At 33.9% G+C, this 72,089-nt stretch overlaps 2 protein-coding genes across 4 annotated transcripts; both read left to right on the plus strand.

Annotated features, from left to right (window-relative positions):
* Nucleotides 1–13,094: 13,094 nt before the first annotated feature.
* LOC135834045 (sushi, von Willebrand factor type A, EGF and pentraxin domain-containing protein 1-like) lies at nt 13,095–49,096 on the plus strand (the record flags this gene model as incomplete). The annotated part of the gene is made up of 23 exons (XM_065347884.1): nt 13,095–13,320; nt 13,405–13,596; nt 18,764–18,940; nt 19,310–19,483; nt 23,242–23,421; nt 23,542–23,784; nt 23,916–24,089; nt 24,177–24,381; nt 29,641–29,782; nt 30,090–30,300; nt 30,398–30,598; nt 40,705–40,923; nt 41,026–41,208; nt 41,574–41,733; nt 41,822–41,952; nt 43,548–43,693; nt 44,211–44,337; nt 44,436–44,595; nt 46,564–46,715; nt 46,809–46,982; nt 47,831–48,010; nt 48,113–48,286; nt 48,434–49,096. Coding segments are annotated over 23 exons (4,158 nt in total), but the record flags the coding sequence as incomplete, so codon positions are not given.
* A 1,511-nt stretch (nt 49,097–50,607) lies between these two features.
* Nucleotides 50,608–60,093, plus strand: LOC135835312 (uncharacterized). 3 transcript variants are annotated; one of them, XR_010556859.1, is made up of 7 exons: nt 50,608–51,551; nt 52,395–52,460; nt 53,175–55,225; nt 55,375–55,452; nt 55,560–55,722; nt 55,866–55,907; nt 56,132–60,093. XR_010556859.1 is itself a non-coding variant. In XM_065349502.1 (7 exons), the coding sequence occupies exons 3-7, from the start codon at nt 55,165–55,167 to the stop codon at nt 56,221–56,223; spliced, it is 342 nt and encodes a 113-aa protein (XP_065205574.1). In that variant the 5' UTR covers nt 50,608–51,551; nt 52,395–52,460; nt 53,175–55,164; the 3' UTR covers nt 56,224–60,093. The 3 variants fall into 3 exon arrangements, 1 of the variants encoding a protein (XP_065205574.1); XR_010556860.1 differs by having other exon boundaries at nt 53,175–53,287; nt 55,654–55,722; XM_065349502.1 differs by having other exon boundaries at nt 55,654–55,722.
* The last annotated feature ends 11,996 nt before the right edge of the window (nt 60,094–72,089 follow it).

Below are 72,089 nucleotides of genomic sequence, written 5' to 3' on the forward strand. Positions count from 1 at the left end.
CGACGCCTTTACACCATAATACAGACTGCTGGAACTTTTCCAACAATATCAGACGTGTGAAATGGCCTAATTCGTGACATTGATAACCATCGTGTTTACAGGCACAGACAGAAGAAAAAATTAATAATGGAAGATTGAATGCTGAAGGTTCGAATGCATTGCATGAGATCAGTGTTGCACACGTATTGTGGATGAATAATAATATGTACCTATGCAGATTCAGTTTCGACAGCTTGAAAAAAAATTGAAGCAATTTTTTTGTAATAGGGAAAACACACGGTGTGATGGAGCTATTTGAATCAGGGCGAGGGGGGTATTTAGGAAATCCAATTTTTCTCATCGTAAGCTCTGTTGACCCATACTCAATGTGAGAGAAGCGAGGAAAAATATTTTTATAGCCCTCCTGGCGCAGAAACCGTTGCATTAAACAAGGATGTGCATTCGCAATTTCACGAAATTCAAACCAACTAATATCCTCTAAATTCGCAACAAAATCGCTAGAATTTGGAAACTAATCCTCAGAAGTTCAAACTTATTGCACAAATTTAGATGTCCAAGAATTTGTAGGAAAAGAAATCGAAATTCAGCATGAAATTTTGAAATTTAGGCCTAGCTCATTAATGTATTTTTGGACGCTGTTTCTATTTTTTCCTGTCAAGTGCAAAAATTGTATGAGAAAATTTTGAAACTTCATAATATGGATCTGGAGAATTTTCAATTTTTTTTTTCAAATTTGAGAGCTTATTTTAGGGTGTAAAATGTAAATTGCTTACATCAAAATTCGATGCCAAGATTCAAAATCAGGACACCTAACACTCCAACAATAATCATGGTATACATAGAACTTACAAATTTTGAGTTTTTTTTTTTTTGCAATTTCGAGGCTTACAATGATGCTTAGGAGTTCGTATCTCAAAAGTAGATCGGAATCTCCTTCGAAAACGTCTGTATTATGTACAGTGAAAGCCGCTTAATGTTATCACGTTTGTCCCAGCCCAATATGATAAGATTAGGCGGCTGATAATACAAACCGATCAAAAAAGAAGTGAATTTTTTTGACAAACATTTTTACAGTGTTTATTTTGACATACTTTACAAACACATTCTACCTCTAAAAAGTGCAATACCTAGTGCAATAACAGTCATTGAACTAAAATTTTGTAAAAATTGCCAGAAAAAGTGTTAAAAATAGGTTGAAACTTCAAAAAACTAGAAAAAAGTACATACGAGTACCTACATATTAAAAATGATGTCAATCAGAAAAAAAATTCTGAAATTTCAGAAAAATTAGGCAAAATCAAAAGTGTTAAAAACATTTAAAAACTACATAAAAACACAAAAAAATCCATTAAAATCAGCTAAAAATGATAACATTATCCGATGCTCCGATCACAATAACCAATGGAATTTCTATGGAATTAGATATAAAAGATCGGGACCGAACAATTTTGATAACATTAAGCGGTTGCAGCGTTCACTGTACATTCAACGACAAATTGTGCACGCCAAAAAAATGAAATAATGAACGACATAAAAAATACAAATTACACATACAAAAATTCATTGATAAATAGCACGTCAAAGAAAACCAGTTCATCTACATGTAGGTACAGGGCAAGTAGTGCTTTTTTGCTTATCTGGGCAACAGGAGGAGATGGGAGTAATTTGGAGGATTTAAAATTTCACCAGAAAGTTTGTTAAAAGGTGACTTGGAAATATTAAGTGTGGTGGTTATTATCGACATAAATCTATTGGGGTGAGGATAGAAATATTCCCTAGAGAGTGAACATTTCTCATTAACCAGGTAGCTCAGAGTACACTTAGTAACACGAATCATCTAATGACATTATCACATAATGTGTCCATTTTTACGTGAATAAAAACAGATATGAGACGATTTGTTTAAATAATATATTTACACAAATATCCCTGCAATGTAAGCCAAACATAGTATATGAAGACTGGGTACTTAGTAAGGTTGCTAGGCTAGGGGTCTTAGGCCTAGTCCTACATCACAATGGTGATGAGCAGATTACGAGTCGGAGACTGACAATAAGCAATAAAGCTTAACATCCCTCATGAATTAGTCAATATACCCGAGGATATACTTGACATTGTACTCATAAAGGATGAGCAAAGGAGGCACAAGTACCTCAAAACACTGTACACTTCACCCTACTCCTTTAGGCTCTCCTAATACTAAGGCCTGTTTAGGGGACACATTAAGAAAATACACTTTAAACTAGAGACACTTACCCATGTCCGGAATCCAGGATAAATGCCCTGCGGTACCCCGCGAACACAACGATATAACGGGATCTCGAGTTAATATAAAATTACTTTAACCATCTTTGAGTGGGCACTACTAATAACTCAAATAGTGGCTCGCCAGCCATAAGTACAATGTTTACCGAGTGACAGAGATGTAGCGGGCTCGAGATACTACATCCAAGTGTTTAGACTGCTCTAAAGTACTAGATGAAATCAAAAATAATTCTCAAAAATACGCAGAGGTGGTTATTTCATCTTATTACTATCCAAAAACTTCCGCAGTTATGAAAAATTACATATTTGACTCGATTTTTTCCATTATTAAAACTTTCCTTCTAAAAAATTTTAAAATCTGCATTTTTATCATTTTGAAACTTCAATGATTTTGTACATAGACTTCATGGGTGAATCTTCGTGTTGTCATGAATGCAACGATATGATTAAATGTTACAGAAAAAGATACAAGCGATAAAAAAATTGTTTAGCCCATAGGAACGATTATCCACAACTGGTACTTTACCTTATAGGAAATCGAATTGTCGTTCAAATGTCCTGTAGTTCAAATCTCATTTTCTGTCGTGTCAATATATAGGCCAATTCCCCAATTCATTTTTAAAGTTTTGGCAAAATTTTAAAGTTTACAAATTTTTTCATGATATATTTTTTGAGTGAAGTTCATCAACATGAATAATTCCTTCGATTCAACTCCCACATATCAACATAGTTTTGCATCATTCTGGAGGCTCCAGCGCATTATCAATTTTCTCCAGAGATTTCAAATTACTCTGGAATGGTCAAAAATGAACTTTAGCACCTATAACTTTAGTCAGTAATGATGAAGCACAAGGTGGTTATCGTAAAATTCCAGGGCTACCAGTTCAAAGTGAATTACTTACCTCTATGTAAAGTCTAGAAAAAGTGAAAAAATCAAATTTACTCATTTTATTAGCCTCACAGCGATTTGAATTTTCTGAAGAAATTTGAAAATTTGCTAAAGGCTCCCAAAAGGTTGAATCGCGATTGTTTTCTAGTTGAATAATCGTGTAGGTACACACGTCAGACGACATCTTGTCGAAAAACTGGCTCGTCATACAGGTACATTTTTTGGAAATTTGATTTTTTCGCATTTTCTGGAATTTAATATCTAATTGATCCAAAATTCAATTTTGAATCTCCTACCCTACTGGAATTTCTCGATAGTGAGTCAAAATTCATTTTTGAGCTTTCCAGAGCGATTTGAAATTTCTGGAGAAAATTGAAAAATTTCTGGAGGCTGCAGAAAACCCAAAACTAGTAATAATTGATTCGTGGATGTTGAACATTGAAAAAATCATTTTACAAAAAAATTTATACGTAATGAAAAATTTTAAAAATTGCCCTTTAAACAGTTTTTTCGATCGCAATGAATGAACAATAATTATTACGTACATATATGAGATCGCTTAGACATTGACATAATTATGGATAACTATGGCTTTTCAAAAAAACAACACGTGTAGGTATAACGTGTACTTAATGAACATTTATCATTGTACACAACGCACACAACGTACACATCTGGGGAAAATATGAGATTATTGTACATAGATTTTTTATTAATAAACTATACAAAATGTTGTGTGGATGAGGATAGTAAAAAAATCGCAAACATTAATTATTTACTGATCTGTTAACGTACTTCCATTTGTTAAATTGAAATAAAAATTTCATTTGCAACGTACTCGTAGATAATTGAAAAAATGAAAAAACTTTGTGGATCCGCAGTAAGTAGGTAATAGTAACAATTGTTCATCGTGTTGTGTCTTAAAAATTTGTTAACATGTTGGCCAATCTCTCATACTTGTTATATTTGTACGTAATTATCATTAAATTAACATATCCTATCCATAGCTACACAATTGAACAATATAACGCTTTCAAAGGGTAAGAATTGCAAATAAAATACACCTATAGGAAAATTTTCATTCGATTTATACACTGTCACTAATTAATACCTATTTTTCAGTAAGCCTATTGAAAAAATGAGTCAACCCGAACGTGACAGAATATGCGACAACGTAGCTAAGAAAATAGGCTATTCTGGTAAAGGATACAAATCGAGACTCTTCGATTGCAAAATTTGGTATGGAATTTCAGCACTTGATTTTGTTCAGGAAAAAGTATCCATGTGCAGCGGACCCGGTGGTGATTTTATTTATGGCAGAGGACAAACGCAATTTGGCGTTTACCATTACTTAGGTGATCATTCTTCGACGTCGTGTTTCCCTAAAAATAATATTTGTGGCCCTATATAAGTTGGAAGATCTTAGTTGGTAAATTTTCAACAATTTTTTTCGATAGAATTTTCATTAATTTCAAAGGAGTTTTTTAAATTATATTTCAATATAATTTCCCAATACAAGTTAATCATACACTAATAACATTATGGACTGATATTTTCTCAAGTAATATTCACACTTTTAAATTAAGCCGGCAAATTTACATTCATTTTTACTTTCAAAAATTTGATCATCCAGATACGTAAATCGAACACCTCCTCCTAATAGGTACGTAATCTGAACGAAAGAATCAATCGAAAATTTAAATACAACTCGAATTAAAAGTACCCCTTCGAGCAACACTACCAAAGTTGAAAATTGGATTCTTTCAAATTGATCCAGCATCGTGGAAATATTCGCTGATCCTACCGATATTGTAAAATCTTCATCGAAAAAAATACCCACCTCTCGAGTAAAAAAAGAAACAAAAAATATAAATGGAAAAAACACATCGCGATAATTCCTCGGCATCTGCGAAACCTCGATAAGAATTCTATAAAACAATACCAACGATACGATATCCGAAAGGGAAAAAAAAGAATAAAAACAACTACTAATCGAATTTTCTTTCTATTTCGAAAATCGGCCAGTACAAAGCAAACAATATAGGTATAGTGGGAAAAATTGATGCAATTTTTCCACTAGGTAAGATTTTCAAACGCCTGCGTAGGTAGGTAGGTATATAAGGTTCAATATAAACATAGGTAGGTATTTTTCAATATCAAAACAATGTACGAAATTTTCGGACAGAAATTTATTTCGTTTTGAAAAAAGGGAGAAAAAGAAAGAAAAGAAAAAAGATAGGTGACTTTTGTACGCGTAGTTGTACGTATACGGTGTATAAGCATTTAAAAAAGAAACCTAATTTAGAAATCCATGTTCGCATCGTGAAGGTCGCATTTTTTCAAATTCGCTACACATTTATATAGTAAATATTTACACGATAAGACGAATGGGATAATCCGACCTTATGTTCTGGCGATTTTCGAGTATCTGTTTTAAAATAACATAGACAGTAGACATAGGCTACACATTCGACGAAATATTTTTCCATTATTTTTCTACGTCGTCTTTTCAAATCAACAGTAGCTTGAAACTGACAGCGAAATGAAATCTTATGGTGTATCAAAATCATACACATTTATATTTTAGTTATTTAGGTGGGTGTTGGTAAATGGTAAATGTCGAAAATTGAAATTGTATTTTTTTTCGCACCGCTTGGTACATACGTTCGAACAGATGCAATTTGATTTCGCGGTGTATCCCTCCACCTCTCACCATCCTGTCTCATTTTCCCTTCTCGTAAACGCAAACTTTTCCATGGCATTTCATCCAACTACATTATAAGTGGAAGTACACGCTCGGTACACGTAAACTGCGTATACATTAACAACACTACAGAGTAATGTGTTTGAAAGGTACACGCTTCGGGTAGTCCATCTTCATTACATTCAAGTACCCCTTCGTTTTTTTTTACCCTGGTAATTGCGTTAATTAAACGTTTTTTTACAGCTCTAGCTGAGCTTGCAAATGAGCATTAAATCTTTAACGCTGTGTTAAAATGTCAAAATGCTTTCAATACTCGTTCGCATCACATGTAGCGGCAATAATTTAATTACGGAAAGGTTATACCCGTACTGCAAAATGAAATTTGCACCGATATGTAGCTGTGTACCTAACTGAGAGACAGAGAGACAAAAAGTAAGAGGGAAAAAAAGACCAAGCTCTGTACCTACCTATGTTATGTAGTACGTATGTTACTCGAAAAACAGTAATTTAACAAGTGCTCTGATAATTTACACGAGTAGGTGTGTTGGTGTTATATGTACACAGATGGAAATGGTGACGGGGTGGGAATAAATAACGGTGCCGTTTTCATATGCAATAACAACTGAGTAGTACATATAAATACATACAAACAATATAAATTATAGCAATTACAAAGAGAAAAATTATCGAAACCGGTGAGTATGGAAAAATAAAATGATGAAAATTGTCTCTTTCACAAGCACATTGAATAAGTGGTTCAATACATTGTGTAGGTAGGTACTCAATTCCATTAATTTTTTTCAACTGAAGAAGGAGGTATGAATAGTAGAGAGGAACGAAAATGATGAAAAAACTGAACATTTGGCTTATCCGAAGGTCCTAAAATTAGAATGGTTTTTGAGAGAACATCCTCCACCCAAAAGAATGCGAATTGAGTTTCTGAACCATCCTGACCGGCTTACTTTAAAATTCCAAACAATTTCAGATTTAACTCTCTGCATTTCACAAAAAAACGACTTGAAGACTGACATGATTCACCAAAAATTATTCAATTCGTTCGCGAATGATTCACCTAAAATTAAGTAAATGAATCGATTCATTTACTTAATTTTTGGTGAATAATTCACGAAGGAATTGAATAATTTTTGGCAAATCATTCGCGAACGAATTGATTTGTATAAGTGACTCGTTCGCGAATGATTTGATTCACCAAAAATTATTCAATTCCTTCGTGAAGTATTCACCAAAAAATTAAGTAAATGAATCGATTCGTTCGTGAAGGAGTCACTTATACGAATAAATTCCATCGCAAATAATTCACCAAAAATGATTCAATTCGTTCGCGAATAATTCACGAAAAATGATTCAATTCGTTCGCGAATGATTCGCCAAAAATGATTCAATTCGTTCGCGAATGATTCACAAAAAATTATTCAATTACTTCGTGAATGATTCACTAAGCACTGAGTAAATGAATCGATTCGTTCGCGAACGAGTCACTTTTACGAATCAATTCGTTCGCAAATAATTCACATACAGGGTGGACAGAAATATCGGGTACCCCTGAAAAAGTTTTCTGCTAAATACTTCGGTTGGTCACAGTGAATGATAATAATGGTAGCAGATGATTGGTTGTTAGACGTGAGAGATAACATTTCACCAATCATATGCATCTATTTCACGTTGCCAACCTATATTATTAATGAAAAACTTTCTTAGGGGTACCCGATATTTCTGTCCACCCTGTAAAATGATGCAATTCCTTTGCGAATAATTCACCAAAAATGATTTAATTCGTTCGCGAATGATTCACCAAAAATGATTCAATTCGTTCGCGAATGATTCACCAAAAATTATTCAATTCGTTCGCGAATGATTCACCAAAAATTATTCAATTCCTTCGTAAATGATTCACTAACAACTGAGTAAATGAATCGATTCGTTCACGAACGAGTCACTTATACGAATCAATTCGTTCGCAAATGATTCACCTAAAATGATGCAATTCGTTCTCGAATAATTCACCAAAAATGATCCAATTCGTTTGCGAATGATTCGCCAAAAACGATTCAATTCGTTCACGAATGATTCACCAAAAATTATACAATTCCTTCGTGAATGATTCACTAAGAACTAAGTAAATGAATCAATTCGTTCGCCAACGAGTCACTTATACGAATCAATTTGTTCGCAAATGATTAAACAAAAATGATGCAATTCGTTCGCGAATGATTCACCAACAATTATTCAATTCCTCCGTGAATGATTCACCAAGATCTAAGCAGATGAATCGATTCGTTCGCGAACAAGTCACTTAAACGAATCAATTCGTTCGAAAATGATTCACCAAAAATGATTCAATTCGTTTGCGAATGATTCGCTAAAAATGATTCGATTCGTTCGCGAATGATTCACCAAAAATGACTTAATTCGTTCACAAATGATTCACAAAAAATGATTCAATTCTTTCGCGAATGATACACCAAAAACTAGGTAAATAAATGAATCGATTTTTTCGCGAATGATTCGCCAAAAATTATTTAATTCCTTCGTGAATTATTCACCAGAAATTAAGTAAGTAAATGAATCGATTCGTTCGCGAACGGGCCACTTATACAAATCAATTCGTTCGCAAATGATTCGCCAAAAATAATTCAATTCGTTCGCGAATGATTCACCAAAAGTGATTCAATTTGTTCGCGAATGATTCACAAAAAACTTAGTAAATAAATGAATCGATTTGTTCGCGAATGATTCGCCAAAAAATTTTCAATTAATTCGTGAATGATTCACCAGAAATTAACTAAGTAAATCAATCGATTCGTTCGCGAACGAGTCACTTATACAAATCAATTCGTTCGCGAATGATTCACCAAAAATGATTCAATTCGTTCGCGAATGATTCACCAAAAGTGATTCAATTTGTTCGCGAATGATTCATCAAAAATTTGGTAAATAAATGAATCGATTTGTTCGCGAATGATTCGCCAAAAATTTTTCAATTCGTTCGCGAATGATTCACCAAAAATTGAGTAAATGAATCGATTCATTCGCGAACGAGTCACTTATACAAATCAATTCGTTCGCGAATGATTCGCTAAAAATTATTCAATTCCTTCGTGAATGATGAAACAAAAACTGAATAAATGAATTGATTCGTTTGCGAACGAGTCACTTTGTCACTTATACAAATCAATTCGTTCGCGAATGATTCCCAAAAATTATTCAATTCGTTCGCGAATGATTCACCAAAAATCAAATTAATGAATCGATTCGTTCGCGAACGAGTCACTTATACGAATCAATTTGTTCGCAAATAATTTGCCAAAAATGATTCAATTCGTTCGCGAGTAATTCACCAAAAATGATTCAATTCGTTCGCGAATGATTCTTCAAAAAATTTTCAATTTTTTTGTTAAGGATTCACCAAAAATTAAGTAAATGAATCGATTCGTTCTCGAACGAGTCACTTACACAAATCAAATCGTTCACGAATGATTCGCAGAAAATTATTCAATTCCTTCGTGAATGATTAACCAAAAACTGAGTAAATGAATCGATTGGTTCGCGAATGAGTCACTTATACAAATCAATTTGTTCGCGAATGATTCACTAAAAAATTCAATTCGTCCGCGAATGATTCACCTAGAAATTACCTATTCAATTTATTCAATCGCCAATCGGTTGTGAATGATTCGATTCGATTCACTTCGCTTAAAAACAGATCAATTCATAATGCGTGAGTGTTTTTTATGATTCGACTCTTTTGAGGACCTGAATTTCTCAATGAAGTAAGTATACAAGAAATAGAATTGATAAATTTGAAAGGTTTTATGACTTTTTCTGTCATCAAGTAAGTAAGTACGTACGCTAAGCGCAATCCTTCTCATCCTTCATTGACATGGAGATCTAATTCTTTGCCATTCTACCATTAACTCGATGAAATTCACGTTTGAAAAAAAAAGAGGGCGTAAAAAATGTGGCGAATTTCGTTTCACGGCTAATTTATCAACAAGGTCAATTCGCCTTCGCTAACGCAGCGCGTGAAAAGAATGATATGAAAGCTTCATTTGGTTAGAAAATTGAATTGTTCCAGCCACCAAAAGTAAACCAAATTATCGCCCAGGTCGCATCTCTCAGCTCCCACTGCTGGCCAATTTTAAATAAAGAGAAAACTTGATGGATACAAAAGCGAGAAAAAATAACACCACATACAAAAGAAAATGAAATAATTGAAAGAAAGCAAAGCCGAAGCGTCAAAGTGCGCGAAAAGAAGTAGTAAAACAAAAAAGAACACGCGGAAAATTAAATACAAAACAGCGTACTTTTTTGATGCGCGACACAGGACATAAGATTAAAAGATATATAGAACAGCTATAGTATCACGATCCCTTTTGTTTTTTAACATTTTGCTGGGTTTTTTCCGTTAAATTGAAAACGTTACCAGAAAAGTGAAAGAAAATAGCTTCGGGCGTTTTTACAACGAATAAATTTTTATACTGTGTTTTTTTTTTTCATGCCTTATGAGACTATACCCAGCGTGGTGAAAAAACAGCAAAAATCTTGAAAATATCGTCACTTCGGTGTTTTTCTCTCTTTTTTCTGCAACGTATTATAATGAATCACTACGACGAACTAGATGAGCGAAGGCGATAAACAAATTACCGCGATAAAATCAACACGGCGCGGCGCGTCACAAAAAAGCAATAATAAATCTCGAGCTTTTAGTGCACCGAGTAATTGCCACTGTCCCTGAAGCTTTACAATTTTCACTTTACCTCATCTCGTGGCCCCCAAACGGCCAACACGATGAAGAAACTTATAAAACACGATATTTTACCTCCTGTCGACGAATCGAAATTAACGCCCATATCTCTTTCTTTCCAAAAAAAAAAAACTCTTCTGGCCACTTTCGCTTCCGTTAAATTACTATTATTTTACCTGCTATACCTGCTATATCTACTCTTGTGTTTTTTTTTCTCCTTTTTTTCTTCGGCGATAATTTTCGAATAATTTTGCTAATAATTTAAACGCGATAAGAGCGCCAAAAAACGAGTACCTGTCCCCTTCACTTTACTGGCTTGTAAATTGCTAGTTTTAAAGCGTAAAAGTTGCTCGGTTTTTACTTTTTTAACGTGAAATTTAGAGGTAAACTTTGCGCTAAATAAAAATTACAAAAGATTCGAGTTTTCGAGTTCACGTTGCGTTGCACCGAGCAGAGAAATCGTATTTTATTCGCCTTCAATGATAACGTGGGTAGCAAAGTCGAAACACGTAATTGACGTTGTGTTTCTGCTGGAATTTTACCTCTCTCTCGTTCGTATACCTACACCGAGAAAAGTTGTAAAGTTTTAAGAATACCGAATGATTATTTTTCTTCCAACATTGAAATTTTGTGTCGATATTAAAAGCGTATCGAGGCTAAATAACTGTGAGCTGGAACGTCGCGTCGTTTGCCCCTTTTTTTCTGGAAAGGTGGATAGATTGGAATCTGTGTAGAAAAAAATGCAAGCTGGAGTGGTTGGTTTTTGAAGAGCGTGGGATTTCCTCCTCACCGCCTAAGTGGTGCTAAAATTTTTTACATGTTATCGAAACAACACGAAATGACCAGGTATCCTTATTCTAAAAAAAAGGTGAGAGATTTTTTCGTAGGTCTTTTCTTTTTTTGTTTCCTTCGCCTTTTCTTTTTTCTTTTTGCAAATATTCGATGTAATTGAAGAATAGAACGAACGAAATTAGAAAAAAAATCCCCTCGTATGGCTTGCTCACGCGAACACAAAAAAAAGTTTCAAATAGCAAATACCTACGCGAAAGAAAAAGTGAGATGAAAACTTTCGATATTGAAACTTTTCTAATTTTCGTGCAATTTGTAAGTTATCGCGAAGGTTCACGAGTTGAAATGAGAAATTTAGCGAATACATTAAAATTAGGAGAAATTTGTTGGTGTGATAAATTTTCCAAGATGTAGAAAGACTCTTGTGCGAATGACATAAGGTATACCTTTACCTACCTATGTATATGCATGGTCGATTTGCATTTATGGTGTAGACGAACGAATAAGGAGTACACCGCACCGGACAGTTTTTATTACCAAAGATGAATGATGCGAGTGGCGAGTGGCGAGTTTTCGGTCAAAAACTGAAATAAGTTTACGTTACCAAGATACAACAAAACTGACTGACGTATGGGTAAACCAACGTATACTATTGGTACCTTTTTAACTGGGTCAGAAATTGTTTAGAAAAAGGTGCTTCTCGATAAGGGGGAAAAACGTATTATAGAAAATAGGTACCTTTCACAACTACGAGGGAATTTATATATGTCTCGTGGAAATTCTTGTTGAAAAAATTGAGCGATTTGATTATATTTTTTTTCTTCCTAAGAGCTTTGGGATTTTTGCACCAAAGGGAGAACTATCGAGGTAGGATTTTTTTTTTCAACTTTGGTGTTTGTAATTATGATGTTAGCAAAGTTGCATAATCTTTTCGCCGTAAATGAGCCATAAATCGAAAACTTTGTTGCTACGTTGTCGAAGCTGACGACGAAAAGAAATTTTAATTTATTGGAAACAACGATAAAGTGATTTTATATAATGGAAACTCGCTAGACAGGAGATGCAAAAAAGGCAGCAACGTGTCGCGACTCGGTCTGGCTGGTTGGTTCGCGCTTATTAATTTTCAATTTCGGAAGAAACAGGGTGAAAAAACAACTCGTCGATGCAACGCTGCTGCGCTGGTAAACTTTTAAAAATTCATCGTTGTTAAAAGAAAAACGCGAAAACGAAGTAGAAAGATAATTAAGAATGACAGTACGAGCGTTAATTCCGACGTATTGGAAATTATTTAATGAAATTCGCCTTTTTCGCCGAGCCAGAGAACGATACAGTCTCGAGCGTTAATAACGCAACGAAATCAATTTAAAATTACCAACTCAAAAGGTCGGTTAATTGAAATCGACAATTTTGTTGCGTAATTCGCCCCTCCTCGTCGTCGTCGGTGTTGGCGCTAGATAAGATTATTCTTAAGAGGTAAGAAGGATTAAACAACTTGAAAGGGACCATTTTGTTACGATAAGGAAGTTGTAAACGTCTTATTGAAACCTCAAACGCAAACGTTTATTGACATTTTCAAACGGCTGCGATGATTAAATGAAGTTTGTCTCGGGTGTTTGGGTTTTTCTACAGGTATCCACGTCGATGCGACGCAATGGAAAAGTTTATGCAGTATAATTTGTTAAATACGAATATCTCACGTTACTCCTTTTGTCGAATGTTTCGTTTTAGATAGAGAATGCGAAGAGTTAGCCAGCCCTAGCTTCGGACGGGTTACCTTGAGAGGGTTGTTGTTTAGTGATAAGGCGAATTATACTTGCGAACTCGGCTATACCCTGGTGGGACCTAAGCAGAGGACATGCCAAGCTGATGGCACCTGGTCAGGAAACACGCCTACCTGTAAACAGAGCAGTAAGTATCGCTAAAAATTGTCGACGATTGGATTGTGCTTTTTTATGGGTCAATTTGTAATGAGTTTGAAATTTTTTTATCCAGGTTTTTGCACTAAACCTCCAGTGATTGGAAATGCCCGTCATAATGCTCGTCCTGAGCAAAATGCTTTCGATGTGGACGAGACGATTCAATACCAGTGTACGACTGGTTACGTCACCAATGGTTTCCCTGCAGCCAAATGCCTGGCAGTGGAAGGAACTGCTTCTTGGTTCGGGCCGGATATATCGTGCGAGCGTAAGTATTTACTACTTGAATGAAAGTGATAGTACATATTTTAAAACATACCATCATGAACAGCCTCTTGGGCATCAAGATTTTGAAAATATTTTCTATGACTTTTTTTTCTCCAACGACTCTAAATTGAAATTTGAAATTTTGGGTGCCTAATATCGACCATTTTTCAAAATGCTCAAAATGAAGGTCAAAGTACGCCAAAATCAACACTCTTGTAAATGTACCAAATTTCATAAATAAGTAGCATGGATTACCAAATTGAGAGTAGGTTTTAGCAAACTTCAAAATTTTGTTTTTATGAGGTTCTTCCACCAATTTTCAAATATTTTTTAACGGTTGAAATTGCACACATCATGAAATAAACATTAATGAAGACTTTGCCAAAATCACTTTCAATTGATTCAAAAAATTCATTAATTTATCTTATTCCTTGAAATTCCAAGTTTTACTTATTGATTTTTTCTTTCATTTTTCTGAACTTTAAAAAATCAAGAAAGAATAGTACCTACTGCCTAGTTTTAGTTCGACTTGTTGAATTCCGTTTTTTGCGAGTTTTGACTTTGCAATCATAATTTTTGACCAAAAATTGAAAAAATTTTATAAATAAAAAAGTAGGTACCTACTTAATATTTGTATTATTAAAAATATAGGTTCTCGAGAGCATTGATTCTAATTTTGAAATCAATTTTACCCTAAAACCAAAAAGAAGCCCCCCTCTCCCATAGTCTCAAAAGATGGCTTTTGTTCCAAAATTTTGACAAAAATGCAATAACTATGCTTTCAAAAATTGGGTGTTTAACCCTTTGGCAACCAATTATGTTTTTTTCGAATTTTCAATTTTTTTTTTCAAGAAAATAATTGCTAGTACTCTCCTAAACGCATTTGAGCTGTCGGAGAATTTTTTACTCCTCTCCTTGGAGCTCCACTGGCCACCCGAAATTTGAAAAAATCGGGACATATATGTCCCACTGGTATTTTATGAATTCTTAGTGGGACGTATACGTCCCACTGGTTGTGAAATCAAACTTGAAAAATTACGCCATCTATCGGGATATTTGTAAACTAGGGTGAACTAAAGTAGGTATGATTCTGGTCTGGCAGTGGAACTGCTCTACCAGTGGGACCAAATTACATTGCCTTAACGCTTACAAGCTGGAACTGCGGGATTTTTTGTTATGGTCACTGGGATACCCTTTTCCCGGCGGTTGCCAAAGGGTTAAGAACGTTGATACCGTTCTGAAATCTGTGTGAGGTCAAATTCATTGGATTTTCAAAAATTGGGGCCAGGTCTCCGTTTGCGATGCTAAATTTTGATTTTGAAATCACACGGATTTCAGAATAAGCACGGTTAAAACTTAAAACCCCATCATTCGATACCGGTACCGGTACCATGCATTTTACAAAAATCCTGCTCTGAGAGGTCGACTTTTGATCTTGAGGTCAAATGGATTTTGAAATTAGAATCTGTAGCGTTTTTTTTTTAAATCCAGGATTTCATAATTATGATATTCCGTTTTTCGAGGTTTTGGGCCTCCAGTTTTCTTCTAGTGAAGTGAAGTGATCAATTTTGATTTTGGGATCAAACGGATTTCAGAATCAGAATCAGAATCAGAATCAGCATCAGCATCTTTACAAGCCTATAATCGAGTACCCATAATGAGTTTTTTTCAGAATTTCGGACCCTATGATCTCCAGAAATTACTGGTAACTTGCCAGGAAATTACCAGTAATTTATCAGTAACTTACCAGGATATTATCAGTAATTTACCAGGAAATCACCAGTAACTTTCCAGTAATTTACCAAGAAATTAAATTACCAGTAATTTACCTGAAAATTACCAGTAATTTACCTGAAAATTACCAGTAATTTACCTAAAAATTACCAGTAATTTACCAAGAAATTAAATTACCAGGAAATTACCAGTAATTTACCAAGAAAATCACTCATAATTTACCAGGAAATCACCAGTAATTTACCTAAAAATTACCAGTTATTTACCAAGAAATTAAATTACCAGAAAGTTACCAGTAATTTGCCAGGAAGTTACCAATAATTTACCAGGAAATCACCGATAATTTACCGGAAAATTACCAGTAATTTACCAGGAAATTATCAGTAATTTACAAGGAAATCACCAGTAATTTACCAGGAAATCACCAGTAATTTGCCAGGAAACTATCAGTAATTCGCCAGGAAATTACCAGTAATTTACCAAGAAAATCACTCATAATTTACCAGGAAATTACCAGTAATTTGTCAGGAAATTACCAGTAATTTGTCGGGAAATTACCAGTAATTTGTCGGGAAATTACCAGTAATTTGCCAGGAAATTACCAGTGATTTGCCAGGAAATTACCAGTGATTTGCCAGGAAATCACCAGTAATTTACAAGGAAAGCACCAGTAATTTACAAGGAAAGCACCAGTAATTTATCAGAAAATTACCTGGAAATTACCGGAAAATTACCTATAACTTACCAGTAATTTACCAAGAAATTGAATACATTTCGAAATCAGCATACTTAAATGCATTCAAAAACCTACATCTCGATTTTTAAAAACTTTTTTCCTCAAGATTCTTTCTAATGCTTTGGAAACATTCTTGATGTCAAACGATTTCGTGTTGCATTTTTTGAAATTTTTGATTCTACACTTCCCTCTGAGGATCTCAATTTTCATTTTGAGTGCGAAGGGATTTTAAAATTGGAATGGGAGTCTTTGAAAACCTTTATATGTTGCATTTTTTTTAAATTTTGGGCCCTCAGCTCTTCTCTCAGGGGCTTAATTTTGATTTTATAGAATTAGAATCAGCTTCTTTAACGAATTTGATACTTCACTCACGTTCCATTTTTTAAAATTTTGGGCTCTCAGCTTCTCACAAAAGGGTTCAACTATGTTGATACCATAATGTTTCATTTCCTGACCTTTTTGGATCCATTCCTTCTCACTCGAGAGCTCAAATTTTATTCTGAGGTCGGATTGATTTAAAAATATGAATACGAGTAATTTGCCTTAGCTAACCTCTAATTTGTTACCCATTGTCTCTTTGAAATTTTAGGCCATAGTTTTAATTTTGATGTCAAATGGATTTCCAAATCAAGCGCCTTCAGAAACCTATACTTAATTTGATACCCATATTGCATTTTTCCAAATTTTGGGCTTCATTTTTTCTGGCGCTGGAAGGGGCTCAATTTCGATTTTAGGGTCAAAAAAATTTCAGAATCAGAATAAGTGTCTTAAAAAACCTGTAATTCGATATCTTGTTGCATTTTTTGAGATTTTGGGCCCTAATCTCTCCTCGAAGGTACCCACTCAATTTTCTCTGCCTCCTTCTTGGGGGCTAAATTTGAATTTTTGGATCCAAACGAGTCTCAGAATCGGAATCAGTTTTCTCAAAAATTCGTATTTCTATGCTCACATTGCAGCTTTGACCTTAATGGTTTGCCTTTTTGAGTAATGGAGTCATTTCCATCCAAATTTCAATTTGGACTTTGGTGCCACACAGTGGGCCACAGACCCCCCAAAAACGGCGATAATTCGGATTCAACCCTCATCGATGTGCAATATGTCGATTAATATGTTTTCGACATCGTAGAATTCGAATCTGCACTTATTTTTTTTGTAGGAGTGGGGGGTGAGGCGTGGGGAGTGGGAAAATTTCAAATTTTGCATATATTATCGTGTAATATATCGATTAATATGTTTTCAAGGTCGTAGAGTTCGAATCTGGAGTTATTTTTTTGGTAGGGGTGGGTGGTGATGCGTGGGGAGGGGGGAATTTCAAATTTGGAGTATATTATTATTATTATTGTGTAATATGTCGATTGATATGTTTTCGAGGTCGTAGAATTCGAATCTGCACTTATTTTTTTTGTAGGGGTGGGGGGTGAGGCGTGAGGAGCGAGAAAATTTCAAATGTTGCTTATATTATCGTGTGATATATCGATTAATATGTTTTCGGGGTCGTAGAGTTCGAATCCGGAGTTATTTTTTTAGTAGGAGTTGGAACTGAGGCGTGGAGAGGTAAAAACTTCCAAATTTTGCTTATATTATCGTTTAATATGTCGATTGTAATGTTTTTGAGGTTCTTAATATCGTTGATTTGAAAAATTCATTTTATGTCTCAAATAATGTATTTCAATCGAAATTGAATCGAGTATATCATGTTTTGATCTTAAAATTGCAATATTTCGGCAATTGAGAAAGAAATTGATGTATTTTTAATAGAAAAATGAACCTGCAGAGAAAATGTGCAATTATGTGCAAAAAATCGCCAAAACATAGTATACTCCACTCCTAAATACACATCACTATGCATAAGAGAACACACGATATTGCCCGATTATGTGAATTTTGTTCCAAAATGTGTTCTGATTTTATATAAAAAACTGTAAACTTTGAAAATCAGTGGTATAACAAAACATCAAAAAGTAAATTTGGAATTTTTCACCTCCCCACGCCTCACCTTCCACCTCTACAAAGAAACTAACTCCAGATTCGAACTCTACAACCTCGAAAACATATCAATCGACATATTACACAATAATATACCCCAAATTTGAAATTCCCCCCTCCCCACGCCTCACCACCCACCCCTACCAAAAAAATAACTCCAGATTCGAACTCTACGACCTTGAAAACATATTAATCGATATATCACACGATAATATATGCAAAATTTGAAATTTTCCCACTCCCCACGCCTCACCCCCCACTCCTACAAAAAAAATAAGTGCAGATTCGAATTCTACGATGTCGAAAACATATTAATCGACATATTGCACATCGATGAGGGTTGAATCCGATTTATCGCCGTTTTTGGGGGGTCTGTGGCCCACTGTGTGCCATATGATTAATAGGTACATATGAGACGCCTCTAATGAAGAAATTTTTTTCAAAAGATATTTTCCCTCCTGTATCGAGTTGAAACTGGATTTTTTGGCTAGTCAAATTCATTCCTGTAGATAAGTAGCAGCTCGTTAAAGTTCGATCCTATTTGGGAAATTCACTTACGTATTTTCAACGGTTTGAAGCAAAAATGTGATTTTTTTCGACTTATGAATGGCAAAAATTGAACCCCGAATTCGAATTAAACGACCAAAAATTAGCCTAAAACCACTCCACCTTATCACCTTTGCTTTTTGATAACTAACTCAGTGTTTTACAGCCAGAACATGCGGTACACCCCATGAAATCTCCAACGGCTGGCACACCGGCGACTGTTTCACGTTCAACTGTCGAGTCAACTACCACTGCGAAGAAGGATACGAACTGGTAGGCAGACCAGAGCGAACATGTCAATCAGACGGCCTCTGGACTCCCAAAGAATTACCGTCTTGCGTGCGTAAGTTGCTACAACAAATATCAGCCAATATTTGGTGCCTACCTATTACCTAATGTAGAAAACCTACCCGTGTAATTTACGTATTATCCTATTATCCCATCCTGAGCCTAGCTAGCAATTGCCAGCGTAAATGAGAGACGTCAAGTGGTCGTAAAAATCTCAATTTTACCGCCATTCAAAAATATCTCATCGCGTCGCGCCATTCTCAAACAGTTTCAAACTCGTAAACTGTTCAAGCTGCAGGCGGAAAAGTTTATGGAATTGGGCGCGCGTTCGCTTTTATTAGCTCCCTTTTGTTAAGTACTAGTTAAAGTTCCATTGTAAAATACTGTTGCTTTTTGCGGGGGTTTGGTTCTAATGTGGTTACAGCCGTACAGTGCCCCACACCTGAAAATCCGCTATTTGGGACGGCGATATTTACCTCGACGTCGTATAATTCGGTTGTATCGTACGAATGCAAGTACGGATATATGCTGGTCGGAGAACGGACTCGAAGATGCGGAGCTGATAAGAAATGGACGGCGGCTACTCCTAAATGCCAAGGTGAGTCATTTGAGAATCCATTTTCGTGCTCTTAATTATTATTTGTCTAATGTGGGTTTGTTATTGAAAAATTGCATTCGTAAAGTGAAAAAGGAATTTTAAAAAATAATTCGAGGTTCTCCAGATACGAGTAAATGTTACAGTCTAACTGGTCAATTGCAAAAAAAGTGCTCTACGAGTAGGAATCGAATTTATTTGGAATTTTAAAAATTCAGTTGGCTTTTTTTGAAAAAAAAACGTCATGAGACTAGTCAAAATGAGGAAATTAAAACTATCTGACAAAACATCTTTTGAGGAATTTTAACCCCAAAATTCGGTGATGATTTTCGGTTTTTTTTTTTTTGGAAATAGAAGCCATGAGGTCTGTCAGTGTTTGTTACAGACACTGCTAAAAACCAGTGTTTGTGACGGACACAGTTTTTCATTCTCCCACGTTGTGACCTTCTAAGCTCCTGATCCTTAACAGCAGTGTTTGCGACAGACACACAGTTCAAAACCCGTGTTTGTGACAGGGACTATTCAAAACCAGTGTTTGTCACAGACACTATTTCAATCCAGTGTTTGCGACAGACACTGCTTAAAACCAGTGTTTGTGACAGACACTACTAAAAACCAGTGTTTGTCACAGACACTGTATAAAACCAGTGTTTGTGACAGACACTGTTTAAAACCAGTATTTGAAACACACACTGTTTAAAACCAGTGTCTGGTCAAAATGAGGAAATTGAAACTATCAGACGAAACTTCTTTTGAGGAATTTTTACCCCAAAATTCGGTGATGACTTTCAGTTTTTTTTTTTTTTTTGGAAATAGAAGCCATGAGGTCTGTCAGTGTTTGTGACAGACACTGCTTAAAATCAGTGTCTGCGACAGACACTGCTAAAAACCAGTGTTGGTGACAGACACTGTTTAAAACCAGTGGTTGTGACAGACACGGTTCAAAACCTGTGTTTGTGACAAACACAGTTTAAAAGCAATGTTTCTGACAGACACAGTTCAAAACCAGTGTTTGTGACAGGGACTATTCAAAACCAGTGTTTGTCACAGACACTGTTTCACTCCAGTGTTTGTGACAGACACTGTTTAAAACCAGTGTTTGTGACAGACACTGCTAAAAACCAGTGTTTGTGACAGACACGGTTGAAAACCACTGTTTTTGACAGACAGTTTCGAAACCAGTGTTTGTGACAGACACGGTTCAAAACCAGTGTTTGTGACAAACACAGTTCAAAACCAGTGTTTGTGACAGACACTGTTTGAAACCAGTGTTTGTGACAGATACTGCATAAACCCAGTGTTTGTGACAGACACTGTTCAAAACCATTGTTTGTGACAGACACTGTTTAAAACCAGTGTTTGTGACAGACACTGTTTCAAACACTGGTTTTGAACCATGTCTGTCACAAACACTGGTTTTGAACAGTGTCTGTCACAAACATGCTGTTAAACTGTGTCTGTCACAAACACTGGTTTTGAACTGGGTCTGTCACAAAAACTGGTTTTTACCGGTGTCTGTTGTCACAAACACTGGTTTTAAGCAGTGTCTGTCACAAACACTGACAGACCTCATGGCTTCTATTTCTAAAAAAAAAAAAAACGAAAATCATCACCGAATTTTGGGGTTAAAATTCCTCAAAAGAAGTTTTGTCAGATTTCTGTCAAAAATTGTTTTGAGCATTTTTATAGAATTTTGAACTCAAAATTTGGTCATGATTTTCAAAGAAAGGTGTCAAAAGGCCTATAAAAATATGAGTTGAAATTCTGGGGAAAAAATTTCGGTCAAAACTGCATTTGACACTTTTGAAGAATTTTTAGCCCAAAATTGGGTCATGATTTTTGATGTGATTGAAATGGTGCCATGAGATCCATCAAAATTTGTTATAGTTCTAGCAGAAAATCAAAAACTGCTATCAAAACTGTTTTGAATACTTTTTAACAGTTTTGAGCCCATCATTGTGACATTGTATTTAGGATTTTTAAAAAGATGGCATGGACCTCATCAATTCATCATAATGGATTGAAATTGTGGCAAAAAACTCAGAAATTTCTGTCAAAACTTCTTTTGAGCCATTCTAAAGAATTTTGAGTCCAAAGTTTTTGATCAAGATTTTCAGGTTTTTTTTTTCATTTTTATTTTTTTAAAGCAACATGGAACCTATCATAATGGGTTGAAATTTCGACGGAGAATCAAAAATTTCTTTCGAACACTCTAGAAGTATTTTGAGCTCAAATTGAGTCTTGATTTTCGAGTTTCTTAGAAAAGTTGTCATGGAACTGATCAGAAATGAGCTGAAATTGTAGCAGAAAATCAAAAATTTCTGTCAGTCAAAACTTCTATTGAGCAATTTTGAAGAATTTTGAACCGAAAGTTATGTCATGATTTCCAGTGGGTCTCATGAGACCTATCATTAGTTGAAATTTTGACAGAGAATCAAAAATTTTCTTTTTAGCACTCTAGAAGTATTTTGAACCCAAGGTGGATAGAGGGGTGAGGGGGTGCTCGTGCTCTTAAGAGAGGAAAATTGAAAATTCTTGGTTTTTTCAATTTTTTTTTATGTATGTACTTTAAATTAAAACGGCATTTGAAAACTTTGAAAAGCGTTTTTCAAAAAATATTTAGAGATGAAGTCTCCTCTTCACTGAAAATTTTAAATCATGGATGCTTCTTCGCTTACTTCATCCAAAATTCTGAAAGTCATGACCCAATTTTCGCCTCAAAATTTTTCGAAAAAACTCAAAAAACATTGTGCTCGAAATATTTGAATTTATTGCAAAATTATTACTCATTTTGAAAGGTCGTGAAGTCAGCTTTGAATAATTCTACGAATCGTTCATTTTTACTCAAAATAAGAGCGGGGACACTTTCAAAATTTCACTGAAAAGTCTCACAATTTTTTTTGTTACAAAAGTTCAATCAAATTAGATTCGTGTGGAGCACTTTTTGGCTGTCATTTTGTAAACTATTGTAGACTACCTCCCTTCTACTTCTAAATTTTTAATCAAGTCAATTGCAGTAGATCGGTGGAAAAGTTCAGATGTTCTCTGGAGCATGTCTGAATTAGTACGCGACGTTTTCGTATTTTCACCAAGTCGGAAACGCATTAGCGAGTGCAGCTTGGCAGAATTTTTCATTCCAACTTGTTATAAAATTACAAATTTATAATTTCGCATTCATTTTCACTACCTGCGTATTATTTTAAAATCATACCTCGCGTTTTAATGAATTCCAAAGTTGAAAGATTTTAAGAAACTGCAACTTTTTTATAAGTTTACAAAATGGCGTTAAATGAGTCGAACAGAGACACAATTTTAATTAAGAAACAAATAATGAGGTATGTGACTGTTTGAAAATTCATTTTTATGAACTCGGCGAGCTCGTAGGAGGAAAAAAATTAATAAGAATAATTTACGTAGAACGGCAAAAGCTTCGAACTAAGTAATTATTAGTCTTTATTTGGCGGCAAACTTTTTTTTTTTTCAAAACTTGGTACTATACGGGAAGTTGGCCAAACGTTAACTTTTATAGTAGAAATACTACGTTAAAAGTTGTGAGAATTTTAATAAAGTTGACATCCGTCGACGAAAGTCGGTTCTGTTCGGTGAAATTATTCGCGGCTTTCGAGTCGGAAATAATTTTCGCGGTTTGGAATGAGAAATATGAATTTCGATGTTGTTTTTAGTTTTTTTTTCTTTCATTTCATTTTTTTATTACACGTCTGGCCATCGTTTTGTTGACTTGTATGTAACGTGTTTTTTAGAAATCAATTGCGGTCCACCCGGTATCCTTCATAATGGTTGGATGGAGAATTTGGAAGCGGGCACTGGTCTAGGAGCTAGTATTATATTTCGATGCGACGACGGTATGTTAATGGTGGGCAATGCGTCGACAGTGTGTCAAAATGATGGCAAATGGAGATACCCGCCTCCTCTATGCTTAGGTAATATACTGATGGCCAGACTGTAAAATGTATTAGTAAGACGACGGTTCGATTTATATAACCTTCTGCTCGCGACGATGACGAGGGCGCGTTAACTAAGGCGAGATTATTTTTTTGCAGCTCCTTGTATCGTACCTAAAGTTCAACATGGCAGACTTGTCGTCTCTATAGACGACAGTGGTTACGAGAGTGAGCATAATTCTAGCGCAACGGCGGTGAAACCTTCGCTTATTGAAATATCTATCGTGAAACATGCCACTCAAGTTTTCGTCGAGTGTGACAATCGTTACGAGTCATCGAACAATACGATTCCTGTTGTATGTAATAATGGCACTTGGTCTTATATACCCAAATGTCAACCTGGTACTATATTTCTTATACTATTCCTTTTCTCATACCGCGAGATAAAAATAAAAAACAATAGATATGTTTCAAGATACCTACGACGAGTAAGTATCTTGAAATATTTTCTAACAATCTTGTTCAATTTTCAGCTCGATGTAAACATTTGCCCAAGACTCCGGAGAATGGTATGATAATTGCGCCTAAAATGGAACACGGTACCAAGGCAAGGTTTAAATGCCTCGACGGGTATACCATTCTGGGGAACAAAACAACCGAATGTAAATATGGAAATTGGTCTTCCGAAGTGCCTTTATGTGTAGAAAGTCAGTTTTTACGCTGTATAGAAAATAAGTTCTTGAATTTTTTTTGTGTTTTATAAAATGATTCTAAAATGAGTTGATTTGTTTCAGAATATTGCCCTTATCCGGGAACCATTGATAATGGGAAAATACTGCTGGTAGGGAGCATGGGTAATTACGATTATCGACCTTATGTCAAGAAAGTCATCAATGATAGACAAGTAGTCTACGAATGTGATAAAGGATACGTCTTGGAAGGAGGTCCGGTCGGAGCTACTTGTGTGGATGGCCACTGGAGACCTCAAAAGTTACCTAAGTGAGTGGAAAAGTTTTGATAATAGTCGATTATTTAATTTAAAAAAGACGAATGAATTATTCATATGCGTCAATTATTCGTTTTGCTCAAATTCGGATTAGATATACCTAGATATACTTATATTATTATTATTTATTATACAGTATGACACAAAAGTAGTGCTCGGTGGCTTTTATTTCTAATTGGAAAGTGCTAGCGAGATGAATAAAGCGGTTTTGAGTAGGGAAAAATAAGGGCTTTCAAAAGCGAAACCTTGAAAATTTCAGGCCCGAGCACAGGGTGCCCACAAATTCAAACTGGTTTTGATTGGCGCAATGTATTTCACACACTAAGGTGACAAAAATGTGATATGATTTTTTAAAAACCGGTTCATTAATTTGCGACCTGTTGACAAAAAATACGCAAAAATTGTAGATAGAGAAAAAAGCTTGAAACAAAAGTTGTAGAGCGTGAAAAATTACACAATTCTGTCTAATCACATTTTGAAACCGGTTCATTGGTTCACATTTAGCAACCAGTTTTTGACAATAGCCTAAAAATCGAAGATCTAGAAAAAAGCTTGAAACAAAAGTTGTAGGCCGTGAAAAATTACACAATTCTGTTCGATCACATTTTGAAACCGGTTCATTGGTTCGCATATTAGCAACCAGTTTTTGACAATCACCTAAAAATTTAAGATCTAGAAAAAAGCTTGAAACAAAAGTTGTAGACCGTGAAAAATTACATACAATTCTGTTCGATCACATTTTGAAACCGGTTCATTGGTTCGCATTTGGCAACCAGTTTTTGACAATCACCTAAAAATTAAAGATAGAGAAAAAACTTGAAACAAAAGCTGTATAGCGTGAAAAATTGAACCATTTTCGCTGATTAGATTTTGAAACCGGTTCATTAATTTGCAACCAGAGAACTTTCGATGGCTGCTTGCTGCGAATTAATGAACTGGTTTCAAAATCTGATTAGCGAAAACAGTTCAATTTGTCATACTCTACATACAACTTATGTTTCAAACTTTGCTCTCTATCTCCAATTTTTAGGCGATTGTCAAAAACTGGTTGCTAAATGCGAACCGATGAACCGGTTTCAAAATGTGATTAGACAGAATTATGTAATTTTTCACGCTCTACAACTTTTGTTTTGAGCTTTTTTCTCTATCTACCATTTTTGGATAATTTTTGATAACTGGTTGCAAATTAATGAACCGGTTTCAAAAAATTCATATCACATTTTTGTCGCCTTAGTGTGTAGAATACATTGCGCCAATAAAAACCAGTTTGAATTTTTTTGACCAAACCGGTTTTTCAATTTGTGAGCACCCTGTGCTTGGGCCTGAAATTACTCGTAGTTGGCGTTTTCAGTAATTTCAAATCGCTCCAGAAGGTGTTGTACTGATCTTCGGCAGCTAAAAATTTAAACTTTTCATAAGTTCGATATTCAAAATCTATTGGAGCAGATGAGTCGCAAATCCGAAGTGACTGCTTGAAAAGAGGAAGTATTTTTTTTCAAGTTAAAAATCTAAGATTTGAAAAAAATTCCAAAATTGAAAATTGTTGTTACAACTTGCGTAAATTTCTCCTCTTACCCCAAAGTCAATCACCCAAACTGATTGCTACTGATTTCGAGCCGATCTGAAGCCTCCAGCGAACGTTGATTTTACTGCAGCTATTTCAAATTGCTCCAAAAGGCGTGTTGCATAATCGATTTCGGCAGCTGAAAATTCAATCCTGTCATAAAATCGAATTCGGAATCGATTAGGGCATGGCAAGTGAATTGCAAACCCGAAGTGACGAATGGAAAAAATATCTTTTTTACGAGTTGAAAATCTCAGATTGAAAAAAAATAATCAGAATTGTCAATTTTTTCAAAAATTACTTCGAAGTTATCCTATACCCTAAAGTTCACCTCCCGAATCGATTTCCATAATTTTCGAGCGATTGGAACCTCTGGAAAAAATTGACGATTTCGGAATTTTTATTCTTGCCATTTTTGAAAATTCGCCAAAAATCAAAAAATCAACTTCGGCGTTCGGCTATTTAAAATTTTGGTTCTGAGATGTGGATGACATGCTCTTTTAGAGACCCAAATTTCAGCTCAAGCAGAGTCATGAGTAGTACTTATAGGGTCTTCATAGGAACCACTCTAGGCGTCCGCCTTCGTTTTGAAGGTGACCACGATTTTTAAAAAGAGCATGGCCTGGACTCTGACCCCCCCCCCTCCCCACGTAACCAAAATTTCAAACCCAAAATGATTTTTTTAATTGTTGAGAAATTTTCGAAAATTCAAAGTTGAGCCATTTTTAACGATTTATGCGTTTTTTTCAATTTTTTAATCAACTTTGCCGAAACGAATTTTTCCGTTTCCGGCCATTTTGGACCCTCCAGTCGATTTCTCCAGAATATTAAAATTTTTCTAGAAGGCATGGAATTAATTTAGATAGCTGAAATCGAGTTGTAGTTTATTCTTGACCTGTTTTACTAGTTTATCGGAATTTGAGCCAATTTCCAGGCGAACATTTCAATTGTGTTTTTTTGACCAGCACAATTTATCTATTTGGCTGGGGGAAAATCCAAAAAATATTAAATCTTTATAACTTCTCTTCTTTGAGAAATTTTTGAAATTTGCACAAACGGCTGGGTTTTGCCTAAAACCAGTCTTTCGAATCAGAATTTTACCATTTTGGACTATTCTGGAGCTTCCAGCGTAATTTTCTAAATAATAACACTTTGAAAAAAATTTCAATTTTGTTTTTTATTTTTATTTTTTTTAAGTTCATTTTTTATTTTATTTGTTTTGAAAAAGTGCGTTTAAGCAATATTTCTGATCAATGTTTTTGATCTATTTTTTTACAAAAAATTCCTCATAATAAGTATTCGTGTTTTTTGTCAAAAATGTCACATTTGAGCTTTTTTGAAATTTTCATTTTCCGATAAGATTTTTTTTTGAAAACTCAACTTTTTTTGTGATAGAGCATTGGTTCTCGTATTTTGTGCCAACTTTTGTCAAAAAATGTTCCCCAAAAAGGGGTGAAGTGTTTATCCAAAGTATGCTTTCACTCATTCATTAAGTACATCGAATGAAACCACATCATACAGTTCCAAAATTGACCCAAAACGATTTTTTGCTTTTTCGGATTTGGAGGATAATCAAATGAATAAGCACATCATTTCCGAAATAGTTTTAAGAAACTGGGGGGGGGGGGCGAACTGTGAGTCAAAGTGAAACTTGTGTTAATCTAATTCGAGATATCGAAAGCATTTTTACATCGCATTTCAGGATTCACCTGGGCCTTTAAGGGTTAATCAGCATATTGATCGGGTAGAAAATTTAATCAAAAATTTCTTGTACTTTGGGAAATTTTGGATCCAAATTTCACTATTTTGGGTTGTTTTAGAGCATCCAGCGCGATTTTCGATTTCTCCAGAATTTTTTAGTTTTTCCAAGAGGTGCGGAAATTGATTTGGGTCGCAGAAAATCGAGTACAGGCTTACCTATTCTCGACTTGATTTCCAGATTCATCCAAAGTCGAGTCCATTTTCAGGCGGACACTTCGAGGGGGATTTTATGACAGGCATATTCTTGAGTGTTTTCACCGAGGTGATGGTTTGAAAAAAAACACTCGATAGGTAGGCGTAAGTCTGCAATAAATCTAACAAAACGTGGATAAATTTGTGAAGCAGGTTGAGAATGAGCCACAACTCGAATTTTGGTTACCCAAATTTATTTCTGTATCTTTTGGAAGAATCCAAAAATTTTGAAGAGATCGAAAATCATGCCAGAGCCCTTAAAATCATCGAAAATAGTAAAATTTTGATTCGGGGTGTTTATTTTAGATTTAGCACTACTTATCATCATTTTTACTAAATGCCTATATGGGTCGATAACTTTCACCATAAAAGTGTAAATCACTGAAAATAATCAGTTTTGAATTTAATTCACCAAGAATCGAAAAATCAATTTGAGCTACTGAACTTCTGATTATGGTTGGTATCGTAGATAATGTTCTTTCCAATTCCAAAAAACGTGACTTTGTTCAAATCAGGAATATTAAACACTTCGAATAGGTGTGGTTTTTTTTGAAAATGTTTCCTGACAAGTTGGCACAGGGGGTTATTTATTTAGCATTTTCTTACCCTCAGACTGATTGAAAACTCAATAGTTCATCTAGTTGTACTTTTTTCAATTCAAAAGCACCTCAAAAACTTTTCCAAAAATATCAGGTGTATTCGAGTACATTGATTGATTCGAACACTTTCGACTTTTTTCAATTTTTTTTCTTATTTTTGGTTTTAAAAAATCCAAAAAGGGGATATATTATGCCTACAGTGATTCAGGTTGGCAAGATTATCAAAATAAATTTTTCACCATTGCTTGCTTATATTTGAATTTAAACGGATGTGAAACTTTGAAAAAATGACGCGACGTAAAAACATCCAAAGAGAACAATTAATTTTGAAATTTGATTTTTTTTAAAAATATGTATGTATTTTTGTTTATTAGTTTACGTAATGATTTTGTCTCTTGAAAAAAATGTGATTTTTAAGCAATTTTAAATTTGCACTAAATGATACCATAGGTACTGATTCAGAATGCAATTCATTTTTTTTTTTCAATATCTACTAGCAACCAATTTGAGGTTTCGTTTGATGAGACATCGTCTCAACGTTAAATTTCATGGGCTGAATTCAATTTTTTTTTGAATTTGTCAAATTTTGAAAATTTCAACTTGGCTTAATAGAGTTAAAATCTGATCAAATCGAGAAAAATTAGAAAACAAATGAGAGTCATTTTGAGTAATTTTTGAATATACATCATAGTTTTGTAAAAATTCTTCAAAGGATGGTCTGAATGAAATTTTAGCCATCTCTACTTTAAATTAATTGTATTCATGGGCCTCTTCATCAATTTAGGAACCATTTCCCAGAACTTGTTCCCATCAATGCTGCTTAACGTTCATATGACATTTTATCACTACAATCCATTTTTGAAAAAAATTAAGTTTGCCTCGATCTAAACGAACCAAAAGATTTTGGCAAATTGTGCCTTAATCGCAATTGAAAAAAGTGGTGATTTGGTCTCAAATACAGTTTGTGTGTCACTGAGAATGCTTTTTAAAAATAAAAAAATATTTAAATCTTCATTTTTTTTGTTGCAAATTTACTTGAAATATTTTTTGAAAAATTGACCAGCCTTTTGTTAGACATGCGGTGATTTTCAATTAACCTAGGTATACCTATCTAAATGTGTTATTTATTTTTGCAGATGCATCCACGGCAAACACCCATCCATCAAGGTATCCAGATCGATACACGAAGACGAACTGCAGCAATTCCTGAACGAGACTTTTTCACAGACTGTGCAAAGAATCCGACGAGCTTTATCTGGGCAAAACTCCCAAGTAAATGTAATATCAATATTCTAAATTTTTAGTAGTTCGAAAGAGAACCTCCTCAAGTACCTACCAATACCACACTACCACGGATCCCGAGACCTGAGGAATGATGCATGCGGTGCTGCATACCTCTCGCTTTATACGAGTATCTATAGATAACCACCATGTCAACCAACCACCAAGTAGATATTACGAAAATATTATTCTTCGTCGCATGTTTTCTCATATTATGTATTTTCAAAATTACCAAATTCCAGCTCCAGTCAACGCGTGTGATTCAGTTTCTCTGTATTCTAATTCACCTCGTGTGTGTTTTTAGGTGATGAGAACGAAAACTCAAACATCGACGAAAGAAGGTAAAGAGAAGAATACCGGTATTGGTGGGCGTTCACGTAATCGAGGTTTCGATTCGGATTACGATATTGATACGAAAGATTACGACGATCCGGAATTGATGGCGAACAGAACGGATATCGAGCCGACGGAATCGAGAAAAGGACGTAAAGGCAAAAAAAAATTTCGTCGTAAAAGTAAATATTCGCGTCGGCAATCTACGCTTTTGTACGTTCGTGTAACCAAATCTAGCTAGGTAGGTAATGTGAAATGATACATCGTCAATTTTTACAGCTCCTTGTCCGTTGCTTTCGGATGAGCCTTATTTGCACGTGGAAATTGTCAAAGTGGGTAAAAATCCAAACATAACGTATTACCACGGTACGCTGATACGTGTTATTTGTGCTCGAGGGTATAAGCTTAACATTGGTACGAATAATACCGCCAAATGTGTACGCGGCAGATGGAAACCAGAGAAACCTGATTGCGATATAAGTGAGTATCAATTTTACGCTATCGTGCTACCTGCTTGGAGCTTGTACGAGTATAGTACGTGATTTTCTGATATACTATGTACCATGTAAAGTACCTTCGTATAGAGGTATATACGGTACCATCGTGTATGGTGTTGTACATTACGAGTATGATGTGCCATGCCACCCCCCATCCATCGTCTCTAATGGGTTTACAGCGGTGACGTTCTTTATCGTCGTTCAGCGCTGGAAGTATTGAATTTTTCGCTTTCGCCAAGCCGAGACTCGACGTGACGAGCTTTATTTTGACACGTTTGTGGGGTTCTAAGGAGATCGGCAATTATTTTTCCATCGAAAGCTTGTTCTTGTTTCGTTCGATTTTACAGAGGATATTCGCTGTGTGAGAATGTCAGAGTGGATGAGAAGCGAGATTTATTTCTTTTGTATGTGTGGCGGATTTTAAACGAGAGTAAAGCCTTTGACCAGGTGAATCGCGAACGTAGCTTTAACAAGAATTTTTTTAGCGTTCATTTTCAGTTCCGGGTATTTGGCATGTTTCTTGACGTGATTGACGTGTAGAAAACTTTGCCTATCTTAATAGTTACCTACAGAGTAGACTGTTTACTATTTTTTATGGCATGCTTGTGAGTTGTGATGTTTTGACTTTGACCTAAGCCATTGTGATGTTCATTAGCATGTTTAATGACTTCGTTTGATGATTTTACGTATCCCATTTTGAAATCAAAATAGTTTTGAAATATCTCACATTCACATTTTGTTGTTATGAAATCCATCAAAAATTTTCTTTGCTTAATGTTTCATCTGATAGGGACGTGGTACAACTTGAATAATTTTTTAATGAAATATCGAACTTGGAAGGGACATTTTATGACGTCAATTAATAAATTCCAAATCACTGAACACAAAAATTTGGTAGTAAATTTTGCCAACAAACTTAATTTTAAGTATAGTAAACATTTTTCGTGCTTAATCGTAGCAAAATATCGAGAACAGAAGGGAAGCAGCCTGCAACAAAGTTTCTTGTTCACTCGCTAATTACTTTTTTTAAAAGCTACGAGGTGAAAAAAAAATAACACGAGAACTAGAAAAACATTATAACTACATTATATAAGGATCAAGCAACAGCAAGACTTGGAGTAGAGAACGATGGTGGATATTTGCAATACGTTTATCGAGCATGAGTATGTTGGTGTGAACTGTGAAAATTCTTTTTTTTTCAAATAGGTATTTTAGTCTACCTATCTGCACTCTACACGTGTATGGGAAGTGTTGCAATATTTGTCTATTTTTTTAATGAATATGATTTTTAATTATCTGGATAATGATGTGTATTTATCTTGGATTCTTCCTCCTTCCTTCTACCAGCACAAAAAACTCGCGATTAAAAATTGTCTGATGTAGGTATTTTTTTTAATTTCACGATTTTCAATTTTTCTAAACCAGTTGGTAGAACTAATAGGAGTTAGAAGCTGTTTATTTAAAAAAAAATCAAAATATTTCCAAGAATGTTGTGCCCTTGAAATTTTTTCACGAATTTTTGAAAATTTCAAAATGAAAAAAATACAAGAAAAATACCTACTATAGGTACCCAAATTTTTTGAAAAAATTTTCATCCACCTATTGAATGTAGGTAGAAGTCAAAATTTTGATAGAATTGATGTGTTGACATTTTTGTGTTTTAACACGAACCTGTTAATCCTGACGAAATCTCCTTCGGTCTCTCATGCTGTGTTGATCACTCAGTATGAGAGCTCTAAAAGTAAGAAAAAATGAAAAACTTTCAATTTCTGAGTCTGAATTTCATTAAATGATCATCTCTCAAAAAAACTCCAGACCCCCGAGCACTTTTTCCCCTTTAGTTACCCCCTTCCTAAATCAAAGATTTATAGAGACCGAGGAAATTTTTTCTGAGAAGAGGGTTATTTGAAACAGTTTCAATCAGAAATGATAAATTTTCAACAAATTTTTACAGGCTTCAATATTTTATTTTATTTTTTTAATTTTTTCTCTGTGTGGGCTCTATACAAGCGAAGCAGCATTGTTCGTGGTACCTCTACCTACCATAGAGAATATTGACTCTGATTTAATCCTTTTTTAAATTTAAAAAAATAAATACGATATTGGGGGTTTTATACAAGGGGACACTGGAGGTAAAATAGTGAGTTTCTTCTTGAAAAGGAGATTAACTATTTTACACAAATTCTGGCGTGAAAAAGAGAAAATGAAAAGTTTTCGAATAAATTAGATTTTTTTCATTTTTGTGATTTTTTTTGAAAACTTCTTGCCGATTAAAAGGCTTCTCAGCACATACAACTTGAAAAGTTGAACGGCTAAAATTGTCAGAGATTTTTTTTCATAAAAACCAGCTGCTTGAAAGGGGAGCAAAAAATTTACAAAGAAATTTTCAGAAGACTACATAAGACGCCCTTGGTTGAAAATAATGATTTTCGTGTCTTTTAATTTGAAGTACATTGCTCAAAATTTCATGTTTAAAAAAAATACTGATCTTGAAAGTTGAAAGAAGCCAAATAAAGGTCTAAGCACGATCTATATTCACTTTTGTTTTTGAGCATGTGGCACTGACTTTTGAGCTTCAAAAAAAATCTATTACACTTGAAAAATATTTCAAAAAGTTTCAATCATAGCTCCTCTCATTTTTTTTTTTTTTACAAATTTTCAACATTTTTTACCCCACATTCCTCCCTTCTCACCCTTCAAAAAACCTAAATATGCGAAATTTCTTTTGAAAAAAATGGAAATTTTTCATAGAATATAAAATACATTTTTTCTCACTTCCTCCTCCTCTTTTTCCTCATCTTTTTCATACTCCTCTTCCTCCCTCTCTCGTTTTTTTCTATCAGATAGTGGTGCTTTATGAGAGGTAAATCGACCATTTCGATCCTCAAATGGAGCTGTAGAAACTGTTTTTCAGCCATTCTGAAATTTTCAGAAGGAAAGTAGTTTTTGAACTTTTGGTGAGCTGTTTTCAATAATTTTAGTTTTTTAATGTGATGATCGATGAAGCTTACCTACTTAAAAAAATAAATATGGCCAAGTGACCTGCACAAGACCTAAGAAAAATGTCAAGTTTTTAGATCTACGAGTAAGTTTGACCGCCTCTCCTCCTTCACCGGTGAGAGCTTAAACTTTGAATATTTTTATATGAATCGAAAAACATATTTTTTTCTATTTTTTTCAGTCCAGGTGACTTTTTATGTTCATTAAAACATATCTAGGTGTAATTAAAGGAAAAAACTAATATTTCGAGAACTCCTGAACTTGAAAAAAATCAGCTTTGAGCTATTTGAATGATGATAAATAAAAAATAAAATAAAATCGAAACATCAGATGTAAAAACAATCAAATTTTCAAAACTTTGACTTCTCGCGCCGAGTTAGGAAAGCGTTAAACATGGACCTAAAAATTTGAAATTTTTCTCACATTTTATGGAGGTCATTTGGCCATAATTTTTTGCTTGCTTCAGTCGAATTTCGGAAAAATTTGAAAAATGACTTACTTTCCGTAATGAGAATCTGCAACATTTTTGATGATGGTTTTTGCAACCATTTCGAATTGAAATGAAAAATAAAAATCTCAATGGACTCTTTATATGTACTGTTAATTGTATGGTAACACTGTAAGTTAGTTTTAGTTGGTTACACTGACGTTCACGTTTTCGTAGTACGTTAGATGTTCTTTTTCGAATATAAGTTCGTTATGATGTAAATAATTTGTTCTCGTGTTAATAAAGACGAGCGTCTCGAGAGCAAATATGTGTAACCAATCAGAAGCGAGTTCATTTTTATCTGTTGTCTCTCTTTCCTTCGTTGTTAACGTTTTGGACTTGTATTTTATTTTATGATGGTGTATTCGTATATATTTCTATATTTTTCTTTAAAAAAAGATAGAAATACGTTTTCCAACGTCGTTTTTTCGTCATACAATGTATCATATCATCACATTACGAATAATAAATGAATCAATGTAAGATAACTTTACTATCATTTTGAATAATTATTAAAGCTGTATCTACTAGTGTCAAAATTCAAAACGTGTAGTTCGAATTCTCAATAAAGATGATCGTTATGTGCTTGTGACGATATGGCTAATTAATACAAGTGTCATTTCGAATTCTCGATAAAGATGATCGTTAAGTGTTTGTGTTGTGACGATCATCTTCATTGAGAATTCGACGTTTTGAATTTTGATATTGATACTAGTTAAGTACGTACAGCTTTGATATCGTTTAATAATATTTAACGTTTACGGTTTAGTAAAGTTATGTTACATTGATTCATTTGTTATTTTATTTGTAATGTGATGATTTATACACATGTATGACAATAAATATACGAATTAATACGAATACACCATCATAAAATAAAATACAAGTCCAAAACGTAAACAACGGAACAAAGAGAGACAACAGATAAAAACTAACTCGCTTCTGATTGGTTACACATATTTGCTCTCGAGACGCTCGTTAATAAAGTAATTAAAACGATTGTTATATCACTTCGTTCTAGTAACAATGGTTATGGGCCCAGCAGCCCAAGGAAGTGATTATTTTTTCGTTCGGAAGTAATATTTTGAATATGTCTTCAAATAATACAGTTCGTGTGTCACGTATCGCGCAGTTCGATGGAAAGAATTTTTCTTGCTGGAAATTAAGGGTGCTAGCGGAGCTTAAAGCTCAAAAGCTAGATACGTATGTAACCACAAATCCACCAGCAGTTAAAGATCGTACAGATGATTGGATTTCCAAGAACGACGAAACAGTACGTATACTCGTAGAGCTACTCGCCAACACGCATCTGTCATATGCTCGAGATAAGACAATTGCACGTGACATTTGGAACGGACTGTTGAAAAATTTCGAACGGAAGTCGTACTTACAGCTCGCTTATGCTAAACGTAAAATGAGTAATCTGCAATACGATGGCAAGTCGTCTATGGAGGATCATTTATCCGAATTTGAAGCCACTTTAAATGAGATAAGATCCGCGAAAGCAAACATGAACAATGAAGAACTTGATGCGGTAGCGACACTCATAGCTACATTACCAGCTGAATTCGATGGCTTAATTGCAACGTTTGGTGAAATAGGGAAACCGGGTAGCAACCTAACCTTAGAGGGTCTACGTGGCGTTCTTCTCGATTACGATATTAAGAAAAGAGAAGGTAAAAATCCCGAAACGACGGCATTTGTATCCGAAAACAAGAAGAAGAAGCCCAGAAAGAAGTTTCCGTTTTGTTGTAATTTTTGCGGTGAAAAGGGTCATATGTCCAAAGACTGTGAAAAGAAAGCAAAGAAATCGAGTTCGTGTGTTGTGCAGCCAAAACAATCTCAATCTCAGCAGTTCGCGTGGATTGTTGAATCTTCTTCTTCTTCGGAAATGGAAAACGTTCAAAGTGAGGTAAATGTTGCTGAACAAGATTTGAATTCCATCATCTTCGTGTTAGACAGTGGAGCAACAGATCACATGTGCAAGCAAAAATCTCTGTTTACGAAACTCATCGATCTGAAAGAACCAACCGAAGTTTCCTTAGCTGATAACGAGGGGAAGAGTAAAGTTGTCGGCATCGGTACAATTGAAACGAAGCATGTTATACTACAGAACGTTCGTTACGTGCCAACTTTCCGTCATAATTTACTATCTGTTCCTCTGATGGCTGATAAAGGTTTTCGTACTGTTTTCTATGCGACCAAAGCAGATATACTAGATAAAGATGGTAATGTTATCTATATGGCTATTCGTAAGGGTAAGCTTTATATTCTAGATTTATTGAAACGTGTACCTTTAGAAAGTGATATCGTTGAATGTAATATTGTCGAGTATAAAACTATCCATAGTCGCTTAGGGCATCTAAATGTTGAATCGATTCGGCATCTCAAGTCAGAGAAGTATCTCGATTGTAGTATGAATGATTCTAAGTACGTGTGTGGTGATTGTAAAATGGGTAAATAGACGAAGTTGCCGCATGAACCACGTGATGTATTTTCAAAAAGGCCGCTTGATTTGGTTGTTTCTGATGTATGTTCGGCCGAAGTACCAGGTATTGACGGTGAAAAGTATTTTGTGACTTTTTTAGATGATAGTACACATTTTTGTGCTGTTTTTCCTATCGTTTCGAAATCGGAAGTGGTAGAAAAGTTTCGTGAGTTTGCAGCTATGGCTGAAAATCATTTTGGTACCAAAATTAAGCGTTTTCGTAGTGATAATGGTAAAGAGTATACGTCTAAAGAGTTATCAAATTTACTGAAAGAGAAAGGTACTGAAAATCAGAAGACTGTCGTTTATTGTCCTCAGTCAAACGGTATGGCGGAGAGATTGAATCGCTCGCTCGAAGAAAAGGCTTTGTGTATTTTATCTGAGAGTGGTTTACCAAAGGAGTTTTGGTCTGAGGCTATTCGATGCGCTACTTTCATTTTAAATCGTTGTCCGACTCGTGATAATAGTATTATTCCTGCGGAAAAATGGTATGGTAGAAAACCTGATTATTCGAAGTTACGTAAATTTGGTTGTCTTGCGTATAATCACATACCAAAAGAAAAGCGTAAGAAGTTCGATGTGAAGAGTAGGAAATGTATTATGTTGGGATATGCACCTCAAGGATATCGTTTATGGGATTTAGATGACGATTGTATAGTGATTGGGCGAGATGTTAATTTCGATGAAAGTATCATGTATAAGGATATTGTTCCTTTGTTAACTGAAATTTCTCAGCGTTCGGTAAATAATGAAGTTCCTTCTATTGTAGATTCGTCTTTATCGAAGGGTCAGTCTGGACAGTCAGCTGACATTAATTCCTCTGTTGAATCTCCGGTGATAACAGGTAATCGTTTACGTCGCAAACCTAAGTATTTAGAGGACTATGAGGTAAGCATGAATGTGTGTGAAGCGTTGTTATGTGTATCTAATCATGTCGAGATTGATGAGAGCTGGAAAGAAGCTCAATTGGATGAACTTCGTAGCATGAAGAAACATAACGTTTGGACGCTTGTAGATAGGCCAAATGACACGAAGGTGATTAAATCTAAATGGATTTTGCGAGTAAAGGATGATGGTAAGCGTAAGGCAAGATTAGTCGCAGCTGGTTGGGATTGGACTGGTGCGGATGAGAATGTTTACGCTCCTGTCGCGAATACCGTTACGATTCGTTGTGTGCTAATTATTGCAGTTGAGGAAGGGCTAATTATCGATCAGATGGATATTAAAAACGCGTTTCTGCACGGTAAATTAAAGGATAAAGTGTTTCTAGAACAACCCCCCGGTTTTGAAGTTGATGGTAAAAGGAAAGTGTGTTTGCTAAATATGGCAATTTATGGCCTTGACATCGCTTCTAAAACGTTTAATAAGACGTTTGACGAATATGTTGTAATTGACCTCGGTTTTGTGAGATCTGAAAATGATCCATGTTTATATTACAAGCTCGTGGGTATTATTCTTGTGTTTATTCTTATTTACGTAGATGATATTCTTATAATTTGTAAACGGCAAGATATCATTGATAAAGTGAAATGTAGTTTGTCCAAGAGATTCGATATTGTAGACCTAGGTAAAGTTAAGACTTTCTTAGGAATTAATATTGAGTATAATATTGATAACGGTACTATGTATTTAGATCAGAGTAATTTTATTAAGAAAATTATCTCTAGATTCGGTCTTGAAAATGCGACCCCGTGTAATTTGCCGATTCAACCGAAAATACAGCTATCCAAAGCTGAAGACGATGAATGTAATTTACCTTATCGTAATATTATCGGTGCTCTTTTGTTTGTTTCTGTAGGCACTCGTCCTGACATCTGTTTCGCAGTGAATTATTTAAGCCAATTTCAAAACGCTTTTTCTGAAACACATTATAAACATCTTCAGCAGATACTCAAATATCTGATTAGTACGGTAGATATGAAATTTCGAATTTCGAAATGTGCTGAAGAAAACAATAGTGTGGTGGAAAGTTATGTTGACGCTGACTGGGCAAACGATGCTAACGATCGTCGTTCGGTAACAGGTTACTGTGTGAAATTTCATGGAAATTTGATGATGTGGCGAACTGTGAAACAGAAGTCAGTGTAGGGAACTGTAACCCAGGTATGTCAGACGGCCATTTTGTTCCTGGTTTGACAAACTTAGCATTGCAGTATATGGGAATTCGGCAAACTTTAACCGCGTATATCTTCAAAACCGTGCACTTTTACAACTTTTTCTTAATAACATCTTTGAAAGAGAATTGAACGAGCTTTCCAATGGTATGCTACATGTATCAATTGAAATACATTTGTTTGTTTTGAATTTCAGCCATTTTTCAGCACTTCATTTTAGGGTTAAAAATAGTTTGAAATAGTGTGAAATTCACAGCATGTGCTCTAATTCATGATTATTTTCATTCTATGCCAGAAATTCCGTCATAAAAACCTTGAATCGAAAAATAACAATTTTTTTTCGTGAGGAACAAAATGGGAGTTTGACATACCCGGGTTACAGTACCTTAGTCAGTGTCGATGTCAAGTACTGATGCGGAGATCATTGCTGTTTCGAATTTGATCAATGATCACTTGTTGTGGATTATTGAACTTGTGAAAGATTTTAAAGTAGATTGTACTCCTGTACCTATTTATGAGGATAATGAAGGCGCGATTTCTATTTTAACTGATCGTAAATGTACCTCCGTTAAACGTAGGAAACACATAGATACTCGTTTTAAGTTTGTTAAAGAATACATTAGCAATGGTATATTTATCCTTAAACCTATCGATAGTGGTAATCAGTTAGCTGATGTATTTACGAAGGCTTTGAGCCTTACAAAGTTCAAATTTTTTCGTAGCAATTTAGGTTTAATTTAATTCTAGAGAACCTAAATTGAGGAAGGGTGTTAATTGTATGGTAACACTGTAAGTTAGTTTTAGTTGGTTACACTGACGTTCACGTTTTCGTAGTACGTTAGATGTTCTTTTTCGAATATAAGTTCGTTATGATGTAAATAATTTGTTCTCGTGTTAATAAAGTAATTAAAACGATTGTTATATCACTTCGTTCTAGTAACATGTACTATAAATTGGTGCGACAGAAAAAGTGATTCGAACGACAGGATATTCGAACCACAAAATAGGGTATTTCAACGACAATTGATAACTACGGTTCAGCACGATTTCTTGCAAGAAATGCTAAAAATTATGAAAAAGTTGTGGTTTATTTTAGTTGTTAAAATTGTGAAAAAGTTTTTATTTTTTGGTAAAAATTTTCAAAAATTGTCAAAAAGTCTTTCTTTTTTCCAGAATTACTTACCAAATAAATTTTGCTTTTTACTAAACTGCCAATTTTTTTTTCAAAAACTGCCATGTTTGCTATTTTTTTAAAAAAATTTCCTTTCATGTTTTTTTATGAAATTCCAAAAAAAATGGTCCAAATCCCTTAAAATTTATAGGAAGTTGTGTTGTTTTTTTTTGTGCTAAAATTGATGAACAGGTTTTGCTTTTTTGGTCAAAACTACCAAAAGGATGTTGCTTTTCATCGAAACTATCAAAAAATATCGTTTTTTTTTTTGCCAAAATAACTGTCAAAAAATTTTACTTATCTTGGAAATCTGCCCAAACGTGTGTTTAGGAACCCTCTTGTGAAATTTTTAATCCTCCAAATCACTCATATCTCCTCCAAAAAAGCAAAAAAAGCAGTACCTACTTGTGCAGTAGATGAACTGTTTTTTTTTGTTTTTTGTTTTTTCGACGTGTTGTTTATCAATTTTTGTATGTGTAATTCGTATTTTTCATGTCGTGACGTCCATTATTTCATTTCTTTGGCGAGCACAATTTGTGGTTAAATGTATTACCTATATATAAACGTGCATAAATTATTCTGTTGGGCAATACCTTATATCGTCGTTCAAAAACTTTTTTAGTCGTGAAATGATTCTTGTCCCGTGCAATATCTTTTTTTGTCGTTAAAATGCCCTTTTTCATCGTGAAACGCCTATTTCTATCGTGGCGATAAATCATTCCCATTTGGAATTATCTTTTTGAAATTTAGAATTATTTTAAGACAAAAACACCTAATATAAATAAAATACTTAAAAATTGAATTAATAAGTAACAAATTATGTCAACAGTACCTTGCAGAGTACCTCACAGTGCATTCGGGGTCTACAAACGATATTCGGTGCAGGGATTAAGTCCAGAAGACTCGCTCATCACAGAAGAGACAGATTTCATCGACGGAGATACGGTGAATTTCACATGTGGTCCAGGATTCAATATCAAAGGACCTTCTTCGTTCACTTGTATCCTCGGAGAATGGGATGTTCCTATTATGCCGGATTGTACTCCTGGTAAATCAATCTGAAATCCTAAAAAAAAAAAAAAAAATGAAAAGAATCAAACCTAAACTGTAATTTAACTAAATCGTGTCAATTTTCTGTCCATTATTTCAGCACCTTGCGAATTACCGGCCATAGTCCACGGCCAATATTTATCAGGGTATAGATCCGGACTAACCATAGCCAACGGCTCATTTGTGAATTACCAATGCGACCACGAATTTGTTAAAATAACCTCAGTACCGACAGAATGTTTTCGGGGCGAATTGCTGCCAAAAAAGCCAGCCTGTCGGAGAGGTAAAGAGAATAAAAGTTATAAATTATTAAAACATATGTCGCGTTTTCAGGTAGGTAGGTAGTTACCTAAAAGAAAAAAAAAATACTTTTGAAAACTTGACGCCTGTTTCACTGTGTGTTTTTTTTTGTTCTCCGCGAAAAGTACGCCTAGTTACCTGCGCATCGCTCACTTTGGAAACTTTTCCTCGTTGTTATGTATAAAATACGTACCTACGAATTTTTAACTAGATTCGTAGGTATTCAACGACGTCGCCGACGGTGGAAGATTCCACAGCCGGTTGCTGTTTTTAATTAAAATTTAATTCAAATCTCGGTATGATGCTAAGTTTTGTTTCTAAATGGTCGTGGATGTGATGTTTGTGTAGATCCAACGTTGTATACGTCGGGTAGTGATATCCTCAGGTCGACCGAATTAGGATCTATGGATTTGTTATCGGGTCTGCGGGGATCATGCGGGCCACCAGCTCGTATTCAAGGGTCGCTGATTTTTCGCAACGGTGAACCTATCTCGGAGACTGAGCGAAGGTAAGATGAGTCTCTTTCGATCATTGAAATCGTAAATATGTTCCTAGTCTAAAATTATATTGTTTTAAAACAAAGTCCAATAATTTAGAATTTTTTTCAGTTTTCCAGACGGGACCGAAGTAACGTTCCATTGCATCGATAACGTAGTTTTGGGGCAAAAACTCACGTGGAGAATTATTTGTGCCGATGGGAGCTGGATCGGCAGATCTCTGTCTTGTGGTAATTGCCAGTAATTTCCAAGAGCTATTTTCACGAGGGAATATTTTGAACTGGCTTTCTTCGATTTGAACGAAACCGAGCTAGATCGAAAGAGCATGCCTTGGAACCCTGGTAGTCAAAATTTCAGGTCTCAAAGTTCATTTTTGAATTTTTGGCGAAATTTGCAAATGTGAAAAATTCAAAAAAGCAGTTATAAGGGGGGGTCATACGTTAGATTTTTGATTGGACCCCATCTACGACCCCCAGCACCTCCCCAAATGGGGTAAAAGTTCAAAATAGGTTTTTTTCGTGCGACACATCAAATGGTATATTTTTGATGGCGCTGAACACGAATATGACGTCAGATTTTTGCTGGTTAGACCCATCTACGGCCTCCAACAAATTTTTTAGAATTTTACCAATTGGGGAGGTTCTGGGAGCCATGGATGAGGTCAATTTGAAAAACTACGGCTATATTCGTGTTCAGCGATATCGAAAACATACTATTTCATGTGTCACACGATTGAACCCATTTTTTTCAGATTACCCCCTATTGGGGAGGTGCTGAGGGCCGTGGATGGGTCCAATCAAACTTCTGACGTCATATTCGTATTCAGCGTCACCAAAAACATACTATTCGATGTGTCGCACGAAAAAACCCTATTTTGAACTTTTACCCCATTTGGGGAGGTGCTGGGGGCCGTGGATGGGGTCCAATCAAAAATCTAACGTCATATTCGTGTTCAGCGTTACCAAAAACATACAATTCTATATATCACATGCCCCAGATTTTTTTTCGAAAGTTTTGCCCCAAATTGAGGGTGGGGGTGCTCCCCCCCATCAAGAGATCCCATCTTGAAACTTAAATATTTCAAAAAAACATCAAAAAGTACATCTATGGAAATTTTTTCAGAATTTTAAATGGTAGCTCCCACTTACAGCGCCATTTTGAAATTGGAACTTTCAATTTGAAAGTTCAACTTTCAAATTTTGAAAATTTCAAAATGCTTAAAAAGTTCAAAACTCAATATGTTTTCGAACTGTGAAATCAGTTTTGATCAAAATGTGATAGTTTTGGAGGAATGCGCTGCTGAAGTTTAGTACCTGGAGACAATGTGAAAATAATGGAGCCCTCCTCCCACCCCCTGAGGGGGCTGAGACCAAACTTATTGCGGTTTTCTTCCATACTGGGTGGGTAGATATTGTAAAAAAAATTTGAACGAAATCGAAAGACATGACTCAAAAACGTTGGTCGAATTGACATGGAATGACCCAAGGGGGATTTTTAATTTTTTTTTTAAATGAAAAGTAAATTTTTTTGAGTAAAGTGGGACAATGTGATCACTTCGACCTCCATATGCATCAACAACACTAGTTTTGAGCCATTCTGGAACCTTCAGCAATTTTTTAATTTTTCTCCAGAGATTCTAAACTTTTCAAAAATTCGCCAAAAATCCAAAAATGGATTCAATTCAAGTGCCTGCAACTTTGTTTACGAGACTCTAGAACATGCTGTTTTGATCTAGCTTGGTTTTGTTCAGGTCGAAGATTGCCAATCAAAAATGCTCACTCGCTAGAGAAAAATTAATTCTTCTTTTCTTCTCGTATATTTTCAGACGCCGAAGATTTAATAGAAACAAACGTTATAATTAAAGACAATTCGACCTGTACGAATCGCAACACCGAGCCTAATGTGGCAACTTTCCTCGACGACGAACGTATTGTCGAGTCTGTTACCGAATTTCCCGCCGGCACCGTTCTAGTACGTTGTATTTCCGTTTCGCAACCGCCAAAAACGTGGCATTTAACGAGCATTTACGTAGAATTGGTACACAAAACGTTCGCAGACATGATGAATGTTGAAAGTTTGCACCGAAAAAGCATGATAAACGCTGCAAACTTCGGTTCGCCGAATTTCACCTCACCGAGCGAGGTTTTTTTTTACCTCCCTCTGTAGTCGGTGTACAAGGCCGCAGACGAGTGAAGGGTTTAGAAAGTTTTTGATTGTTGGTTCTAGTAGCCTTTTTTACCGGTGTATAAAAGAATCCGTTTCGTTCATCGTTCGTCTGGCAGAAAGACGAAAGAGTGAAAGAACTCGAAAGTCGAAATGCTGCTTTTTTTAATTATATAGGTATTCGAGAGAGATCATTTTTTTTCTTTCTTGAGCCGGTATATTTCCGACGAGTTGTCGGACTCATTTAAAAGTTGAAGTGTTTTCAATACCTAGTTGTAGTATTAATCCTGTCGTTGTATTTTTTTGCCCTGGTTTTGCTGTGTAGACGTTTCGCTGCGTAGATATTGGCAAATACGCTATGGAGGGGTCCAATAAGAGGCAGTGCAGTAATGGAGAATGGGATGGAGAGAAACCAGTCTGTTTTGGACTTAATCAAGAAAACGCTTACGCTTGTAAGTTGATTATGATTAATGTGACCTTTTTTTTTTGACGTTTGAAAACTTACAAATAATACCATTAATTGTCGATGATAATTTTTTTACGTTCTTAGTGGAAAAACCTCCGACGATACTTTTTCGTCACGAATCCGGCCCTATTGCGCAGAGCAACGATGGTAAACTGATCGTGTATCCGGGTACAGTGCTGCATATGGAGTGTCTGTGGATTAGACGATTTGGAACTCCTAAATGGAATGTTAGCCAGTCTTATAGGTGAGTTAAAAGAGGGAGAATTTAGGTTTGATTTTTGGGTCTTGAAAATCAGCTAAAAATATAATAGGAAGTTTTCCAAAATTTGTTTCCAAAAAAAAAAAAAAAAAAAAAACTGAAAAAAACTGGAAAAAATGTCAGTCTACAAAAATAGTTGGAATTTTTATGAATTAATTTTTTTTTTAACACAATTAATTATCAATTGATTTAACTTTTAAATTATCGAATTTAATCTTTCCTCTGCCGAACAATAAAGCATGCATTTTTTAAAAAAACAATTCTGAACTGTTTTTGAATACCTAACTTTGCTTCTTGAAAAAGTTCCTCAAAAAATTTCTACTCTTCTGAAACTTGAAAAAATTTTAAAAACAACTTTTTTTATGCACTGTAACTTTTTTGAAATTTTTCAAAACAATGAAGCTAAAAGTTTAATGAATATTTTTAGTTTTGTATGGAGGTGAGTTTTGATGACGTACCATTCTCCATTTGGTTCCAGTTATCCAGTTTGTATGATTTTCGGACGAGATCTGATGGTGTTAATAGAATTGCATACACAGTTTGCCGTAAATAAAACGTAGACTCGCTAATTATTTACGGCAAACTGAGTATGCAATTCTATTAACACCATCAGATCCTCTTGAAACTGTAAGTTTAGTAATTTTGACTTTAAAACTGGATTTTTTTTTGACAATCTTATTATATTGAGGGTTTAAAAATGATGTACATATTGAGGGTTTAAAATCAGTGATTAAAATTTGAAAATTTGAAATCTGAACTTTCGTCGTAAAAGTATAACTTTTCATTATAAATTGTTGTACCTACTTAATGTGGAGAATTTTTATAATACTTTTAGATTTTTTTAAGCATTTTTAACGGTTTTTATACAATTTTTTTTGTAGCTGTGAAATTTTTTATTGTATTTTGAATGTTTTTGGAACTTTTTCAAATTATATTTTAGAAAATTCAAAATGATGGTTCAAGCACTTTCGTGGGATTTCAACTTTAATTTTTGTAATACTTGAGGAACTTTTACTATTATTTTTAGCAACTTTTTTTGACTTTTGGACGAGTTTCCGATCTTTTTACACGTTCAAGTGTTTTTATAGTACCTATTTTCGAAATTTTTAGGTGGTATTTTATGCACTTTTACTGCATTTTAATAATTTTCATGTAAATTTTGAAATATTTCTGTAAAAGTTTCAGCGATTTTTTTGATATTTGTACATATTTGAGCAAGTTTCTATCTGGATTTTTTTTTATCGATTTTACTTAATTTTGGACAATTTTCATGTTCTTTTTTTTCACTATAGTTTGGAAACAATTTTTAAAAATTTTCAATACCGTTGAAAAACTTTCAAAAATATTTTTCCAAAATTAAAAAAAAAAACAAAAAAACGATATTTTAGCAATTATTACAACATTTTAAAATGATATTATACCATTTTTAGTGCTGTTTAGATTACGTATTTTGAGTGGTTTTCAAAACTGCTTAGTGCTTTTACAACGATTTAATCGTTTTAAGAATTGTTTTCAATGTGTTGATAAACGATATCTTCTGATCTCTTCTTCGTCCTTCTGAAAAATTATCCAATTAATGCTAAATTTTGAACAATTGAAGTATCGCCACCGATCGAGAGTTCTTTAGCAACCCCTTTACCCTTTAAGTATCTCTCATCACCACAACATTGCATTGTTTTTTCTGTAACTCTTCAAATTTTTTATTCTCACTTTTAATTATTTTCAATTTTCAAGATGATATTTTTCGCTTATTAGGTTATTTTAGTGAAAATGAAACGGATTCATGAATTTTGAATCAATACCACTAGGTTCCTACTTTTCCCCCTAGAAATTCATGTGTTATGCGATTCGATTACTTTAATTTTCAAATACGAGTATTTTTGAAATTATTTTTCGACAATATGAATTTTTTGAAATTTTATTGATCATTTTAAAATATCTATTTTTGTACAGGGAATATCCCCAAGGCTGGACAACAGATCCAAATCGAGACAACCAGTTAGAATATCGTTTAAGCATTTATCACGCTGTTCAAGACGACTCTGGATTATTTTCATGCATAACTCCTACAAGACATACACATTCGGTGGAAATAGTTGTCAAAGGTGAAATTGCAACATCCACCTCTTACGTTATGGTCCTTTCCCTTCTTCTCAATATGATTTTTTACGAAGAATTGTTTCTTTTTTTTTCTGTAGCTGTTCATTGTCCAGCAGTGCCATCGAAAAAAGGTCTAATTATGAGTACCAAGGATACGAAAATGAATACCGAAGTGCAGTTCTCGTGTTCTAATGGTAATGCTCTTTCCGGAGAAGACTTCGTGGTTTGCCTGCCTTCAGGGAACTGGAGTGCTATTATACCAACTTGTGAGAGTAAGTTGTTCATCACGTTGGAAGAGTATTTGAAAACACTCCATCAGGTCAAATTTCAGATGTTGGATTTCATTTTACAATTTTTTTACAAATTTTAAAAAATTTAAATTTAGCACATTTTCTTTAAATGAATCAGAATTTGATCTAAATCAATTAAAACGCTGAACATTTATTTCTGCCCTGCTTTCGACCGCTAAAAAATTGTCGTAACAATTACCAAAACAAATTTTAGAACCTGTGAACTTTAATTCATCTTCTTTATGACGATTTGGATCGATTAAGGTGGAAATTTTCAAAATACTTTTCTATCACTTCAAATCCATGTTCTGTTTACTTATTGATTTTTTCAAGAATTGTAAAATTCAGAAATCTTCCTGAACTCTCCAGATAGCTCAAAAAGACTGCCAAATAATTTTCAAAGTCTAAAATGAGGTATAAAAAAATTCAAACTTTTTTTCTCGTTATAGGTATGGCAATTTTTCCAAAATTAAAAAATCCAAAAATCCACTGGAGACTCTAAAACGACCGAAATCATCAGCAATCGATTTTGGAGGTCAAAAATGGAATTGAAACCAAATTTCAGCTTTCTACCTCAATTCTGTGAAATTCTGTTTTTTTTTTCATGAAAAATGGCTCAAATTCAATTTTTGAAAAATTCTCTAAAAATTGACATATTAAATTCAGCATTTGGAAAATTGACCTAGTAGTGTATTTTTGGATGCTCTTTCATATTTTTAAATGACCGGTCCAAAAAATTTTCAATCGATTACGATACCTTCCTCTTTGTAATAATTTTATGTTTCTGTAATCTTAAATTTTAAACAATAAAATTTTGTTTTTTTTTACAGCTGTTCAATGCCCAGAGCTGAATAATTTAACAGACGCGAACCTTCGGGTAGCCGTATTAAACCGTATTGTCGGTGGACAAGCGATGTTCAGTTGTATCCAAGGGTACGGTCTTCACGGTCCCATACATTCGACTTGTCTACAAAATGGATCTTGGAGTCAACCATTCCCTACGTGTTCAGGTACGTGTCTGCATAGTTTATGTTCAGGGACCCGTTGACTGTGGTCTGAGCACCATTAGCTCGAGGGGGTCACTCAAACTGTGTGTAATCGCTCTGTTGTAGAAGTATTTTGTGACTGGTCAGGGTATCTAACACACGGTTACACCCTAAGCCAACGGAAAAAATATAAGCCCAGAGAGATAATTCAATTTAATTGCCAACCTAATTACGTATTGGATGGCCAGTACGAAATTGAATGTCAAGAAAACGGCCAATGGTCTTCTCCTATACCTTTATGTAAGTGGACGAAAGCCTGTATGTATAGATGGGTAAAAAGAGCTCGAAATGGTACTCTAACCCAGTCAACATTATATTTTACATTATTTTTATAATTATTAAAAACTGATCGTTTTCATTACATCGTTGTGTTTAATTTATTCGCAGGTATCCAAGCCTGTTCTTATCCAGGTACTGTGATCAGTGGTCGTATGTCGTATGTTAAATTCTACTACACTATCGGAGAAGTGATCACGTTCACTTGCGAAGAGGGTCTAGTTCTGCAAGGCTCCGCTGTACTGCATTGTTTGCCAAATGGCAAATGGTCTAATACGATACCAGCATGCATTCCAGCCGATTCGATACGTTATAATATCACCCACGCGAGAAACTAGCTAAAATATTTTTTATATCCTATACATATAACATAATATCAGTATTATGTGACATTTTGTTTTTGTTTTTTTTTAATTTTTTTGTTTCCTTTTTTCAATATGTTATTCTACCTTTTTTTTTGTTTTGTTTTGTTATATTCCTCTTGTGTTTATTAATAAATGAAAAATTGTTAAAGATTTAATGAGTAAATTACACGTATAAATGTAGGTTTTTTTGTATTATAAACATTACGCTGCTTAAAAAAATTCTGTTTTGAGTAAATTGTTTCAAAAGGGGGTTCTCCGATGGTACCATTTTGCGGAGGATAATTAATTTTATTAATTCAATGTTAATTATGGCGTTCGAGCATACCTACGATACATGTATTTGTATTTGTACCTACTTATATTATAGAATTGTTCATTATTGACAATAAATTTTTCATTTAGTTTTTAATTTGTGAAATATTATTTTTTTAAAATGAGGATTGTTTTGTTAAGTACTTTGATAAATAATCGAAGAGGCGAAGGATCAATTTATTGATATTAGGTGATGATTACTTTATTTAGAAAAAAGGAAAATATATCTCATATCTTACAAAGTGAACTTAAAAACTAAATGTTGAGCTGAAATTCGTAATCAGCGATTTAAAATTAGCCAATTTTTGTTGTTGTTGTTGTTATTTGGGTGTTTGTAATTACATGATTATTACACCCATCGTAGGCTTGACTCTTACTTGACGATGAAATTGTAATTCATTATTTTTAAAGTGGCGATTTTATTTAACGCATTTTTTTCAACACACGAGTCCTTCATAAATGATCGTTTGACGAAGTAAGGTTTCTTTTTTTCTTTTTAATAATTTTTTATCACACTTCTGTTTTTCACCTTCAAATCAATTTTTAGAAACTTCGATACTTACGTAGGAAAATTTTCAGAAAACATCTGAATCACGTCGCATTAATCGCATATGTTTCACTCATGGCGTAGGCAGGTAGCAAGTATAGTAGGTACAAATCTACATAATTCACATAAATCACAGCGGAAAAAACATTATTATTGACAGGTTTATATTGTAATGCGTATGAAACATTTTAAAAATAATTTGAAGCAAGTGTAAATATTGACTAGTATAGGTTGCATTAACAGGCAGCTATCAAGACTGGTAGATTTTAGAGGGTAGTGATTTTGAAGATTACTTATTTTCAAAAGAGTATTTTATTTCTTTGCAACGAAAAAAATGAAAATTTGAATAGTTGCATCTAAGCAAAAAAGCTCTCTTGGTGGTCACCAAACTTACCTTCATTTCAATCGAGTGAATTTGCTCACTTTTTTTTAGAATTGAAATTTTTAGGAAATTCAACTCCTCATATCACAGTTTTTTGCCTTGCTTTGCTATGGACCTTGGACGGATTTAAGTTCTATAATGTTCCAATTTTTAGAGATTTTTGAACCCGGAAAAATTAACTTGAGAGATGATTCCAATTGTAAATTTCCAACTTTTGATATTGAACCAACATTTTTTTTTTTTTTTAATTTAAAAGTAGGCAGGGCAGGTATTAGTTTTTTTTTGAAGTACATATTATTAAAAATCAAATATTATTCCTCAGTCATTTTTTACGGGTAGAAAGATTATTCGAAAATGTTCAAAATGGCCACCAATTGAAAATTGGGGTAGACACAGACCCAACATTCTCACGATTTTGACTTCTTAGGAAAAAACTTGAAACTTTGGTTGAGCTAAAAGGCGGTTTTCAAGATTATATTAGGTACTGCATTTTATCGCTAAAATTGTTGAATAATTTGTTTTATAATTTGTGCATTCAGCTTCAAATCAAAGCCCCCCCCCCCTCAATGAAGACGGGTGTATGATTATTTTTTGGAGACTTTTTTGGAGGATAAAGAAGTTCTAAAGTAAATTTCGTACTCGTATTTTTTCAATATCTGGCGATCAAAAATTAGTATATTACTTAACTGTTCGGTAAAGTGCGTGAATACCAACGAGTGTGATTTTTGCAGCGCGAGCCGAAGGCGAGCGTTGCAAAGCACACGAGTTGGTGTTCACGTACATTTGCCGAATCGTTGAGTAATATGTTTTACTTAATTAGTATAGGTAAAGCTCTCAGTGCCTCACTGTTTAAAACAAGGCAGTTGTCTTTAAGTCACTATGCGTACAAAATTACACAAAAATGTAAAAAAAATTACAATTGTAGTTCTTTAATTATTCATCTAAATGGCAACCCTGCTTTACATTCGAAGCGTGCTTTTCAGTAGATAGAAAAGATAACGTACATGTGATAGTGATTTTGATTTCTTGAATATGAATTTTTTTCTTCTTATTCCTTTAATTTTGAAATAAAGCAATGGGTGTTTGATTTTTATCTATCAGAAAATGAATTCCGTTTTGTTTTAGTTTATTTATTCACAAAATCAATTTCGATTTTTAGTATTTACATCTAAAATGTGAAGTGATGATAACAAAGTGGTGTGAATTTTACTGAAGTACATAGTTATGTACTCGTACATACAATTTATTCTTCAAAAAAGAATTTTAAAACATGGTTACTTGATATCTTTTGAAACTAAATTTCATCGAATACCTTCGAATGAACTGGCTGAAAGTAGATTACAGATTTACGTACATGTGATTTCTTACTTCTTTGAGTGAATTTTACTTCGTTTAGTTCGTTTAGTTTTGAAATAAATCGTGGGTGTTCAATTTCTATCTATCAGAAAATGAATTTTGTTTTGTTTATAATGTGATGATAACAAAGTGATGTGAATTTTACCAAAGTACTTATGTACTCATATTATGTATTACTGTTTATTCTCGAAATTAGTTACACTTCACTTGATCATTCTCAATGTGTGTTTTGTTTGTAAATCAACTCTCCCAAGGAATTATCAACAGGTACTGTGGTCTATGATGTTCTTACTTTGAAAAAATTATTCATAAAAGAATTTAACAACGTAACTTGATATCTTTTGAAAGTTGAAACTAAATTTCATCGAATATGTACGAATATGAGGAATGAACTGGCCAAAACCCTTAATCATAGTATTGAAAGTACAGAAGAATATTTAATTTAGTAGTTCAGTTAGAATAGATTCGCTCAAAAACGTCTGAAAAATGTTATAAAGATTCACTAATCGCCATTTTATGCATACTCACATATAGGTATTGTTGATATTACGGTTGTGTCACTGATAAACTCGCGTCAGTACCGTACTGCTGAAAGTAGCCGGTAAAGTGTAACAATACCGCTCTGAAAACAGTGCGGTACTGAGAGTTTTACCTATACCTATTAAGTAATAGATATTTATTTCATTTTGGTACCTATAAGTACGTCTACGTATGTTATTTGAATCAAACAAAAATGATTTATGATATCGTCTATGAAGAATAGATATACCTAGCTTAGTATACGTATGCATGATAGGTGCTCATTTATGAACAGATTCGCTTATAAATACACAAATAATTTGGAATTTTTACTATTGCTTTATCGTCTTACATGTAATACAGTTGACTTTTTAAACACGAAAATTTAAGTAAATTTCAATCTTTGTTAAAAGTACCCAGGTACCAAAAAATAAAAATGTATTTAATAGGCGTACTGTCCAAGATTTTCTACATCTTGGTCATCATTTCGATGATATGTGAGTTTTTATTTTTAATGAAATGTTTAAAAGTTTGGTTTCATTTTTCAAAATGCAGTCGTGACTATTGTGAGTAATTTTCCGTAATTTTCAGATGTCCAAGGTAGCCAATGCACGAGGGGCAAGACATTGGGCGAGTACCTAGCGGAAGAGGAAGCTGGTAAATATAGTACTTTTGTTTTCGAAATTTAAAATCACATTTTTGGGCATTTTTTTTCAACTAGGTAGTTACGTATTCAAAATTTTTAATTAAATTGACCACGTTCCTTCGAATCACTTTTTAAAAAATAATTATTGAAAGTAGGTACATATTTCAATTATACAGGGTGGTCAGAAACATCGAGTACCCCTAAAAAAGTTTTCTACTAAATACTTTGGTTAGTCACAGTGAATAATAATAATGATAGCACATGATTGGTTGTTGGACTGGACAGATAAAATTCCACCAATCATATGCATCTATTTCACGTTGCCAACCTATATTTTTAATGAAAAACTTAAAACTTTTTTAGGGGTACTCGATATTTCTGGACACCCTGTAGAGTGGATTAAAAAGAATGTTGACCTTTAAGGGGGGTATTTTTCTTTTTTGCGAGTTGAGTAAAAAATCTGGTACCTCTAGATCAAAAAAAAAAAAAGAATGCCAAGTATGAATCCCTAAGTGAAGCCACTGTTGAAAAAAAAATTGCTATTACAATAATTCTATTCTTCTCAACTTTGAATTTTCTTCGCCTTAAAGAGTGTACCTATAGAAGCTTGATTCACTTTTTCTATGAGAAGAGTGCAAAAAATGCTATGGATATTATCTTCTATTTTTTCGTTGATGTACGAGTAGGTGCCTACTTATGATAAAATATATCATTATTTTTTACAGCTGAGCAGGCGGCAGCGAGGGAGAAAAAGGCAGAAAAAAAGAATGTACGATTCAGATCAGATTCTACACTAGCCACAGACATGACTACCTAAGATAGTTAATCTCTTATGTAGGTATGTAGGTATTCTAGTGGGTTGCTATTCATTGTCTTATTTCATACCTACATATTATGTATTATATCTACAGTTAATTTATATTTAAATATCTAGGAGCAAATGTTGCATAGTGAAGTACGTAGTTTTAAAATGATTTTTTGAACATTAAAAAAATGGTTGCTGGGGGCCTCACCAGACACCATTTTAATTCTAAAAAAGTGTGTGTACATTACAACATAAATTTTCATATGAAAGTATGTCCACTCGAAAACCATTCAGATGATATTAAAGCTCTCAAAAAAACATTAAAATGTTGGAAAATTATCAAAAAGTTATGAAAATTCAGAAAAATTTGCCATATGGATGAAAAAGTGTTGAAAACGTGTTGAACTGATGTAAAAAATTACAACAATTTTTGTTAAAAGTGCATGAAAAACTTTTTAAAATGTTTTGAAATTACATAAAATCGCGAAAAAAATCTTCGAATATTGTTGTTCTGTACTTGTAAGTAAGTATGTCTGCAGCTTGAATAATTGTAAGGGGCAAAATAAAACTGAAAGCGACTTGTACATATTTAATCAGTTTTTACACCCCTGAACTCGAGTGTATCATGTGTCGTAATGCAACATTTGCCCCTACCAAATACCAATTAGACTAATTTATTTCAAATTAAACGAATATGAGTAAATTAATTTGTGGTAAGTAGGTATACATCGTTTATTTTAATTTTAAATATTTTATTTCAGTTGAATTGCCGGATTAAGGCCCGTTTATAAAAATAAATTGTAATTTTAAAAATTTTCAAGTCGTAGTTATTCTTTCTGCATTTTAGTACCTATACCTATTCTAATTCAAGATTTTTTTAAATTCAAAAATCCTAAATACGATACGAGTGGGTAGTTATTTTAAATACGATGACCGATTGACAAGTAAAATCAACCCGATTTAGAAAGTAGGGTAAGAACTGAATTAAATTAAAAAATTCGTAGGCTACATTTAAGTAAGTAAATGAATCTTTACCAGAGTCAAACACCATACGGGCAATCGACAAAGATATTTAGCTTTGGTCTACGAAACCTACGAAATAACTTCAAAAAATTGGGTAAACAAAACTTGGGTCACAGACTTGAATTCGAGCATTTCTTCTCTTATTTCACATTCGTAGGTCTAGGTACCTAGTACCACTTAGACCTACCTACTAATACAATTAGAGTTTTTACAAGAGAAGAGGATTTATTTAAAGTTTTCTCCTTTCCGGAGGGGGGTGGGGTGGGGGCGAGAAATGATGTTGAAGCGTTATTCAGTGCAAAAGTTGTTAACCACAAACGTTAGAAAATCTAAACATTTTAATCTCGAAATAAAATTGTTTTACAACTCTTGTTCAGCAAAGATCTTATATTTTTAAAATTTTCTTCGGAAATAGAAAAGTGATTGTGAACTCTGTTCAATTTTGATGTTCAAATGTCTCTCTCGACATGAATTACATACGCTTCAAATTCGTTCTTGCGACGTTTCTCGAATACCGAAGTGTGTAGGTACCTATCAAAAAACGTAGACTCGTTACAAGTTGAAATTTTTGAAATAAATCCTGAACACTATGATGGCAGTATTAATTCATTTCGTTTCGTAGCACATGATATGTTTTTTTAAAGTGCAATTTATAGTTGTGTTTCTTACCAATAAATTTTTGAAAAATAATCGGCGTTAATGTGTGTTTTATTGTTGATAGATCTGTTTTAATATTATCTTACTGACTACGAAAATCGTAGTCGTTGCATTTCTCGTTGTCTTACTATCGATTTTTCGACTCTAGGAGCTCACAAAAATTATATTCATTTTTTCAAAATTCTGCGCGGAAAACGAAAAAGAAAAACCAATTTTAATACCTAATAATAATGAATTTGACACGTGTCTTATCTATTACACTGAAAATCTTCTTCATCATTTTGATAATAAGTACGTATTGTGCGTGAGTTTTTCTCTGTTTTTTTTTCCTAATAATAATAATAAGTACATAAATGTCTGTATATTATATGTACTTATTGATGTGAATCCCTTGATTTTGAGAGTAATTTCCAGCTATGTACATACCTATGTATTTTCAGGCATTCAAAAACATCAATGTCCTACACTCACTCACAATCAGTCTCCTACAGAAGGTCCTATTCATACTTCACCTGCACGTAAGTATGTTCTTTCATACATTTTGTTAATCAAAAATAAAAACATAAGATTTCATTATTTTGACTGAAAATTGTTTACTTTTTGGATTTTTTCCTCCGTGCATTAGGTACATTTGCAGTTTACCTACTACCTACATACATACCTACCTACTAGCGTCATTGTCTAATTTTCAATTTTCATAGCTGCATACTTTGTTGCAGAAACTGAACCTCAATCTCCTACCCTTGGCAAAAAATCACTAGGGCAACTTCTAAAAGAGCCCCACCCTGGTAAGTTTTTAAAATTTTCCAGCGCGTTAAATATTTTCTCATGCAAATTGGCAGAAGCACAGTTATTTCATTTTAAAAACTGCCTGCGCTGCGTTTTTGTTTTTTTTTTGACAAAATTTCTGATCAATTTGTTGTAATTCCAGGTCACAAAACCCTGCAGAGTTTCCTAGATGAGCCGTTCTCAGGTAAGTAATGCAATTTTTTTTTCTTAACATCTCCTTGCCAAATTGATGATAGTTATTAAAAATTAGCTGCGATAAGTACATTTACCTACTCATTTTGGATTTCATGCTTCTACAATCTCTGTATTGCCTTCAAGTTCTTGCCAACACTTGTACATATTTTAATTTTGGTACCTATTATTGGCTTTTGATAAATCACTTAATTCGTTTACCTACTTGATTTGTAGTTGAAGCTGAGTCTGAGTCTCAACCTATTGAAGGACACGCCCCATTGGGACAGTTAATCAACTATAAACCTGAACCCGTTAAAAGTGCATAATGTTTAGTTCCTCATAGATGAGAACTAATAATCCAACTGTCTATAGGTATAGGTACTCATCAACTTGCATTTGTTTTATGTTAGATAATCTTATTTCTAAAATTAGCTTCGTAGGTAATTTTTTACCTTACCTAATTCAATTCTAAGCAAATTTTCTGTCAATATTATTACGTAAGTATCGGTAGGTACCTAGTTAGTAATGTACTAAATTTACTGAGAAACTACATTACCTAAGTAGGTTAAAATCTTACACTGATAAGTTCATTAAAATTACCTTGGTGAATGTAAGTAAGTGAACTGGACAATTTTTATAAAATATATTTGCACCTATTTCGATTTTTAATTTCAAATTATTGTTGTACACACATTCTTGACTTTGTGTTGTAAAAATACTAAATACCCATGAACTTTTACCTTTTCTATCCATCACGATTATGAAAAATTCAGTTTGTCAACAGGTAATGTAATTTCATTTCAAAAATTACCATGTAGCTCCGATTTTATGAATCTGAAGTGTTATTTCTATTTCTACACAAATTATGACATAGGCTAATTATTATTATTCGAAGAAGTTCTATTAGTGAAGATTGAACTTGAAGACTCCTGATTGTGATTTGATAGAGATACTTGGTATTCGGTAAGTAGGTAATCCCATCAAAACAGGGAATAGATTCATCTCAAAATGAAATGAAATGAACTCAACTCTGAACTCAATCTTGTGAGCTTTCTCTTCATCTGTTTAGGTACCATGTACCTTCCAAAATCTCTCCCAATTCAAAATTGCAAACACAAAATGCCCAACTTCATCAAACTGTAAAAAATCGTAAAATACCACGCAAGAAATTACAATATTCAGGTTCCTTTCCATCAACATTTACACCAGCAATTCATAGTGAAAATGAACTCACTAAAACTATCTTCAATGTAGGCCCTTATAATATATCCTTACTTTATTTGAAATCCATAGAAAATGATCTACCACCTGCAGAACGTAATTTGTGTGAAGAACATGATGAGGATTTTCGAGTAGGTTGGTTGTTCGACAGCATCATTGATGCCTATTTGAGTATACTGTGCTCTCCACATCCCTATGTGCATGTCTTGGATACAGCATTTTATAATTATCTGCGTGAAAATGAAGGCAATGTATCCGAAAAAAGTTGGGCTTTTCTTGACAATCGTGCTTTGCAAAAATTATTTATGCCTTTCAATTTGAATGGCAATCATTGGGCACTTCTTGTTTTTTACATTAATGTTTTGAAAAGGGATATAGCAATTTTATTGTTTGATTCGAATAATGCCGATAATGTTAATGATTCATCAATAAAATATATTGTAGGTTTGTGGAAAGAAATTTTAAAGCGAAAATTTCCTTCCTTCAAAATTAGGGATCTAATTCAACCTAAACATGCCTTACAAAAAGATGGTAAAAGCTGTGGTGTATATGTTTGTTATTTTGTGAAACAGTTGCTTAATAACAATTCTGTTTCAGATGAATTTTCAACAGTAGAACTTCGAGAACAAATCTACAGAACCATTGTTGAAAGTCAATTGAATGACGATGAAGAAGCCTAATCTCACAAGATAGCCCCCCACGATGATAATCTCTGATTGGAATGAAAGTTGAAGTTGTGAAAAGAGGATCTCAAAAAAAAAGTCCTCCAATCATTAGCTGCTCAAAACGACTCAATTTTTGGTGAATGTTTGAAGTTTTGTTTTTGTTGCAAAATTCTATAATTTATTTCGTTATCAGATTTATATTTTGTTATTATTTCGTGATTTGTTATCGTTTATTCTTAAATTTTAAAAAAATACAATAAGCACCACAATTCCTCCTGTGGTTGTAAAAATTGTAAATATTTAGCTAAACTTATAAATACCTATGTATGTACATATTATTCAGCCACATTACATCCAAAGGAGAAGTCTCAAAATAAGGCCATTTTTTGACACCTGAAAATTATCGACTCGATCGACCACTCTTGAAATGTTGTAAAAAAATTACCCAAATACGAAAATGGCCATTTCTTTCGGCTCTAGGAGTTCCCAAAGTTGTGAATAAAAATAAAAAATTATTTTAGGAACCATTGAGTATTTTTCTCAGAAACTTTTTCAACGTAAAATATCTGTTTGAATTCGATAAACGTTATGCTAGGTAATTTTCCTTCTATCGACCTTAGGGCGGCAGAAATGGGAGGGGGGGTTAATTTTTGGAAAATTTTGGAACCACCATTTTGAACCTACCCCTTTGAATCCTGCTAAAAAGCTTTTTACAGTTTATTAGTACCTGAAAGACTTTCATTTTACCAACTTTGAGCTCAAAAAAATTTTCCCCTGGAACTCAAAAATCCGATTTTCCAATTTTTCCTGTAAGTTTCATACTTATAATAATTGAGCTTTTTTGAGTAAAATTCTGAAGACGTGAATTTAACGATTTTTTTTTTCAACGAACTCAATTTTTAAAATTAGACCCAAAAAAGCTCAATTATGAAAGTTACAGGAAAAATTAAATGAAAAATTATCGAGCACTTGCTGGTGTGTTTCAAATGCAAATTACACTAGGTAGGGAACTTTTTTCGACTTCTTTTTTGTGTTTGGGTTGAAAATGGGCTTAATCAATAGTTTTATTAGTTTTGACCCTAAAACAAAAAACAGAGTGAGTTTTTTAAAATTTGAGTTGTTTTTGTGGTCAGGAGAGATAGTCAAAGTTGCAAAATTAAAAATGACAGTTTTCGCCCTATTTCAAGCATTTGTAGTGACATCCGTATTGTTTTGCGAAAAAAACCAAGGTCATTTTCGAATTCTACGCACTTTTTAAAGTAAACCATTTTCCCCGATTTTTGATTTTCCAAGTTTCAAGCGCATAAGACTAATTTTTCTAAATATGATAAATTCAATTTGAACTTTAGGTGAACTCAGTTCTGCGCCAGGAATCGATTACGTGGTGGACTAACTTCAGCGTCGCGCGCTTTGAGTTTTAAATTATTATACAAATAAAAATCTTCCGTATACGCTTGAAATTTGAAAAATCAAAAATCGGAGAAAGTACCTAGTTTACTTAAAAAAGTGCGTAGAATTTGAAAATGACCTTTTTTTCGCAAAACAATACTGATGTCGCTACAAACTCTTGAAGCAGGGCAACTTTGATCATCTCAACTAACCACAAAAACAACTCAAATTTAAAAAACTCGCTCTGTTCTTTGTTTTAGGGTCCAAAGTATCGATTAAGTTATTTTCAACCGGAACACAAATATGCAGTTGCCTGGTGTTATTCAATTTATCTGAGAACATATGCATGGATTTTTGAGTGGGTACCAGCGGAAAATTTTATCGAGCTGGAAATTTGGTAGGATAGAGGTCTTTCACATTCTAATGTACTGTAAAAATCTTTTTAGCAGGGTTCAAAGGGGTCAGTTCAAAATATGGTGGTTCTAAAATTTTCCAAGAATCTAAACTCTCCAATTTCTGTCCCGAGAGTTGAAAATAGGTAAATCACCTTCCATAACATTTATCGAGTTCAAACAGGTATTACACTAAAAAAGGTTTTGAAAATAATACTCAGTGGTTCCTAACATTATTTTTTCATTCACAACTTTGGTTACCCCAGGAGCCCCAAAAATGGTCATTTCGAATTTGGGACATTTATTACAACATTTCAAGAATGGCTAAAGAATATCGAGACTCCTCGTTTGTACACTTTTTTCGATAGAAAAATATTTACTAACAAGTTCATTCACCTTATGTTATTAGTTATTACAGCTATGATGTTTGTTATTCTTTTGATTTGAAGTTATAGAACCCATGTTCATTTTTGTTAAATATTTTATATATTTTAATTCTTAATAAAGTTACCTTTTTTGTTTTTGTAAACGATTTTTTTCTACATGGTAGTACAGCAGTTTTTGATTTTTTAAGAGAATTTTTTTTCACAATTTTTCATGCTAATGTACCATAATGATTCATTGATTTGATGGTGCAAAACTGATCCGAAGCAATCGGACGAATAACAGTTACACTGGTGATCTTTCGGATCACAAAGACAAAATCCCCGGTGAACGCGATATTTACAATCGACAATGCTTAATTCAACCCTGCTGAATTCAAAAAAATCATTATTTTCAGGATCTGACGTGTAGGAGTGTCTCAAATTTGAGATTTTCCTACTAAGGATTTGAAGTTTTTTCTCAACAATCCCAAAAAAATACAGATTTTTTGACTTACATAGGTATTATGTTTTACCTTTGTTCGGACGAGGTTTTGGAGACGATTTCAAATACTACGGATCAAGTATGATAAGTATATTGGTTGTTTGGAACTCATTGCAGCCATCAATTAGCACTTTCTCTTGGTTGAATAATCGGATGATGCATACTGAATTAGGTACAAATTCCCATGTCCTTAAACTTTGATGCGGCTTCAATTTTTTTTTTTTTTGGTAAAATTTAAATGAGTGAAATGGAATAGAGGTGTGTAAAGGTATTAAATTTAGACGTGAAATCGATTTATATATCGAAATCATATTTTTGGGGGACGTTGGTTTCAAATATGTGGTCAATTTTACAATTGAGCAAACCGGGAAGAGGGAGCTTTTCATCACGATTTCACCGCTTTTTATTTCCCTCTGCCACTCCCTCCGCATTATTTGCGTACCTATATTTTACAACGTACCTACTCGTATTTGAAACCCACGTCACGAAAACCATAATAACATCGATGTGCATATTAATTTTAGGTCAAATTTCATGTCTGCGCGCCATCAGGTTAGAAATGTTTCTTAATTTTACGATTTGAGCAAATAGAGAAGACTGAAAGTCCTGTTTGGCACATTTGAGTCATTGAGTCTTTTTTCAACTCCTAGTCTCAGTCGAAGACTCACATAAAAATCGAAAATTGTGATAACTTTTCAGTCATTTTTCTCGATTTATTGAAATTGCCAATGCAAAAAGTGATCACCACTGCGTTTCAAAAAACACATTAATTTTCTTCTGTTTTCAAAATGACATCTGTCGATATTTTGACACGATTAATGTAATGTATTCAATCAAAAATAAACGGTAGGTAACTTATGCAAATTCTTGATCACTCACATCAGTAAAACCCTAAAAGAGATTTTGGATTTCGATTCGAAAATTTCCTCGCAAACGGTGAAATTTTGATTTTTTGGATTTCTTAAGTATTATGAAAAAAACTGGTAAAAAAACCACTCTTGAGGTGTCCGTTCCAGAATCTGCTAAAATGTGGATAAATTCGTTAAAGAGGTCGAGTATAACACACAACTCGATTTTTAGCTGCCCAACTTCATAATCACGCCTTCTGGAGCAAATTCAAACTTCTGGAGAAATTGAAAAATCGCGCTGGAGGCTCCAGAATGGCTGGAAATGGCGAAATTTGGATTTGGTGGGTTATTATCAGTTTTAGGACTTATTTTGAACAGTTTTACTGATCAAGAACGTACTTTTTTTAAAAAAACATAAATCACCAAAATACTTAGTCAATTTTGGATTTTCAAAAACTCCCCAAAAATCGAAAAATGAACTTGGGCAGCTGAAAATTTGGATTTGGGGGTTTTAGAACATGATCTTTCCAAAAATCGCGGTCCCGTTCAAATCGGAGGCGGACACCTGAAGAGGTTCCCTTGTGAGTGGATTTCAACTGAAATTTAATATTGTAATCGGGAAAATAATATAATGGTAATCGAACGTTAAAAAAGGTGGTTAGCACGATAACCATTTGAACGATAAAACGTGGCTTAGTAACGGTAGTTTAGGTGGTAGCATTTTTCAACAATTGAAAAAGGTGTTAGCCCGATAATTTTCAATTTTCATTGATAAATAGGATATTTTTCGTTGATTAGCACGATATTTTTCATTGGCCAAAAAAAAAAAAAACGCTGGCACATAAAAAAACAATTTACAAAACACGAATTCACTAAAAAATAAGCGGTTTGCAAATTTTTAACCACTCACTAAAACCCTAAAAGTGATTTTGGATTTCGTTGGCAATGGCTTAGATCAACACAAAATTTCCAATACTAGAAGTAGGTACCTATCTTTTGGAACTAAGTAGAGGTTGAATAGGATTTAAAGCAGAAAAAACAATTTTTTTTTTGAAAATGCTGCCTCTTCGAGGAACTATGTCTCCTCTCTAGGGACACCTCCGAAGTGAAAAAATTTTTGAATGGCTTTCAAATCCAGGTCAAGATTGCAATGTACTCCAATTGAGATACCTATCAGCAACCCCCCTCGAGCAGTCGCATGCTATTTTTGGCGCACCCTGGTCAAAAGTACCGAAATTCTGATTTTGAATATTTTACAGCGCACCCTGGTCGAAAGTTCCGAAATCGACCTTTTTCTGCGCACCCTGGTCATAAGTACCGAAATTAATTTTTTCGGTTCACCTCGGTCTAAAATACCAAAATCAATTTTTTTTTACCTACCCGAGTGAATAGTGTCTAGTGCTTACTGAAATCAAATTCAAGTTCAATTTGTGAAATGCAACTTGAATTTATTAATTTACAATTTTTCGGTACTTTTGACCAAGGTGCGCCAGAAAGTGTTCAAAATCAGATTCAATTCATATCAATTCATATGTATTCGGTACTTTCGACCAGGGTGCGCTGGAAATCCCTTTGCGGAACTTTTGACCGATTTGCGCCTACAGAAGGGTTTAACTTGCATACTTTCATCTTAAGCTTATCTGAATTTCACTTGATTGAACCAAGACTCCAAAAAAAGGAAAATTCGCCAACAATCAAAATATCAACTTCGGCGTGTCTGAAATATTTGTCCTGGGCTCTTTCAGTGAGCGAAATGTCAGCTCTGGTGAATTTGACGAGTTGTAAAAGTTCTCTTTCAATATAATTCAACATTAGGTACGTTGGCTTCAATTAATTCATAAAATATGTAGTTGAATTTTTGAAAGGTGTGGGGTACCTATGCTCAATAACTCACGTAACCTGACCTAAAGTACTGAAATTAGCTTTTCACCAAGAAGAAAATTATTTAAAACGTAGGTACATAAGTGATAAGTACGTAAACGAATCACAAAGCTGTACCCCCTGCTTACATCTTTAATCGTCAAGTAAGTACTGTATACTTTTTAAACAGTGTAGTACCATTCCATATACGAGTAAGGAGCATACATCCAACCGTGTTCTCCAATGTTTAGCACCTAAGAATCAGTATACTGTTCCCTTCTCCCAGTCATCCTACAGGATGTAGCATCATTAAGCAACGTAGAACGTAGTTATATGAGTACAATAGACGGCACACGTCAGACAATCTCTCTTTTTTTCAAAATATCTTTGTTGGGTAGGTATAGAGAACAGTTTTATTGTCTACTATACTTGTATCTTGAATATGTGGCGGTTACCAATTCCAAGAATTTTTCGATGCAGTAAAACTGAAGACAGAACAAAAAATGGCCTGTTTCTTGCTTTTTCTTTAAATATCAAAGTAAAATTCACATCTTAGTTTTTTTCATTCTTCTTTTTTTCCCATTCATCAAAGGTATTACACAGTTCTAAACTGCTAGGCATTCACATGTTCTTCTTAAAAAAGGAAAGACCGCTAATCCCTGCAGGTACCAAGGTGTCTGGTCTTTGACCTCGGACAAAAGGTGTACCTATGTAGTATATACAGATTTGGCAGGGTTGGTATAATTTCAAAATTTGTTAGGAAGTAAAAAGTGATTTCAACGAGGATGCGACTCTTTGAAAAAAAAAAAACAATTTCAAGCTCAAATCGACTAATTGACCCTGCAAGGGGTATAAAAAATGTGGGTTTTTGACATGGGGAATCTGACGATGTAATTAGTTTAATGTTTTAAATGCATATTTTGCCTAATTTGCCGAGTACGTAATTGCTATAATAATCTAAAATTCAAGAAATTCTATTATTTTTTTTTATAAAGGTGAACTTTGCTTCGGTACTTAACATGGTTCTTTGATACCAAACTTCTATATTTTACGACAACAAATCAATTCAAAATCGTGAAAAATTGTAAACTGAATTAATATTGAAATCGCCACCAGAAAATTAAGTAACCATCTTTAACAAAATCATTAAAAAATTCATTAAAATTGAATTTTTAAAAACTCATTTAAAATCAACAAGAAAACATTCATTCAAGGCAAAAAATCAACTCGAATTCATCACGAAAAAAATTCATTCAAAATCAACCACAAAAATGCTTTACCAATCGAAAATCCAATTGTAAATCACCACCAAAATGATCAAAAAATATTTTTGTTGAAACATTATTATTTCTCACGAAATTTTAAATCACTTTTACATTAATACAATTCAATAATAATAAAAACCCATTTTTGAATTTTTCACGAAATTTTAACCCATTTAGGTATGGATAGTTCCCATGATGCTTATTCAAAAAAATCAAAAATCATACCCAATCTTGGGTTCAAAATTCTATAAAAATGTTCAAAAAGTGTTATCGCGGAAATAAGTAAATATACTTACTTGAATTTATCGCAAAATTTCAAAACAGTCAGGGAGCACAGCACTTCTTTTGAAAATTCAAAAATTTGAAAATCATGATCTAAATTTTGGTCTTCTTTTTCTTCAAAACTGCTAAAAAAATTACTACAACATGTTTGAATTTTGTTCAAAATGTTGACCAATATAGATAGGTTACATGACCAGTTTTAAAAAACCTTAAAAGTCACGTAGGTAACTTATTTTTAGGCTCAAAGTTGTTCGAAATTTCTCAGAAACTATTTTTGTCGAAATATTCGATTTTCTTGCGAAACCAAGCACTTATTTGAAAAGGATGCATCGCATTTATTCAGAAATTTTAAAATTATAACTCAAATTTAAGCTCGAAGTTCTTCAAAGATTCTTAAAACACATTGTTGTCGAAGTATTCGAATTTATCGCGAAATTTCAACACATTTAAATAGGTTTCACTCGCACGACACCTTTTTAAAAATCATTACCTACCTAATTTTGGGCTCAAAATTATTCAAAAATGATCAAAAAACAACTTCATTAAAACATTTGAATTCCTTTGAAAATTTTAATCAATTTATGTAGATGTGTAGGTTGCCCGACCAGGTAGATATCAAAAATCTCAAAAATTATTATTACGCTCAAAATTCTTTAAAAATGTTCAAAAAGTGGTTACTTCAAAATATTTGAATCGCTTGCGAAATTCCAAGCCATTCATACGTGGTATGAAGTTTTTTTTTCTTCAAAAATCTTGGAAATTATGACACAATCTTGGGCTCAAATTCTAAAAAAAATGTTCAAAAAGTATTTTCGTTGAAATAGTGGAATTCTTCGCAAAATTTAAATCTCTTCTGACAGATTGCATGACCTTTTTAAAAAAATTTCAATAATCGTGACTCAACCGAGAGTTCAAAATTCTTTAAAAATTCTCGAAATGCGTTGCAGCGATAATCACGAGTAGGTACCTATTTGCAGCAAATGGATCACGGTCATTTTATATGACATTAAATTCCCTGAAATTTTGATTCAAAGCATGTTGCAAAAATTTACAAATGTACTTTTTTTGTAAGTTCAATTCCAAAAATTAAAAACAAACTCGGAGTTGTAATTTAAAATTTTGAAAAACCCGTTCCCAACAATCTTTTCTGTTTTGGTTCAAATTTTTATTTTTTTAGAAAATAGAACTTCCACGTAAATTTCGTTAAGTAGTCTTTTCGAGCAATATGCTTTAAATTTTGGCACATATTTTTCATGCTTTGGATCTCGTTTTAAGCTTTTCAAATACTCGTTATCCAACCAATTGTATTCAATGATTTTAGTTCACCCCCTTTCAGGAGTGATAAATATGAACGAATGTTCATTTTATGCCAAATTTCATGAACTAGAACATGAGAATTGCAGAAATTTTCCAATTTGACCAATTTTGAAGGGGGCTTGGGATCAACAAAGGAAGAGAATTAGTTACGCTTCGTTAAAATTGGCGATAAAAATCAGCAAAAATCCATTTTTCAATTTTTTATGGAAAGTTTTACAAGAAACGGGTGAAATATTATTCAATTTATCGTCTTCATTTTTTTTTCCAACAGAAAATGTTATTCTGGTAATTAAGTACACACTATCGCTCATTCATCACAAATTTTTTATACACCGAGTCACCGACTACATTTTTCATAACTAATCCTAAAAGTTTGTAGACACTAGCCACAAGAAAATGTTCGCAACGTACAGTGTACGTTGCGAACATTGGGTAATAAAAATGCAATAAAACGCGGTGTCAAACTCGCGTACAAACAAAATGACGAAAATGACTAATACCTAGGCATCTACCTACATGTTATTCTTTTTATTGTCGTTCGTTTTATTTTTTCATTATTTTTTTTTTTTAGTTTACTGGGAATTGCTAAGAATGCTGTGGATGTTGATGGTTCTCCTTCATTTCAATATTTTCGTAAAAATCATTCATTCAGTGTTTCGTTTTGAAAATTATGGGTTGTTAGCTGTCTAGTGTGCTATGGGAGATTGGTTTTTAAGAAAGAAATAGCCGTTCGTGCGAATTTCAAAAATTCCGTTATGAACAGAAAAGTTTAGATTTTTTGATTTTTTCCCCTTATGAATATTTTTGTCAAAAAAAATGCACTTCAGGTGTTCGCCTAGAAATCGGCTCAACTGTGGATAAACCTTTTGAATAAGTCGAGGATAAGCCACAAGTCGATTTTCAGCAGCCCAAATTGATTATTCCATGTCTTCTGGAGAAATCGGAAATTGCGCTGGAGGCTCCAGAATGGCTCAAAATTGTGAAATTCGAATTTGGGAGATTGGTTTTAGGAAAGATACAGCCATTTTTGCAAATTTCAAAAATTTCCATACAAACTTAAAAGTTTATATTTTTTTTTTTGAATTTTTCTCTGAATATTCTGATCAAAAAAGGAAATTTGCTCGAATTTGATCAACCTTCATTCTAAAAAAGTCGAAAATAACCCATACGTACCTATCTGAATTTTAAGCTTTGAGACGAAAATTTTTATTCATTTAAAGATTGATCAAAATGATTGCTCTACTACTTACCTACTATACTATTCAAATCTGATTACAATATTTTGAATAATTTCCTCGATAGAAAAAAATCAAAAATGATTCAGCGAGCGGAAAATTTTATTTAAAAATCCAATTTTGATGACATTCATCAAATGAATCAACTCGAAGTGTATACGGAGAAAATATCTCAATTTTTTTTACATGCTATACATATAACATCACAGCACCAAGTCACTGTACTTCAGGGCTCAAATATCAACTTCAGCAGCTAAAAATTTCACGGTGGGCTAGTCTTATCATAAGTATTGAAATGCCCAAATAATATGGAAGGTTTCGGTATATGCGACCTCCGGCGACCATTTTTGGCCAATTTTTCAAAATTTCAATGTTAAAATTAAAAAATCGCCCTGGGTGGCTCAAATATCAACTTCAGCAGCTGAAAATTTCACGGTGGGCTAGTCTTATCATAAGTATTGAAATACCCAAGTAATATTGAAGGTTTTGGTATGTGACCTCCGCCGACTATTTTCGGCCAATTTTTCAAAATTGCAATGTGATAATCAAAAAATCGCCTTGGAGGGCTCAAATATCAACTTCAGCAGCTGAAAATTTCACCGTGGGCTAGTCTCATCATAATATGTATTCAAATGCCCAAAGAATATTGAAGGTTTCAGTATGCAACCTGCGCCGACTATATTCGGCCAATTTTTCAGAATTGCTATGTGAAAATCGAAAAATTGCTCTGAAAAATCGAAATATCAACTTCAGCAGCTGAAAATTTTGTGTTAGACAATGTTCGATGTCCTCTATCTAATGGTGCAAGAAATATTTAAATCGGTGCATGTCACCTGGGGCACTTCCCTTGTCAGAAACCAAATCTCGGAAGTTACAATGAACGATTTTTCTATTTCACTCGCCAACATTGGAAACATTTACCCCCCCCCCCCTCTCCCCAATAATACAGCTCACATTCTGTATGTACATTTCTTACCAGCTTTGATTGGATTTCTTATTCGAAAAAAGAAAGATCTTATATATTGTTATTGTACCTAATACATATCCACTATTATTTTAATCACTCAAAATAATTGAAAAATGAGGCGTAAAAATACGATTGGAATTTTTGAAATTCTTGAAGTTGGTTGTTTTCAAAAAATCATATTTTTTGAGTTATGATATTGTTACTTCGAAAGTGCGATTTGATCCATTTGTTCTTGTAAAAAAAATCAATGAATTTAAACTTTTCAATTTTTCCCTCAAATTTTATAAAAATTTTGACATTTTGAATCATTGGAATCTGTTGGTGAAATTCTGAAATTCAACTAGACTTTTGATTTTTAACGTATAACGTACCTATTATTTTGACGTAATTTCCAAACGTTTCCCCTTCATTCTATTCCTCTTCTTACCCTCCAACTTTCCAAAATAGGTACCTCGCCTAAGACACATCTCATCCACCACAGGTGAACAAAGTAGATATCAAGCTATGAAATACAAATGTACACTAGGAATACGACTACACACCAATTTAAAATACATAACCATGAAAAAGAAAAACTTATCTGCATGTACCAAGTTGCAATCAATTTATCAAAGTGCAATATCCAAAAGAAGCGGGTACGGTGTGAAGTGAAAATTATATCCCTTGGGGGCTAACATAGTGACATGTTTCTTGTTGATTACGTTTTTCGGTCTCGCGGGCATTTTGAATTAAAAACAAGCTGAAACATTTTGACGCTTTTCTAAGCGCATACATAGCTAATCCAACAAATGCGAGCACGTTTTCGTTTTACCTAAATCCACCCACCGCGTCAAGTAAATGTAGCCGCGTTATTCTAAAATTGTGATTTAATATTGGAAAAATTTCGTCACTTTAAAAATTTCTTGTCCAGACTTTTACACCTTACGGAAAATTTGTTTAATAAGAAAATTTTCAAGTGTTACGTAGATATACCTATATACCTTCGTACAGTTTACTCGAAGAAAATGGAAAGTTGAAAAAATCTCAGGTGTTCTGTGTTATTTGTTTGATTGGTTAAGTGTCGAAGTTTTTCTACTCTTGGTGTCTTCTTCCGAATGAATTTAACAACGTGTCATATTGATTTTTACACCTTCAGGTAAGAATGTATCGGAAATTCAAGTCGGAAATTGTTATAGGCATTGTAGTATGTCACGTGTTCGCACACGTTAATGTAAAGCTCGATTTTTTACACTGTAATTTGATAAATATTTCTATTCGTTCGGTATTTTATACCTAAACTTACCTACCTATACTGTTTCGTTTCAACGCTAACAGCTTAATAAAGTTGGAAGCTTCAAAAAACCCCCCAAAATTAAATAAAATATCAACTTCAGCAGCTGAAAATTTTGTGTTAGACTATGTTCGATGTCCTCTATCCAATGGTCCAAGAATCATTTAAATCGTGCATGTCACCTGGGGCACCTCCTTTGTAAGCTCCTAAGCTGTGAAATAATTTCTTTTCCCCATTTGTGATTTGCATTAAGCTGCAACCCCCTAAATAATACCTACCGTAAGTATTGCCGCGTACGTTTCTTGTTACATTCCAATCATAGTATAAATTGCAGGTCCTCTCCTGAAACCTTTTTTTTTCTTCATTCTAAAATAGACATGGTCAGGTTAAGGATAACAACCTTACCGACGCGACATTACAAGAATTTAGGGATGACCTCATTTCTATTTTATTTTTCACTTCTTTTATTTTGTTACAAACATCAAACTATTCGTGCTGAGGAATATTAATGATCCTAAACGTCGGCACAAAAACATATGTAGTATTGTACAAACACAAAAGATGTGGTGGTTTTTATCCTGCACTTCTTGGTAAAATGAAAAAAAAAAAAAAAAAAAAAAAAAACGTTATAGCTTGTAAATCTCGTAGGTTTTAAAGTGTCAACTTCGCTATAAAGCGTTAATGGACCGCTACCTATTAGAGATTTTGACGAAAACCTTACGTTGGAATAGCTATTGCTATTGTCTTTTGTGTGGGGTATCCATATCCATTACATACGTGTATTTCATCCCACAAAGCCAAATTTTAGGAGTTGAATTTCATTTTTATGTCGGAGAGTTAATTTGAATGCAAAAAATTAAAATGTGAAATATGAAAAAAAAAATCACTGGTAAATTCGTGAGCATTTCGATGGCAAATTCAACAGTATTTTTTTTTTCATTTCTATAGGGTGCAGTTGAAAGTGAAAAAAAATGCACATGCTACTACCTATTCAAAAGTGATTTTGCAACCTATCAAGACGATTTCATAAAATATTTTAAAAAGTGAAAAGAAGAATAAAAATTATTAATATCAATCAAATCCCGAAAATCATGACACAATTTCGTTCATTCTCGTTGAAATATTATAATTTTTCGCGAAATTTTAACAACTTTTGACAGGTTGCAAGTTACGAGTATGTACTTTTGAACAATTCTACTAACAAGGGAGGTGTCTGTGACCCAATGGTCAGGGAGCCCAACCTGAAAAAAATGTATGAGGGAGGTTGAAATTGGGGACCCGGCCCAAAAGTTACTATATGTAGTCCTCTTTCCAGAAATGCCACTCTGGCAATTCGCAGGTGGGGCTTTCAGGCACAGCAAAAGCTCAAAGTTCACAATTTTTATGAACTTTCAACTTGGAAAGTTTTATGGCTGAACCTGAGGGATTCTTATAGGATTTTTCACGCTGAATTCAAATATGCCGGTCTGCCAACCCCTAAGTGTTCCCAAAGGGGTGCCAGACTGGGTTAAAAGGGTAAAAATTGCAAAAAATGCTAATTTTTCAATAAATTTTTGTAAAAATCCAATAGAAGACAAATTGTGGCGAATTTTCGAAGAATTTTTCGCGCTGAATCCAAACTTGCCAGTCTGCTAACCCCTAAGTGCCTCCAAAGGGGTGCCAGACTACTTTAAAGGGGTGAAAAAGGCAAAATATTGAGGTTTTTCACGTCTTAGGCGCATAAACATAGCATTATTTGGTACCTAATTATTTTATTCGATTGTGGTTTGCGAGCACATTTTTGAAAAGAGCATGAAATTCTTGTAGACATCCATACGCGAGGTATCCCCACAACAATTTTGAACCCCTTCTTCTCATATTTACCACTCGATATGTCGTTTTTCAACTTATTTTATGATTTTTAACAATGGAGATTTCGCGAGGTACAATTTTAGTAGCACGTTTTTTGGATGTATTTTCAACTGTAGAAGGATCATATATTTTTTTCAAAATTTTTGTTTTGGTGGGCCGCGATGAAAAATTGATATATGTAATAAGTCTTAGAGGGAGTGAAATAGGAATTTTGGAGAAAGTATTAGTAAGTAGGATGTTATTTCCGAATGATTCAATACCGTAGAGCACGAATATAACCAAACGATTTTCGGCTATAGTTTACACGCATCTAATCTCCTCCAGAGCCTTCAACCCCCCCTCCCCGCTACAGTTTTTACTATTTTTGAAATAGATTTACTTTGAGGTTTTGTTTTACACACCATATCGAGGGGTAAAATATATGAGAAGAAGGGGTTCAAAATTGTTGTGGGGATACCTCGCGTATGGATGTCTACAAGAATTTCATGCTCTTTTCAAAAATGTGCTCGCAAACCACATTCGAATAAAATAATTAGGTACTAAATAATGCTATGTTTATGCCTAACATGTGAAAAACATCAATATTTTGCCTTTTTCGCCCCTTTAAAGTAGTCTGGCACCCCTTTGGAGGCACTTAGGGGTTAGCAGACTGGCATATTTGGATTCAGCGCGAAAAATTCTTCGAAAATTCGCCACAATTTGTCTTTTATTGGATTTTTACAAAAATTTATTGAAAAATTACAGCATTTTTTGCAATTTTTAC

Source organism: Planococcus citri, chromosome 2, assembly GCF_950023065.1.
Source record: "Planococcus citri chromosome 2, ihPlaCitr1.1, whole genome shotgun sequence".
Taxonomy (NCBI): domain Eukaryota; kingdom Metazoa; phylum Arthropoda; class Insecta; order Hemiptera; family Pseudococcidae; genus Planococcus; species Planococcus citri.

What these genes read in the sequence shown, in the direction of transcription:
- LOC135835312 (XM_065349502.1), top strand. Translation starts at nt 55,165, where the DNA reads ATGAATTTGACACGTGTCTTATCTATTACACTGAAAATCTTCTTCATC. An exon ending in CTTCATCATTTTGATAATAA is followed by an intron (nt 55,226 to 55,374) that starts GTACGTATTGTG and finishes ATGTATTTTCAG; the next exon opens with GCATTCAAAAACATCAATGT. An exon ending in TATTCATACTTCACCTGCAC is followed by an intron (nt 55,453 to 55,653) that starts GTAAGTATGTTC and finishes ACTTTGTTGCAG; the next exon opens with AAACTGAACCTCAATCTCCT.